At 37.0% G+C, this 72089-nt stretch overlaps 2 protein-coding genes and 1 pseudogene across 2 annotated transcripts; all 3 read right to left on the minus strand.

Moving 5' to 3' along the window:
- Window positions 1-224: 224 nt before the first annotated feature.
- On the minus strand, window positions 225-19273 carry LOC145222699 (transient receptor potential cation channel subfamily A member 1 homolog). The gene is made up of 22 exons (XM_080088881.1): window positions 19075-19273; window positions 17030-17076; window positions 16799-16860; window positions 16187-16238; window positions 14434-14608; window positions 12808-13052; window positions 12112-12265; window positions 11704-11807; window positions 11296-11405; window positions 9897-10048; window positions 9313-9431; window positions 8734-8808; window positions 7766-7858; window positions 7247-7418; window positions 7029-7171; window positions 6589-6729; window positions 5893-6093; window positions 5377-5517; window positions 4809-4886; window positions 3556-3624; window positions 2988-3167; window positions 225-1628 (listed from the first exon to the last, which is right to left on the minus strand). Exons 1-22 carry the CDS (start codon window positions 19157-19159, stop codon window positions 1506-1508), a joined length of 2721 nt encoding a protein of 906 aa, XP_079945007.1. The 5' UTR covers window positions 19160-19273; the 3' UTR covers window positions 225-1505.
- A 3024-nt stretch (window positions 19274-22297) lies between these two features.
- LOC145222702 (ribonuclease inhibitor-like) lies at window positions 22298-24176 on the minus strand. The gene is made up of 4 exons (XM_080088883.1): window positions 23996-24176; window positions 23676-23837; window positions 23244-23405; window positions 22298-22622 (listed from the first exon to the last, which is right to left on the minus strand). The coding sequence occupies exons 2-4, from the start codon at window positions 23790-23792 to the stop codon at window positions 22458-22460; spliced, it is 444 nt and encodes a 147-aa protein (XP_079945009.1). The 5' UTR covers window positions 23793-23837; window positions 23996-24176; the 3' UTR covers window positions 22298-22457.
- A 27055-nt stretch (window positions 24177-51231) lies between these two features.
- Window positions 51232-52284, minus strand: LOC145223689 (uncharacterized; annotated as a pseudogene).
- Window positions 52285-72089: the final 19805 nt, after the last annotated feature.

Below are 72089 nucleotides of genomic sequence, written 5' to 3' on the forward strand. Positions count from 1 at the left end.
ATCTTTTTTTAGACACTCCTTTCAATTTAACATAACACTTGTGTTTTAGCAACTAATCTAGCACTGCTAAAATGCTGAAAGGGGTTTTCTTTCTATAAAAAGTAATTTGCTGTTATTATCTCTGGGCCAGGTCATAAAATTATGGTGGTAATATACAATGTAAAACTGGACAAAACAAGGAAGCCTAAGGATTTTATAAAACATATTTTCTACGACGCTGTCCATCAAGTATTCAACTTTATTCCTCCTTTTTTAACACGTTTATAAAACTTTTTTAACAAAACACTGGATCAAAAACAAAAAACTTACAATTCAGCAAGTTGCATGAAGAAAATGTCCGCTAATGTAAAAAGGCACAACACCTACCAAGAACTGGTCTGCTTAAAAAGAAATAAAAGGATAGAAAGAGGGGACTCTGCACACAGTTTTGTTGATGAAAGAGGGAAATCGTCAGAGCAATATCACACGTAATAGTTATAATGATGCTAAAACTAAATTATAATTTATCAGAAAAACAGAGTCTGTGCATTAGGTAGCGATTTTTTTTTTCTTCGATTTTTTGACCCCCAGGCTTAATCTTCGAACTGGAAAATTTGGATCATTTGATTCAGCAAAATATAAGCAAAAACATTACATTGCGATTAACAGGAGTTATTACATCACATGCTTGATATCTAATTCGCGGCCCCTTTGCAGAAAAGAATGCCTTGAGCTGGATGCACATGCATGAATAAAACAAGCTGGTCAAAACCCAACAAAAATCCACAACAACTTCACAGTTAGCATAGGCGAAGCAACCTATTTAAAGGGACAGAACGTTTTAAGGCGTATAACTCAAACAACATCGTGTTACTGTCCCTTGCCATCCGAGTACCCCCGTAAGGACCCAAATGTTTTCAGCATACGCAGGCTGAGAAAAGATTAACAACAGTTTGCGAACTACCAGGGTGGCTCACGAAACTTTTCGAGCTATATGCAAAGCCAGTCCCCCTGGCCAAAAATGTTATGTATCCGAGTAATTTTACGAAGTAACAGTGCTTCCTAGCTGAAATCAGTCAACACATAATGTTAAACAACATATATTTCGCATGGTCATCACCAGTCGTCCTGCAAACAACGAATGTAAAGGTAAACACAAAATCAAGTAATAAAACCAAAACACAAAAGGAAAACAAGACACTGCTACAGACGCATACTTTATTGTGGCATTTTCGTTTTTTAGTTCAAAAAGTAGAATAAAAATCCGGTTTTGGGTAATTCTGTGTCGTATAGAACCAAAACCGGTTAAAGCATCATTCATACTGGACACAGCGAAACAAAAAAGTGCGACAATCATAAAAAATGCAAAAGTTAGAACTGCAATAAAAGTTTGATACACCTCATATATTCACTTTATTAATCGAGAAAAGTTAGGTAATATAATCACTTGAACATAAAAAAAATCTCTTTGTATACAGTTGCAACGTTTTTGACGAAAGCCTAATGACGGTAGTTCATTATAACGTTTACGGGTTGTTGTCGTCACCGTTAATATCGAAGTGTGACATAATTGCTGACATCATGCCTTTTAGGGACTCCACCTTTTCATCCAAAGCCTCAACCCGTTTTTCAAGCTTGTCACGGTCGTTCTTAAAATGTTCAACATAAATGATAGGTTTGCTAATTTCCGGTAGATAGCGTAAATAGTGCAAAAACAGTGAAACTGGGCTAAGGTTAGGGAGTAAATTTAACATAAAAAACTAGGTTTAGGTTAATTTTATTATTATAATGAAACCTCAGACCAACCCTAATAGTCTTAACCGTCAGCATTTTTTACACAAATTGCATTTAAAATATTTGCGTGCGCCACCTACCGGAAATTAGCAAACCTGGCTACTGTGAGTTCTTACGTTAGTAGCTCCACCGTAGAAAGGTAACTGAAGCGAACCACTAGTGACGATAATTCTTTATTTGCATGATTTTCATTTTTCGATGGTTTGTAGTTTGATTGTCTTATAATAAGTGTTTATTTGATATTTTGGAGTTAGAGACTTTCTTTTTGTCTTCAAATTTTTTTAACCGATCGGGTTCTACTGGGTTGAAGCAATCCCGCTAAAGTTTCTTGCTCAAGAAAAAGTAGCCGAGACAGGATTAGAATCCACCAACTTTGTGAACAAGGCGGTTTCGCTTACCAATCATCTTACCGGCTACATTGGGTTTTGTTATTTACCAAGCCAAAAAATGCCGTAGCAGTTCTTTTGAAACTTTTTAGCTGTTACCAACTGTCTCAGCGGTCATACTGGGTTTCGCGCTTTAACAAGCCAATAAATGTCGTAAGGTACCTGAAGGTATATAGGCCCGGAAGGTAATAAGGCCCACTGTTAATATTTTTTTATGTGCCAGAAAAAATGCTTCCGTTTTTATGTACTTAAAATGATTTACAAAGTTTTGGACCTGCAAGTTGTATGTAATTGTTATCATGACCAATCCGAATTAAGAAGTGTTTTTTTTTTCAACCTTTTATTATTTATTGTTAAAATGGTAACAAAAATGAAAGATTGTGTTGTCGAAATAAAAACCTATTAAAGATACATTAGTAATGGGGTCATTTAGTTGCTTGTTTGAACTTTTATTTGACCGAAGCAAAGTATAAATGATTTTGATTGGTTTCTAGACTATTTTTAAAACCATGAAAATGTTGGGCTTTATTAACAGCACAGGTTTGTATTAAGGCCCACGTTTTTTTAAACTGTTATCCTACAAAAACAAAACTTGCAAACGTCCTCAAAATCTAATGGATGTTTAATATCAACCTCTGCAACAATCATGCCGAATTTGGTCTGGAACGGTTAAATGGTTTTTCAGTTATACGCAATAGTTTTTTAATGGGCCTTGTTAGCTTCAGGTACCTTAGTATTGCTTTAAATCCGTTTTTTCAAATTGAAATGGACTCTACTATATGTATAACTCTAATATGTATAAAATACCAACTAGAATTTGCTTTCTACCTTTTCATGATGCAAAGCTTCATTGATGGTTGATGTGTTCAGGTTTTCCTCTGAGTGCCACCATCGCATAAAAGCCGATCTTCTTTGGTGGGAATTTGGGTAGAACTCTCGATATTTTCGAATAAATCGACGCCGTATAAACTGTGGTAACGCGTACTGGACATCCAGGGTTAGTTTCACCTGAAAAACAGAGGGTCCTTGTTTCAAATCTCCGCCTGGGCGCAAATTAACATCCTGGTAGCTCATTTGCAAAAAGAATCACATCAGCAATTTAGTTTTATCGCCCACCCTAAACAACGGCAATGTTAAGTAATGCAGAATACGGCAATGTCAATGTATTTGGAGTCGCCCCCAAAAGGTACAATGAGTTCGCATCCTTTTAGTTCATTTGCATTAATCAGAATCAGATCATCAATTAAGTAACTTATTAATGCCCAAATAAGACTTGCAATGCAAAGAACGGTCAAGTCAACGTATTTTAAGCTGTCGCTGCAAAGAGGGGTTGGTTCTTATTTTGCAGCAAATTAATTCACAACCGGTATAGTTTTACATTCTACATTGTACTTACTTGCATTGCCAAACTTTCCAGTTCTGCGTTTTCTTGGACACCTTTTATGTCGTCGACAGCAAGACCGACCTGTAAAGGGTACAATGTTATAGGACCATACCAGATATACATACAGGGTCCCAATATTTTGCCTAAGCCTATTCATGCAATATAAACATATGCACATGTGGTAAAGTAGAATTCCGTTTTTTTTTAAAAACTTTTAGGTCTATTATCACTTTTAGGTATATAATTAAGTTTGTGTCAAGTAAGCGTTTACACCAGGGGTGGGCAAACTTTTCAGTGCAAGGGCCGCATTCAAAAGTTCATAATCTTATCGGGCCGCATGGTATTTCACCAACGGCCGCCAATTGCTTGCTTGTTGTTTTGTTTTAAAACAACTGATGTAAAAAATAAGGTTTGTATCATATATACCATTTAAAGTCGTCTAAAATGCTCTGATTAACAATTTCTAACTTGTGCATAAGTTTAGCTGAACGGAGCTAACTGTTTATGACGTCATAAACTGTATTGTGACGATTGCAGTGCCCGTTCTTTTCGCATTGTTTGCACATAATAAGCAGATAAAAAGCCTGGCGCATATGGTTACTAGACTGGTAATCTTTTTTCCAGTCCCACGAAATCTGTTTTAGCAGTTTGAAAATCAAAATATTAATAGATTGCGGCCGCAGGTTGTGCACCCCTGCGCACAATTATTACATAGTATATTTTCAGCTTTATGCAAATACGTTTGTTCACGATTGTACAAACAGTGGTTGAAAAGCTACAATTGTAATTGTTTCAAAAAAACAAGCGTTGGTTGCAACAAAGGCGAAACCACGTTTTTTGTTAATAAAGTCCTTGTGCCAAAGTTTGGGCGTCAACAGTGCAAAGTGGGCTGTATTTGAAAACGTGAATCGCTTTTACTTTTATCGAACGAAGAAATTGTGTCAAGCGACGATTTGCATAATAACGTGGCAGGCTAAAGCACGTGAAAAGTATCTGTGTTTAGTTCCAAAGTATCGTACGGGTACAGATACTGCACATGGTATTGGTATCGGCAAGTCGCACCCCCGGAATTTTTAAAACTATGCGCCTGTGCTCATAGTACTATTCAGCGTTACTCGGAAACATTTGGCGGGCCGCATGATCTCCTTTGCCGGGCCGCATGCGGCCCGCGGGCCGTAGTTTGCCCACCCCTGGTTTACACCAATGGTCCAAACAGTCGGTTCTTAACATGTAAATTTGGGTAGGCATCATCTCACAACACTCACCAGTAAGTTCATGATGATGATGCTCATTACAATGACGAAACACACAAAGAGGATGTAAGATACAGCTCGGTAATTAACCTGCGAAATCAAAAAATATATAAATGTATAAGAATCACCGTTTGCGTCATACCAATATCACGCCTAAAAACATACATTGATGGGCTTAGATTTTAGTTTCTTTGTACACGTGGATAAAGAAATACACGAGTATTTTGGTTGTTCACGGCAAAGCCAACCATCCCAGACTTAATCCGAGAAGCCACACAAAGATAGTTACAACTGCGCATGTATATTGCAAGCTTTCAAATTAGTGGCGGTTATTTTGTCTGTAGGCACTGATTAATACGATTTTCTCGTATTTTTGGAAAAACATCGATATGATTAGACGATTTTTTATTTGTTTTTGTACGCTATATATTCGCAACTCAATACAGTCACCACCAGTTTAGACAGGGGTTGCATCATTTGTAGTGCCAAATTGGAGATAAAATCTATATAATTGTGCCAAGGAGTTTGTGTGAATGTCGTGGGACATTAAAAAGCCTTACGATTTAAAGCAAATACTTACAGCTGATACAGTAACTGTGTGGTTGTCTGATCCCGTCTCAATCGCAGTAACTTCTGCAACAAAAATTCCTTCGAATCCGAATTCCCCCATCATCATAAGTAAAGTCTTGATCACCGCGTTCCACCATTCCCGAAACGCGTACTACGTCACAAACACCATTTGTCAGCAAAATATTTGAACAAAAATATATCTAACACAAACTGCCGTGTCGCTTAGAAGAATACCTAATTCAGTTTTACAATTAAAAAAAGTGGCTAATTTGATGTATATGCATCTTTTTTAATAAATAACCACATACATCATTTGCCACACTTAAAATCAAATGCACATAATTGCGGGTCCCTATCTTTGTTTGACATTTAAATGCATCATTGTTTATGCAAGCAAAAAATATTGGGTTTCGTAACACATGTATATGTAACTGGCAACAGTATTTTTGTACCAAGAATAAGACACATTAGTAAAAAAAACACGAAATACATTGTTGACTTTGACATTATAGTGTTTATACCGAACCTGATTCTGCAGCAAACAATGAAAACTGAACGCGAAGCCCAATATAAATAGAACAAAGACAAAAAAGAATTTCGTGAACGTCTGAAGAACTTCAGTAAACATGAGGACGTATATTCCAAATGTCGGTAAATTTTGTATGAACATGATCAAAACAATCCACGATAGAAAAATGCTGACTGCTCCAATCTGCCACTGCCAATCCTATAAGCAACAAAGTATAAATCACAGTACGCCAGGCCCATTAAAGGCGTCACACCGAATCAAAGTATAAATAACATAGCGAAAGGAAATTCTCAAATTTCCGGGTTTAAGAACTTAGGGATGGGCCGAGCCGAGCCAGAACCCGAGTACTCGGTACCGAGCATCGCTGTTTTTTGATGCTCGGTACCCGGCCGATCAGTCGCACAAACTGACCCGAGCGTTAAATTGGCATATTCATGCCCTACTAACATACGAAACTAGTGTTCGGAAGGGTATCCAAGAACAAAAATAAATGTTTTTTAAATGGTGGTTGAAACACCACTGGTGACCTAACGGGACTCTTGGAAAGCTACAAAACTCACATGGATTCGGGAATGTTTGTTAGGTCACAATGCACTGAGCGTGTTCGACGAGCACCGAGCATTAGCCTGAGATGCTCGGCGCTCGACCAAACGGAACATTTGCAGTTTTTGGCCCATCTCTATAATAACCCACCTCTCTCACACCAACGTAGTTTGGTCCAGCCGAACTTGTGTCTGAATAAACCGTGAGAATCGCGAGAATGTAAAGTGAAACTTCGAAAAGGTTTGTGAAACTTTGGAAGTAGGATATCCTTTGCGAGTAAATCTGGTATACCTGAAAAAAGTTTTTATGACACAATAATGTTAACTACGGTAGAGCTATTAACACCATACCTCACGACAGACCCACATTAAGCTAAATTTCGATAGGTGGCGCAAAGAGCTAAATTATTTATTTAGCAGCCAAAGATTTAGGAACTATGTTTAAAAGTTGGTTTTGTTGAATTTTTAATAAAAACCTTACCCTGCCCTAGTTTAACCCAACCCTAATGGCATTTTTTGGAGGAATCCAAGATTTTTTTTCGTTAACACAGCAGTAACGTAATAACCGATTTATGGAATAGGAAAAGTCACCTCTTTTATTAAACTGATAACTGAAAGGACGATGACAAAATATTTGGCAACAATTCCCCGCGAGTTGTAGTCATAGCAACGCCCAAATTTCGGTTGCGCTTCAGTGATGATAGCCACGCACGATGACGTCACGTTGTTTGAATCTGTGTGAAAATAAGCAGCTGTATTTTAAGTCTGCAAGGAAATATTCTGTGCATTAATGTTGACAGTGAGCTTACCAATGGAATATGGCGGAGGCATCGTCAACATGTACAAGTTGAAAAACACCATAAATGTCAGATAAAGCAGCAGATTTAAAATGTACACGGGCCTCACAAATCTTTTCCACTTGTAATTTAACAAACTGACCACCAGTGGGTGGCGCAAGAGCGTCTTTCGCTTTGCTTGAACCTGCTCAAAAAAATTACAAATTTGAAATTATACTACAATTTAGCGTTTTAAAACCCATGGTTTAAAAGCAACATGTGGCTCTTTTGATTACTTCATCTTGCTCTCATACAAATCTAATTTTGTATTTGTTAACCTGGTGAGTAATTAAAACGTGTGTACTAGACTTCATTAATGTAACATTTTCTTGATGCAAAATAATCAATACTAAGACCAATACTATCTTATAATTTTTGGATTTTGATCAGAAATATCTGACTTGATTGGTTCACTCAGTTAAAAGGTTTCCAACCTCTGCTATAGTTGATAATTTTATCAAAAAACAAACAAATTGTCTTGTTCTACCTTACCATAATGTTTAATAGGTGGTTTTCCTTGAGCAAGTTTAAATTATTGGAGTATGTAAGTACATCATCAACTATATGTCCATATGCATCATACACCTGTCACAACATGAAATTTATCAGTTTACACCTGTTATACACCTCTTGTAAAAACATAATTCTACAAAATGAAAATTTTGGATCACTATATACGGATCTGTTTATCGGTTTAATGTTGAAAAAACGGCCCAAATAGATGTAAAAAGCGACATGCTTTATTTTTCCAAAGGTTTTGGCAAATGCTTATGTCATCATCAGTGATATGAAGACCACATCAGTTTATACACCTGTTTATATACACTTGAGTCAAGTGAAGGAACGATAAAAAAGTGCAAAACAAGCGTTGCCTAATACAAACGATAGATAATCGTTTGGAAAAATAAAGTATGTTGCTTTTTACGTCTATTTGGGCCGTTATTTTCACCATTAAACTTATGCAAGTTTTGCAGTGGCCAAAAAGAAACAATACGTATTGTGCCATTTTTAGACAAACTATACCATGTTTCATGTTAACTAGGGATGGGCCGAGTTGAGCCAAAACCCGAGTACTCGGTACCGAGTTTTTTTGATGCTCGGTGCTCGGCCGAGCACTTGCACAAACCTACCCGAGCACTAAATTTTCATATTTATACTAACATACAAAACTTTGAAAGGGTATACAAAAACACAAATGATTGTTTATTTATATGCGTTATGATTGTGAAAAAAACGCGTACTTCTAGGGCATGTACAGCTTATAATACACCGCTGGTGACGTAAGCGACCTTGTAACGCTAAAACTTGCGTGGATTAGGGAATGTTTGTGACGTCATAATACACCCGAGCGTGCTCGGCCGAGAACCGTGCATTAACTTAAAATGCTCGGTGCTCGACCAAACAGAACACTTGCAGTTTTGGCCCATCCCTAATGTTAACCTTGCTGCCTTAAAACTGACCTCTACACCATTATTGTCCCCAGACCAGTAAGCGCAGGAAAATTCATCATCCAAAAATTCATAATCAAATACAACCTGTAAGCTAATAGAATTAGGAAACCAAATAATGAAAAAAATAGTCTTGTTTTTAGGTCTAAACTCTTTGAAGTCAGTAAGTAAACCTCTACATTATGTAAAAGGTATTTTTTGTTTGTAATGAAGGTGGAGTTAATCGCATACACAGGCTTTCTTGCCATGCTTTCTTATGCGATTGCCTGAATTAACCCATTGAGCATATAACTTTCTTAGTAACAAGTGATCATTTCAGTTTTTCTAATGCAAATATACAGATTGTGCAACTGCAACCAGCCGAATTTGTCTATTCTACCACATAATTCTCAACTATATAATTAAAAAATGTTCGCAGCTTTTCCAAAATTTTTTGGTTATTGCATGAGAAAACAAATTTCTGCAAGAAAAGTTCTAATCACATAATTAAAATAATCATTTATCCAAAGACTTATAGGCAAAAATATAATTTAAAACTCAATTATTGAAAAACAAATATGACACAAGCTAAAAGTTGATAATTGTTCTCACATGATAATACACATGGTTGATAGGACTGTTGTCACTTTTCATGCATTTTGTGAAAACTTCTTCAGCAATCTCTGGCATTTTTCGAATCAAATTTCTAATGGGTGTGTTAATAGCTTCACCTGTTATAACAACAACTTTAGTATGTTAGTTGTTAAGCCATTTTGTCCTAAAACATACATGCACTTTGATATTAACAGGGTTTCTTGATCAGAAAGGGTGGATTTTTCACCAGAAAAATGTTGTATAAAAGGGACATTCACAGATAATGTTAACATTTGTGTAGCTATAAATATTCTAAGCAGTTTATTATTTATAAGAATTCTGTTTTCCAGCTAATGTACTGGTAATATCTTAGTTTTTGTACACAAAATCCTGTAAAAATTCAATTGAAACATATATAACATGTGTGAAAGAATGTTGAGAACTATAAAGTGATATGCTTTAGAACCCAGTGTATCACTCTCTTCTAATATTTTTAAAGCAGTTTGTGGTAATGTGTAAAGTTGCACACTGGCAATATTATGACATATTTCACAAACATAATGCTTTTGTCAAACATTGTGAAAAATTTCAAACACACCAACCGCCGTGTAAATCATTGCTGTGGCTTTTTAAAACTTCCCTCCAATTTTCGCTGTCTATTATCAATCGAGTACAAGAAGCATCTTCAGACTCAATCGCAAAATCTAATGCATTCCACCCGGATATACAGCGAAGAGTTACATCAGCTTTCCCTCTATCAAAAAAAAACACAAAAACACTTGGTTGAAAAATCACTTTTAGGTAAAGTTTGGTGTCAAAGCAAAATTTAAACAACACATATAAAATATAGTTTTTCAGTAACATGATACTAAAAATGCCAGACTAGCTGGGCTAAGCCACCACAAAACTAGAAGGGTGGCTTAGCACATTTTGTCGTTGCATTTACACTTCAACCTATTTTAAAACATAAATATATTTCCTATGCTTATTTTGTATTGGGTCCCATATTAGCCATCATCTATTATAACCTTAGTTGTTTCTGCAGGCCCACATATGTAAAGTTAAAAATAGTGCATTTCAAGAGATAACCATAGTCCACATGCTACCCAAATTTTAGCCAATTTCGACACTGTTTTATAAACTAATCCATTTTAGGGGGCTAGTAGGGTAACTAATGGGGTTTTACACTGAACTAAAAAAATATAAAACCTCAATGACTCAATCAATAGTACTGCAAAATTTCAGCCCAATCTTTCTATGTTTAAAATTGTGACCACTAGAGGTGTTTTGAGCAATAACTGTTAATGCTTCTGACGTCATAGGACTGTTAACAACCCCCTAACTGCCACGGCACAAAAACGTTCACCAAGCAATCCACAAAGTCACAAACGAGTAACATACAACTGCTTGCCCTTGTAACACTATTGTGCCATAGAAATGTTTCGTTTGTGGTGCCCAGTAACATACAAATACATTTTACACTTTGGGGGCTTGTGGGGTAAATGTTCGGGCTACAGGGCTGAACACAACAATCAAAACCTATAAATGGAATACTCTACAAGCTATTCAAATTTCAGACAATTCTAACACTGTTTACAAACTCACCTTGCAGGGTAAATACTGGGGTTATCAACCAAAACGAAGTGGTATGCGCATCTACATAACCATATCTACCATCTGTGTAAATTTCATCCAAATCCATTAAACATTTAGTGGAAAAATGAGTCCAACAAACTTTGGCAAGAAAATCACTCATTTTAGGTGGCTAGTGGGGTAAATACTGGGGTTATCAACAAAAATAAAGTGGAATGCACATCTACATACCTATATCTACCATGTGTGTAAATTTTACCAAAATCCTTTAAACATTTGATGGAAAAACGAGTCGGACAAACTTTGGAAAGAAAAAAAAAAGAAAACAAACAAACAATTTGAGTAAAATCAATATGTGTCCCCTTCAGGGAAGGAGACCCATAAAAATACTATTTCAATAGCACTTACTCCAAAAGAACACGAACTACCTCAGGGTGTCCAGCTCTGCAAGCAAGATGAAGCGGAGTTTCTCTGTATTTGTCTTTTGCATCAACAATAGCTCCTACATGCAACATCTCCTATAAAGCAAGACAATTGTTAGGTCAATAAAACCATTTTTTTGCAACTTTAACTTATACATATTTTTTTTTTAATAAAACAGCCCACAACTATACTTACAAATTATTTCTGTTTTAGCGAGCACATTTAAAAATTTAAAGTATTCCAACCAAATCAAACATTTTTTCACAGTTCTTCATTTAATTACCTTTTCCACAATAGCCACATCATAATATTTACAGCATAACTGATTTCAAAGTACAATTGCAAATAGTATCAGTTTTATTATTTTTCCAAGTTTATTTAAATGTTACTTACACTTAATAGTTGTTTGGAAAGTTGGATGCTTGGATCATTTTGGAATGTTCGACAAACCAAGTAGTGAAGAGCAGTTCTACCCTCTATATCACGAACATTCATATCTGATAAAAATAATTTTGAAACAAAATGCAACCATATCAACTTGTGCCACACCTAAAGGTTTTACCATTGTAAAACTCACAATCATGGTATGCAAGTATTTTACTGCTTCAGACTTTCAAATTTACATTGTGTCCATACTGAGGCTCGGGTAAGTCGTGGTTATACAATATACTACATGCATAGTTAACTTAACAGTTATTTTGCCATTTTAATTGAAATTGTAGTTTTACTGGGTATAGTTGTCTGTAACACAACATGCAGCACTGTGAATTTGCAACACTGTGAATTACAACAGCTTCTTACCCACTCCTTGTGTAGTGAGAAACTCGCACATCTGGAAAAGTTTGTATTCGGCTGCAAAGTGCAGGGGAGTTTTGCCATCACAATCTTTACTGTTTAATTGATCTTTAACAAGTGACGAATCCATATTGTCACTTGCATCTTCATTGTGCATGGACTAAATTCATAAAACAAAGAAAATATTATGGTTTTTTTACACTAAAAATAGAACTGCCATTGTCAAAAACATACAACAGCTTCAAATACTCTATCAACTATTGCAAATTGTAATGTGATGTAATATACAAGAATTTCTCTTTCCTTAGGTCAGAACAAGGGTCAGAGTTGGTAAATTCACACTTTTTAAGTTAAGTCACAGTTGTTTTTGTAATATTGTATAGTCAAAGACATGGTATTTTGGAAACTATAACCTGTGGTCAATTTTTGTAAAGCATTGAATTGAACAAAGTTTTTCCTAACCCCAGCTATACTCATTGATTTTTTTAACTTTTAACCATTACTTTCAAATATTTTTCGTCTCGGAATCAAAACAAACTTTTAATCCAATACCCTGATGATTAAACTCACACAATTTTAAGAATTCCAAATATTTGCCAATAGCAAAATAATCAAAAGTTTTGCAAAAGGGACAAAGCAAGCATGAAAGCAAATGATACTCACATGTAATACATTTATAATATTACAATATACAGTACTTACTTTATTCAAAGCCTCAAGTAATAGCTTCATGCTATCTACAGAACCACTGAGGGCAGCAAAGTGGAAAGGTGTGCGATCTTGTTTATCCTTAACATCTATGCTGGCATTATTTCCCAACAGATATTTCAAAACAGAGTTGTTTGAAGTTTCTTGATCTCTTGCACCATATGAACGCTCATCCAAATCCAACTTAAACAAAGCAAGATGAAGAGCAGTTTTTCCATCCATATCACACTTATTGATATCTGTAACAACAACTGATTAGTTTAATAAAGCCAGTACTGATTATTGGTTGACAGAAACCAGGACAACCCATTTGAAAACAGAATAATACACAGTAAAACTTTAACACTCCAACTTTAAACAAATCTGGGTAATTCTCTCATTCTCTCAAAAAGTTTCTTAACAAATGTCTATGGTTCGGATTTACAACCCTTTGCAGTTAAATGGATTATGCGATTAACTGCATTAGTCTGTGGGACATAGCTTCTTAGGCATGCACTTAGATGACTGGGTTAGAGCAACTAAAAATACACCCTTTGTTTGTACAAGGTGATAAATTTCTGTAAAATGACATGTGCAACAACTGAGAAACAAATGCAGGCTTAAACACGAATACACGCTGTTGTAGCAGTCACTTGCTTTTAAACCATCATTTTGGCACTTTGGTTTGGCTAAGCATTAAGTAATGGAAAATTTTAACTTTGCAACCATGACTTTTCGTTCCATGGAATTTATATGCTGCTTTTGCGACATATGGTATCGAGCGGTGTAACTTTACTGTTCCATTGGTTCTCATGATTCAGTAACTATTGGAAGCACATATTCGGTGTTGTTGTTACATGTTCCCGTCTTCCTCATATGTTCCAACAGCAGGACCATAAGACAGGCTGTTGCGTAAACCGGGTGTTTTGAAATAGTTGTGCAATCCATTGCAGTGCTGCAAATCTTTGCAAGCGTTTAACTTAAAACAAACTAATAACTGATGTGAGTAAAAGAAGATACTGTTTTGCAATGATCGCACGAAAAACGAGTATCAGTTTAAAAGTCAATGTTTTATCGTTGATCTCTCTCTTTTTCACCGTATCCTTTCCTTGAGATAAATGAGACTTGATGTGTGTTGCGTAACCAGAATAAAAGACAAGAACTAAATTGATCTTTTGTGGATCATGTCGGCTCTATGCAGCAAGTGTTAAGAATCGTAATAATGAACTTACTCGCTACTGCAGACGAGCCATGAGAAGCAGAAGAATTAACGAGCTTTCAAGTAAACAATAACGCAGAACGCGCACCCACAAGCCTCCGCACTGTTGATAATGAAGTTGACAATTTTGTGCTGGGAGTTATTGTAAAAATAACTAGGCTTTGCTGGCTTGAGTAAAATAAAGTTCTTACTAAAAAATCAACATACTTACTTTTTGTCTGACCAAACACAACTAATCCTAACAGTTTACCACACAACTAATCCTAAAGGGTTAGAAGGTGCTTATATATATCTTAATTTTTATTGGATGACATGTGAAAAACATATATATACTACAGTGCCAAATGTTGAATTATATAACTGTTGTAAGCTAATCAATTCGAGTTGTAAGTGTACAAAGTTCGATTTAAATGGTTTCCTACCAGCTCCATGGTCCACAAGTAACACACATATCTCCACATGTTGGTTCATGACAGCATAGTGCAAAGGGGTAAAACCAGCATCATTTTGCATGTTCAGTTGTTTTTCGCCAGGAAAAAGTTTTTCAGGCTGGTTGAGTTTTGCTCGCATCATTTCAATGTGGCCATCAATGGCTATCTGTGGTGCAATGAAAAGAGAAAAAAATTAAAACCAACAACACTAATAATTCTGTTATCAAGTGTTTGTCGCATAATGCACATTATTTGATCAACTGGATTCTAGATTTGTATTTGAAAGAGCCAATGTTTATCATTGAGTAAAAAATATGTCAATATTGCATTAAAAACAGTGTATCATGAATGCATGTGTGGCATTTACGAGTCATGCAAAACCAACTGTAAATGCTTTACGATAACCCTGATTACTAAAGAAAGTGTGCAGAGAAAGCAAAAATAGATTGTGCTAATACTGAAAAGACAGGCAAATGTATGTTTACCATGTTGTTAAGTGGATGTGTATTGCAAATCTATCTTCAAAAATATGCGAGCTGTTGCCAGATATAAAAGTGTTTTTTTTTGCATTAGCTTACTAAGACAAGTTCTATTTGCACTACTGCCTGCCACAATAGGTTTTGTAATTTAAAAATTGGCAAAACTCGTTGAGTAGCTCTGTGTTAGGGCTTTAATGTTATTGAAATATTCGGTCATGTCGCACAAGCACTGTAGTTAATAAATGTTTGTAATTAAGTTCATTCACATTTTACTCAGGGACAAAACCATTTCTAATTTGTGGTGACAGGGAATATTGAAACTTTCTACCATTTTGGAGATAAAGAGATAACCTAATAAATCTTGGGTAGGTAAATCTAACAAATGGCACAACCACATGACTGTATATAACAGACTGTAAAGTTTTATACCCTTCCATTATTGTTAAGGGGTAAAAATGCATAGAAAAGTGGCAGTCAAACATGTGTTATTAAAACACGCTAGCATCTGAAAGGGGCCCACAATACATAACTTGTTTCCTGTTGTTCAAATGACCTCATTATACATGTTGTATCCCCACAGGAAGATATAATAAACCAGGTTTTAGGGGGACAATCACTAGGCATGAAATAAGTAACGTGTGACCCTCAGTATTGCATTTGTAAAGATGTTATTTTTTGTAATAACTATTCTAGTACATATGCCCCGACCAACAATTAACAGTTTTAAACAGTATTGCAGAATAGTTAAAAAGATTCCAGAATTATGAAATCTTATTGTGCCTTTCTCAACATTTCTGTAATGTAAAACAAATAACAAGAATCAATGTAAGTTAACAGTAACAACAAGTTTATTCCAAAGCAATATGTTCAGAATTTTTACATAACTGCACATTTATTCTAATTGTACAATTGCTGTACACAGGTGACAATCATTTCACAACCCAAAATTATGTAAACAAGCATAAAGTTTGCAACTGTAATATATAAAAAATGAGGACTGTCATATATGGTTTAAATTGACATTGGGGTGTGGTTAGTATAGGATACAAAGTTTGCAGACTTATATACTATATATTTCAAATCGCATATTCCTAGCCACAAAAAATAAGCAAAATCAACACAAAGTTCAAGTCCTAGAAAATCCCATTACAACAATGCAGCTGTTTTTGTAATTGTTTTAGAAAAGGTTAGAAAGCACTTGTTATGAAACTTTTTTTGTCTTTACTTGCCCCACTTTAATTTTAGTCATTGCAGAATGAACTCACCTTATGGAGGTTAGCATCGTCAGAATTGAATTGTTCATTTGTTGATCTAAAACTACATTTAAAATATCATGCATATGTGCATAGTATATGAAAATACAATAAAGTTTAGTGAATAGGTTCAAAACTGATTAGTCTTTCAAAACAAAATTTGTACCATACGAACATTGTTTTTTAACAAATCGCAAATAATTGCATGCTGTCATCAAATAAATCAACAATTGATGGCTAATTTAGCTGGTTGTGTTCTCTGTTGGGAAAATATTTTACACTGGGTGCGATAGTACATTTCGCAGGAAGACATGTCACCCACAGAACAAATCTTCATTAAATCACAGTTTAGTATACATAGCTCAAGCAATACATGTATGAACAAAACAAAAAAAAAATACAGATTTTGATGACACACATTTTTTTGATTATTTGATTTTTAACAGATTACAATGATTTAAAAATGATGCATTTCGGGACTTCACTGGATTTATATGACAGAGTACAACTTTACACAACTAAAATGAAATGATGAATGCAAACCAATAATGGTTAACTTAATTGATAACTGTGTTAACTTGTTACTTAAATGTTTTTGTTGGCATGCTGTACGAGTTTACTTACTTACTGGACAAAGGGTGGATATTTTTTAGCTGTATCTCTTCAGTATTATCTTCTTCTCGAGCCTAATTAAACAAGAAACTGTTATTACAATGACATAAGGTAAGCTTATCAGCTGTCCTATTTTCTGTCATTTTCTCTATTTGTGTGTTGCCAAAACCAGTGTTCTGTGCATACCCAACATTTACATGGTTGAGATTTAGCACAAAACAAAAAACATGAAAGCTAACTTACTTGTATAGATGTGAGTGGATCTTCGTCCATGTTAAGTAATTGTTGTTCTTTTGTACATGAAACAAATAAAAACTTAAATACTAGGCATTTAACAAGTTTAATGTGGTTTTCTCGTTAAGTGAAATAATTTAATTCCATAATGCCTGGAAGCAAGTGGTTAAGGACGTAATTTTGGCACAGTAGAGTCCAGTAAAAGTTTTTCAACTGTGTCATGAATTAGGCATTTCTGACCGGGTAAAAGTTTCATCTAATTTTGATCTTTTCTAATTGTTTAGTGTGAGAGTTTGACCGGGCTAAGGCAATTATTTCAAGCTTACAATGTTGTACATACAGCTCTTTGGTTTCTTGACTATTTTGTTTCTCAAAAAATGTTTTTCTCAAAAAAAATGTAAAATTTATTATTTGAGAATTACACTCCCTATCAGAACAAACCTTTTGACTTTGACATGAGATAGCAGTAAGTAAATTATGCAAGTTTATTATTTTAGGGATAATTGAAACCCTTAAAAACTGACTAAAAGCCCATATCAAGTCTATAGAGCTCTTCTGCCAGAAGAGCTCTATAGACTTGATATTATGCCTGGCAGCAACAGCTTATTTATTAAAAGCCCATATGTTCGAAAACAAGTTGACAAATGAAACTACTTGCAAACTAGAAGGGTGGCTTAGCACATTTTACTATAGCATATACACTACAACCTATTCTGCAAACTGTAATATATTCTCTATATTTATTTATATTGGGTCCCATATTAGCCAACATTTTTATAATCTTGATTTGTTTCTGCAGGCAGAAACTCATGGGTCCCCAAAACCGCAAAGTTGTAAACAGACAACCATAAGAAACGGTGCTATAAAGTCAAACACAGTGATTGGTAGTGTTACTTAAAAAAACAAGTTATGTAAAGTACAAACTGTCCAAATCTCATGCAATTGAGACATTGTTATAAGTTTGTGTGCCTAAATAGCATAAAACACTGACATCTCAAAATGGCATATTATACAAACTGTCAAAATGTATTGTTGATTAATTCACCCATTTTGGGGGGTTGGTAGGGTAAATATTAGGGCTGCAGGGTGGAACACAATATTTGACAGCTACAAATGCCAAATTCAAAAAACTATCAAAAATTCATCCAAATCGGACGTTTTATAAACAATAGGTGGCTTAAGCAGTAAATATTGGGCTACATGGTGAAACACAATAATCGACGCCCTAAAATGGAACAATGAACAAACTGTCCAAATTTCATCCAAATCGGACATTGTTTAAAAAATCACCCATTTTAGGGGGCTAGTGGGGTAAATATTGGGGCTACAGGGTAAAACACAACAAACGATGCCCTAAAATGGCACAATGAACAAACTGTCCAAATTTCATCCAATTCGGACATTGTTTAAAAAATCGTCCTTTTTAGGGGCTAGTGGGGTAAATATTGGGGCTACAGGGTAAAACACAACAAACGATGCCCTAAAATGGCACAATGAACAAACTGTCCAAATTTCATCCAATTCGGACATTGTTTAAAAAATCACCCATTTTAGGGGGCTAGTGGGGTAAATATTGGGGCTACAGGGTAAAACACAACAAACGATGCCCTAAAATGGCACAATGAACAAACTGTCCAAATTTCATCCAATTCGGACATTGTTTAAAAAATCACCCATTTTAGGGGGCTAGTGGGGTAAATATTGGGGCTACAGGGTAAAACACAACAAACGATGCCCTAAAATGGCACAATGAACAAACTGTCCAAATTTCATCCGATTCGGACATTGTTTAAAAAATCACCCATTTTAGGGGGCTAGTGGGGTAAACACTGGGGCTATCGAGTCAAACAAAACAAATGGCACATCTACATAACCATATCTACCATCTGTGAAAATTTCATCCAAATCCATCAAACATTTCTTGGCAAAGTGGGGTGGACAAACTTGAGGAAAGAAGAAAAAAACAAGAAAAAACAAACAAACAAATCGAGTAAAATCAAAATGTGTCCCCTTCAGGGAAGGGGACCCATAAATATGATAAAAACCCAACTTACTTTCATCGATCACTTGAACCTTCACATCATCAGCATGGATTTGTTTGCTTTTATCTTGTAAAGTTGCATCACTATCAGAATCCATGTTTCACCAACAAATTGTTGTTTAAAATTAATCACACAAAACAATTACACAATTCTAGGTTGTGCCTTTTAACTACTATCAACTATTTACTGTAAAATTCAACATCACTAAATTATAAGTATATATTACAATTGCTTGCATCGATATCATTAATTTGTGCAAATTTTGCAACAGTTGTTTACCAAATATGCTCATTTCAACTTGACCTATGCAAACTTGGTAAACTGCGCAAATTGGCACCTACGCACAAACGAAACGCCGCATCTCTTTTGTTAAAACAGGTAGAACGATAAAACTTCACATCTGCACTAAGTCAAGAATGCAGAATTCAAAAAGGCAAAAAAACATTGTTGCTAGAACCTTAAGCGATGGCTCTTTTCAAAGATATGATGTATAGAATAACATTTGTAAAGTTTAATTTTAATGTCAGCACACATCGAACACGTTTTGGGTGAATTTCTAACATTAGTTATGAATTATTAATTGCGAATTAGTATTGAAAAGCGTAGAATATTGTGTCAAAATTTGATTAGCCTATCCTTTTTAGCTTTAGAGCAATGGCGATTGTTGGCCAGTTTCACTACGGTCTCTTGGGTCACATCTAAAACTGCGCGCCCGCTTAGCCCACTTGACCCAGCACTTAGCCCGTTTTCCCTGCGAGAGACGGGCCAAGCAATGGATATAGTGGACCCGCAGTTTTTCAATTGCACGAAGTGCTGGGCCAAGTGATCCAAGTGGGCCCGCAGTTTTAGACATGGATATAGCGGGCCTGCAGTTTTTATACTTGCGAGAGATGCGACAAGCACTGGATACAGTGGGCCCGCAGTTTTTCAATTGCATGAAGTGCTGGGCCAAGCAAGCCAAGTGGGCCAAGCGGGCCCGCAGTTTTAGACGTGACCGAGGTCTCTTGCCCTAACTGGGATGGTTGGCTTTTAGGTCCCAACTTGACTGGTTCCACCAACGTAACCCCTCCAGTCTTGATGCCTAAACCACCCTCCAATGTTTGACCCTGCCACATTCTTGTTGTATCGGCGTTGCGGCGTACATGCAGCGCGTTAAGTCGTGAACCTTCTATACCAAATTTGCCCCCACAAATTTTGTCGCGCTTTTTAACGTCTTAACGTTGCGCAGCTATTTCCGCCTTGGTGAATATTTTAGCGCAATTGCGCTTGAACAATTTGCTTCACCCGACGAATTAAAACACAACTCAACTCAAATACAAATAGCCAATTGTCAATCGATAATGCAGCAGCATTAAAAATTTTTGAATAAGGGAAAGCCCCCTAATTAACTATCTTCACATCGATCCAAAAAAATGTTTGGCAGTAAATGGAATATTTCAGGGAGTCGAATCGCTTGTCATATGGGTCCAGGTTCGGTTCGGGTTCACTTGGTTTTGTTTTGAAGGGTTCGGGTTCGGTTCAGGTTTTGAAAATGTATATTTTCGGGTTCAGGTTTTGTTCCGGTTTGGGCAAATTACCTGGTCCGAACCGGTTTGCGGTTTTCAAACCGATTCAAATTTTTATTCGTTTTAATTTAATTCTACTCCATCGTCTACCTGGCTTTTGCCCGTGTACTGTTTATTACGTGTTATCTCATGTATTCTTCAGTGGGCTGTTTTGAAAAAAATCACAAAATATAAAACAGACTGCATTTTTCTGGTTCGGTACCGGTTCGGGTACCACGCCAAACAAAATATGGGGTTCAACTCCGGTTCGGGTTTAATAAAATTAACTGCTCAAACCGGTTTGCGGGCTCGGGTTCAGTTCCGGTTAACTCCCTGGTTTCTTTAAAATCCCAATTTAAGTAGGCTAAAGTCGTTTTATTTTTACACTCTTATACCTTCATGAGCTTACATATGTAAAAATTCGGGCACTGACATGTGTTGTGACATAATATGTGCGTTTAGCGACCGACTCTGTACCGAAAGTGCTTGAACACAGTTTTGGGTACGCAAAGTAGGATAGGCTGTGGTAAACAGTTAAAGCAACTTAACCTCAGCTACAGTTCGTGAACCTAGGGGTTTTCAACCACTTTGGAGGTTCATGGAAAACATCTGCATTAAATGAATTTCTCTGAGTGAATATCGGGTTTTTATACCAAAAGCGAACAAAATACATTTGGGCGAACAAAATACACACGCCGTCGCGCATTTTTCTTGGGTGTCCGATCTGCCGCGGGTTGACATTGGCTTGCACAGTAAATATAAAGGCCCTGCAGGGAAAACATGCACTGGTGCGAGATTTTTTTCCTGGTACCTATTCAAACGATAACCATACTAGATGGGTTGCCATTTGTATCAAAAGACACCTAATAATAAGCAGAAATATTTCAAAGCTATAACTATCAAGCGATAAAGATAAAAGAGTTCGTAATTGCCCATAATAATGTTAAAATAGGGCCCGAGACCTTTTGGTCCCCCGTGCTGTGCACCAGATTCACTTTGCTCCCGTGAAGCCTGTCAAGGAATATCGGGCGACGATTGACATGTTTGGGAGAAAATAATAAAACTGAACAGCAAGCGAATATTCACTAAAACATGCACACAAATAGAGCAATCGTTAGAAAATAAACTTGCGCTAACAGACTATAGTCGACTAAGACAGGTTTCTTACTCACACGCAATAAGATGGGCCTGTCTCAGATAAATCCACAACACAATCGCTCCGAAAAAAAGACTGTTTCCTGACATTTGATTTTAGACAATATATCATTATAAAAACAGTACTAATATGAAATTGTAGTTATTTTAATAAAAAAAAATGTGTTTAGGCGACACAGTCGAGCTTTGCCGGCCTTGTGCGGACTAACAAAAGAGCAGCACACAAATACAAACTAATGATCGGGAAAGAAAGGGACGGCGAAAACTACAGGGGTTTGTGTTTAAACAGACAAGAGTTTGGCAAGCACAACTTTTGCTAAAACTGTTGCTTTTTTTCAAATCACACAAACAAAGCACAGGATCACACAGTTTCAGCAAATTTCTCTAAGAAAAACATTCCGATAAAATTCTTAAAAGTAGAAGAAATAAGATACAGTTTACAAAATAGGGCTCATAGAAAAGGGCCGAGAAAAAAAACAAAACAAATCAAAAGAGTTTTCAAAAACACAGAGTAAGCATGACAGCATTAAGCCGAATGTGTCAACGTTTGCATTCAAAATAAAATTCAAACGTTTCATAAGCTTATGAGGAAAATAGGTTTGTAAACTACACAAAAAGAATACTTAAAACGAGAAACTTGCACGCAAATAATTGCACCAAACTTAAAAAAACAACTATCAATTTAAATTTAAGTTTCTACATCTGAACTACTCCTTGCGACTTTGATCGGATAAGATTCTTTCCCGTTTCTGTGAAGTTGTTGTTCCAAAGCCTCAAACGTTTGATTTTGTGGACACAGAGAGTCAATGATTCGGCACTTGTATTCGTCAGGTTGTTCACAGATAGATTCAGAAACTTCATCTAAATGAAACCATAAGGCTATTTTATACAATAAAAGTTACAATTTTGGGGCAACAATCATAAGAGCATGACGACTATTTTCGAAATTACAATTGTGTGCAAATGGTGCGCTGATGCCTAATTGTTACACAATAAATAACAGGTTTATTTTCACTAACCGCCGTCAAATTACAGTTAGTAGGAGTTTTTTTTCATATTAAGTTATTACATAGCCTTGTCCATAAAATCAAATTTGATTCTAACTTTGTTTGTAGATTAAACTAAACAATTTGTCGATTACTCCTAAGTGCCTTCAGGACGTCACCATATGTGTTTATATGCTTCGAGCCAACAAACGCTTAATGTTTGTCTAACCAAATGTCTAGCAAACAAGGGTTATTTAATGCACGGCCGCATAAATCTGTATCAGCGGCCGTAGGTTGTGTGCCACTGACTCAGTTGATCGGTCAGTGTAAGTTTCTAGTGTTCGTGGTTTCGTCATAAAGATGTCGGTTTCTAGCGTTCTTGGTTTCGTTATGAAACGTCGGGTTATTTCTTTTCTTGGGCAATGCGCAACAATATTCCCAAGGCACAGCAAGGTCATTGTGCTTTAAATTTACTTTTAATAAATATGTTTATTACCGGCTTCCCTAACTTTTCAGCATGATGGCAAAGTTCACCAGCACCGTCATCTCTGATCTGACATCCCCGTAGGTCAAGCTCTTCAATGTTTCGAAGGCAACGAGCCAAAAAAGTTGCACCCATTTTGCCGAACTTGTTGTGAGAGAGGTCGAGTTTCTTCATCTAATTATAAAGCAACGAATATTATATTACTAAACTTTGTGACATGTGACATTGAATTTTATGACACTGTTTGACAAGAGGAAATCCTCAGTTTGTGGTCACCATCTACATGGTGTCAACTGACACTTTCAATGTGTAATAATGATTATAATGGTTGTGTTTTTGAAGTCAGATCAAACACTACCTCCGGTTTTTGACATTGGTCTCACTGATGACTGATAGGAGTATGTTCAGAGTTTATCAACGTTGCAGTTTTCATTTCGTATTTACCGGTTTTGTTCGCATTCCGACTTGATCGCAGAGTTTCTCGACGCCTTCACTTCCGATGTTGCATTCCTTTAGTTTCAGCTTCTCCATGTTGGCAATGCAACATGCCAAGGAAGCCATTCCAGAAGTGCCGATTACGTTGTGGGAGAGGTCGAGTCTTTTGAGCTGATTTTAATGTAAAATAAAACAGCCATTTTAAAGTTTATACCCTTTCCGTGAATGTGTATTTTTTTTTTTGGATTGTAACATTTCCTCACACATTTGTTGTTCAATTGTGCAAAATCAGACACGATTCATTTGCAAATAAATGAGGAACGTTTTACCGGTTCTGTTAAATCTTTCAACCCATCGCAGAGTTTGACAACGCTCTCGCTTCCGATCGCACAATTCACCAGCACTAGCTCTTTTACGAGAAGTTTCCGCCGACATCGATGAAGACATCGACCCAGTGAAGTTGCTTCCAAGACTCCCACATTGTTTTCGGATAGATCGAGTCTTCTCAGCTAAAAGGCAAACAAACAGGATAACTAACAATATGCAAGCTAGATGGCGCCCGATAGACATGCAAATGATTTAACACAACTACATCTTGACACTTGTTACCAAAGGCTGGTGTAAAATCCCTATGTACCTTACGTCTTAGATTTTACTTGGTTTACTTTACAGCATTTCTTGAAAGTAAAGACAGACTTTCAGCATGTTAGTGTAGTTAACATGTTTAATCCATGCTCACAGGCTTGTGTTGTGCCAATATACTGTTATACAACTGCTGTAATACCGGTGTTGCTCGGTGCTGAAGGACGAAGAAAAGGTTTTCGATGTCAACTGGGAGTAGAGATGAATCACGAAGGTCGAGCTCATCAGGAAGAAGAGAAGCAACACACGAAGCAATTTTGGGATCATTTGACTCATGAGCCCAGCTGCAAACACGCCAGGTATCTTGTTTGCTGTGATTTAAAAGAGACCTGATAAAGTTCAAAAGGATGGATTTCTTTTGCTTCCAAACCTCACTGGAACTTTCGGGGACAAGAGGTTCGAGTTGATGGAAAACCGAAGGATCGCAAAACCCGAAAACAAACTTGGAAACAACTTCCCATCTGTCGTCTAGAAGCTGCTTGAGGATTTTCTTAAACTCGTCAAGGGATATGATCATCATCAGGTAGAAAGCAGTGAAAAACTCCTCCCAGATGTTGTGAGAGAAAAAACTAACTTTGTGTTCGTCTTGTATCACCAGCTTAAAATTTGCGTGCTTTGTGACAGAGGTGTCGGTAAACGCACTCGCTGTGGAATTCTTGACACATGCCTTTTTAAATGTTTTTTCTTTAATTAGCATCTCCATGTTTTGAAAGGCCACCCAGGCTATTCCTGCCATTTTGCCCAACTCGCAATCTTGGCCCTTCAGATGTGGTGTTGTTACGTATTGACTACAAGTAAAAGCAAGAACTCGTGTGATTGAAACAAACTGAATATCTCCATCGTAATTCATCAGGTAGTTAAGTGTCAATATGAAATTGACAGGAACATAGCAGTATGCAAAACCGTTGCTGTTTTGGACCAGCTTATGTTGTATGAGGTCGTATCTGTCACCACATATCTGACGTCCGAGTTTATTTTGTGATGTTGGAGTCAACCCCTGTATTTGAACTATAAAAGTAGGTCGGTGCCATGGATGAAGCTTATATAGTTGAGCTGGCCGTGATGTGAAAATCTTTCGAGCACGTGGCAGCAAGTTTCCTCCTGCTAAATGCTTCAAGTAGTTTTCCGCCTTTGACTTCGAATGTAGAAAAGGTGGTGGTACATGAGTAGAAAACGATTTAAATGTTGCCTCGTCTAAACCGTCAAAAATCATCACAACATTCGGGTCACTGCGAATGGCGTTGAGAATTTCTGATTCCTTTCCAGCAAACGTGCACTTTATCGACATGCTGGAGAGAAGAAACTCAATAAGTGTCATCTCTTTTGTGAAGTCAATGCGCCTGATTACAATGTAGAATAATAAAGATGTTTCTTCGAGCATTTCTCTCCCTAAAATTTGCTTGGCCCACTTTTTGGCTGAGGTCGTCTTTCCTATGCCAGCTTGACCCACCACAGCTACCACGTTTCCATGTTTTTCAACGTAATCGTGTATAGCTTTTCTATCGACTCGTGTATAGTTTTTCTTTGCTTCGTGCTGGGCCGTTTTCTTCGCACGAGCGAACATTTTTTCACAGGTAATTTCTGCACCTGTGCAAACCTCCTGTTCATCAGGATAGTGTCCGACTTCTTGAAAATCGTCGTCAATTCGCTGGGGCTCGAGCGCTATGGAAAGGTTGACGGTCGGAATGGATCGATCGGAAAACTTAGCTAGTGTGGATTCTTCGCTGACGATGGCCTTCACTCTTATCTGGAGCATCGCCTTTAATTCTGTTACAGGATCGCCAAGTTGTTGATTTGAATGAAACCTGCAGAACGTGCAAAAATGGTTAAACTTGCTTGCTGCTTAAACTACATGCAGACCTTTCACAACTACCTTTTGTTCCTACCGTACCAAACCCAACCCAAAATGGTTGAAAATACGGATGTAAAAGACTTGCTTTGATCAAGACTTGGTTCGATGTCTAGCTGCTTTGAGCTGGAAGGGTTGTGTTCAGAAAACTTTGGCAGATGTGCAGGCAAGGAAGATGTAGATGTAGAAGGGGAATGGGATGTAGGCCCTTTATCACGTAAGGAATCCAACGGCGACAAGTGAGCTAGCTCATTTGTTTGCTCCGTTGTTATGTATGGGTTTATGATATTGTAAACTGGACCGTTGTATACTGGTCCCGATGTGTGAATGTTTATGTCTCCCAAAATGAGTGTGTTGGTTTTCTGAACATACACTTGGTTTATTATTCTTAAAAGTAAACGGAATAAACCGGCTCTTACCACGTTTAAAACAGAACTTTCGCCCTTTGCGTCCGACGGCAACGGTTGTTTTGAAGGTCTTTGGGTGGGACTGGGTGGTTTAACAGTGTTACTCATTATGCAGTTTAGCCAGAATTAAAGTCCTAAGACCTTACGTTGGCTATACAACATGTATGCAACGGGAAGCATTTTAAGTAAAGCAACAAAAACTCATGTACTGCGGTTTCCCAATCGCATCTTCTATGACAGATCAATAAAACATCGACCACCTGACCTTGATGGATAAAACTTCAGCTGGGTCACCTTTTTGACACAGACAAAAACTCACCAAAAGAAAATCGACAAAGGTTTTTAGTTTAATACAATTCCGTCAATGCAACGTCTTTGTTGTATTAATTTGTATTATGATGTGATACCACTTGTGAGGCCGCTGGATTACGGACGCCAGATTATACAATACACATCAGCTGGTCTCATTGATTCCCAAACTTTTCAGCCCATTGACTCATTGTATCACGTTGCATACTTTTATTTCTGAAAGCGTTGGTCACAAAGACCGATTGTTTGACGTGATACAAAAACTTTCCAATGACAATTCTACCACGTTTAGGGTTTGGGTGGCGTTTTAAGAACAATTGACGATATCAAAACAAATTTAACAGGGACTTTAGGTAAATGTTGTGACTGATTTCCGACAACAACTGTGTGAATGCAAGTATCGGAACACACCAACAACAAAAAATGTTGTTTTACGACGAGTTAAGCCATCACTGGTATTGACCTCAAAAATTGTTGTACGACTGTTTAAGAAATAAGTGCGTGACGTCATGATGAAAAAATCCAAAACACTATTTACTCTTCGAAAACCACAAGGGATGCAATGTACAACGCTCTAACTTATCAAAGAAGTATCTATTTTTTTGTCAGCAAAAAGGGGATTTTGCCTACGCACTGGTACCATGAGCTTTTACGCAGTCTATACTCTTGACATTCACAGTAAACTAAATACCAACTCTACTTTGTCATTTGAAACAAATACAACATAAAAAATCGTTCTGATTACCACAAGTGCTTTGGTCACAACCCAACTTCAAACGATCTACGGTATCTATTCACAAAGCATCACAAGTGCATTCTTTCAGGCATTTGTACACGCTGACTGGTCGAAAAGCTTCCCAAAAGCTATTGGATGGACAAATAAAGCGTGTCCACTGAATGGGCTTCAATCTTAAACAAAATATAAAACTGTACTGAAGTGAGGTAACATGACACTTAGTTATCTCGCTTAAACTTCCATTCAGCTCATCGCCCCTGCCAATCATTCTAATACACACATAACAAGCGAAAATGATTTTTACGTTTTTAAAGGTTTTCGAGACATCCGATTGATCTGAATTTCATACTTCGCATACATTATGCAAGTCCATGTTTCTAATAGCATATTATGTCATGAAATACTTCTGTTGCTCACGAGCGCCACCTTGCAGTAATGGAGACTTATATTTTGCTTTCTTAATTAGGGTATAAAAGTCAGAACAACATGACGTTTCGTGCTGTTAAAGCAAAACGTTTTCATTTTACCACTAGTTAAATCATTTGCGATTTACATAATAAAGAGGTTTTATTGTCCAATTCGGACTTCTCATACATCATAACAATCATTAAAAAAATATATGTAAGTTATATACATATATATATATATATATATAATGTGGTAAATTACGTTTGTCGCAGACGAGCGCAGTAGTAAAGTCTCAAATTTTGCTTCCTTAAAAAGAGTATAACAACCAGAGTAATACGACGAGTTTTGACTTACTTTATAAATGTGCATGTTTGTTTTAAAAGTGGTCCTGTCTCAGTCACAATAAAAGCATATCTCCATGTAAACAACATATTTCATTGCTTTGGTTTTAGAAAAATCAGCTGTTTCTTAGCACACACAAGTTAGTTGAATAAAGCAGTAAATATATCTGATTGTAATTCTTATGCACAGTGCCTAAAAAGAATAATTATCAGTGTCATCTGTCACAAATGTTTGATTAACTTTTTGTGAATCTTGTCCATGACTAAAAACAGTTTGGATTGAAATATAACATTTATGCCAAATACAAACCCAGTGCACAACAATCCAGTCTTTTTACCTAAAAATAATGAAAACAAATTCATATTATTATGCTAACACACAAGGATAACAAAAATACCACATTATGTGGACAAAGCATATAAGTGGACAGAAAAACTGTACACAGCACACAAAATAAATTCTTCCCAATGTATAATGTACTATTTCACTGATTTTTAATGCAGAGTAATTTTAACAAAGTCTTTTATAAAAGCACCAAACCAATCAATCACAGTACTGTATTAACAAAATTTCAGACAAACAATGTTTTTGCATGTTTGAATAAACCTACAAACCAAATTGCTATTGGCAGTTTTAGAAGGCAGTTTTACATACAAATATAAATACAGATATGTAAACGGAAAAAAACCTAAAAAATACAACCACTTATACCATCTATTCATTGCTCAACACCCCTTTGGTTCTGAAAGTCAAATGGAAGTGAGGAGACAAATCCAATAAAATGACCATTGCTGTCAACAAACAGGTTTTGTTTTTTAGACTTATTAAGTGGTGCTACAACAAAAGAGATCTGTTTGATTGTTTGTTGCGAATATCAAACTGCGTGTACTGGACAATGAAGTTCGTGAAGAGCAACTTTCGTTTTGTGAGAAATTGACGGGAAATTTATGCCACACGTTGACCTTGTTTGCGTAATTGTGCTTGCATATTGTTACATCATTAAATCCATACCATGAGAAAAGAAACGTCGTATAATAGTTTTTTTTTTTTTAAAGTAAAACAGTTTGAGCTGCAGGCAGTGCACACTGTTTCGACCTAAAGTCTCATTAGTGCAGCTGATAATAAGACATAGGTCGTCCGTATTGGCTAGTGTGCTAGCCATCCAACGGCACTCCAGTTAAACATTTTATTTTTAACCTACTAAAGCTGGTGGCTGTAGGCAACTTTTTAAAATCGCCGATGGGAAAATCCCCATCGTAATTATTTTCACAACAACTAAACAAATTTGTTTGGTTCAGAAACATTAATTAATATGATTCAAGTTTTTATTTTGGTTGATACTAATTGTTTATCGTACGTGTTTACAACCAGTACCACATTTCAAGTTTGTAGAGCTCTTCTGGCAAACGAATGATTAGGCCTCAAAGTCTTATCAACATTTGCCAACCCACCAAGATCCTGGCGGCGATATGTTGACGACATTTTTTGTGTCATTGCTAAGAACAAGGTTGAGGCATTTCTACGGAATCTCAACGAGCCGCAGCCAAGCATTCGGTTTACCATGGAACTCCAGTCGGTAAACTGTCTTCCATTTTTAGTCACAAGAACCAATGACGGTGTCTTGTACTCGAGAGTGTACCACAAGCCAACGAGTCCCGGCAGGTATCTCAATTTTCGATCTCATCACATCACATACCAGAAAAGGGGTGGGGTTCGTTCCTTGAAAGATCAGGCACGACGCTTGTGCACTCATAGCGATGCGGAACTGGCAGAGCTTCGCAAAGCCTTGAAATTTAACGGCTAACTGGATTCTTCATGATCGACGGGCAACTTGTCCCAAACAGGTGACCCATCCTAAAACAGAGGGTTTTGTGACACTTCCGTACATGCCGAAACTGACGGATATTCTACGGCGCTTTTTTCTTGCACCTAATGACATAAACTAAAATCCGACTCTTTTTAAAAAATGCTGCACCACCAATGCTTCTACAGAAGCAACCCAAAGCTCTTTAATCGTACAACTTGTACGAGTACGGTACAAGCGATTTCTGTTAAATCGTATCGGTGCGTGATATACCTGGCCCTAGTAACCGACTGTACATCACGAAACTACTTGGGGCCACTTTTACTTTTGGTTAAGATCATCTAACGAGTTTGCAGCTGTAGGTGTGGTCAAACAAAACTTGCAAAAGTAATTTATTGTAAAGTGAGTGATCGGATAGAATAGATTGTAACTTAGATTGGGCAACCAAATTAAGGCACATTTATTAATTAAATCAAGCCGGATGACAAACAAACAACCACTTTCAACCACCCTAAATGGAAAAGTCTATTAAATATTGCAATAATGCGGTTGGCACGTGTTGGCACCAAGTCAGAAACGAGAAGTTGGGGTGGTGGCGATCGAGAGTAGATTATCATGAGATCCACACAAATACTACAGAGAATCAGGCCAAAAGCGGCGACAATGGCGATCGGTTTGTGTTCAAAATAAACATGGACTTGGGAAACACATACAGTGTGTGTTTGAACAGTCAAAAAAAGCAAAATCCCAACGAAAATATCCAAGATTTAAAGTTTAAACCACGTAGTCATTTATAATTTTCAGTTAAACTTGACAAATAAAATCAGAAAACAGGAAACCGAACATGAATCTGAACCCATAAACTAAATCTTATCGTTTCGCCTGATATTATATTCACGATACGAGGCGCTGACAATGAAAAGTAACAAATGCACAGAAAAGTACAAGAATTAAATACAATTTAAAAAACACAGTAACGTATTTAGTAAAACTTTGAAACAAAACAGATTTACAGCCTTTCAGTTTTCAACAAGTGACAGTATCAAAAGCATACAAGCACAGAAAAATAGGCTATTTACATGATTTAACTAAGGTTTACATTCAAAGGTTTGATTCAAAAATACAAGTTACAATAATGAATACGTCACAACAAATCGTCAGAATGTGCGGAAATAAAAAATAAATATTAAATTGGTCAGACTAAGTAGGAACTCGAATAAAGATTGGCATTTTAACGAATATATGCAATAAAAATAGGAAAATGAGTTTACTTCAAAGCCAACATACTGACCAATATTGTCACCAGTGGTGGCGCTAGATTGTGGTACTGAAACAGTGTGTGAAAGTGTAAGGCCTACAGGGCAGGAACTTGGCCGAATGGTCTGGCGCGCCTGACCCACATACAGACATAAAAAAAAACCTTAATCGGGATTCGTCCCCGGGAGTGTCCTGGGTTCGAACCCCGTGAAAAAAAAAAAAAAAAAAAAAAAAGGCCTACAAGAGCGAGAGTGCCACAACAAAGCAATATGGACGGATATACTAAGACACCAAAGTAAAAACTGTTTTGTAACTAACATGAAAACATGATTTATAAGAACGTTTAGCATGGTGTCCTGCATGCACGTCACCCCTATATTTTAGGCACAAGAATCAGAGTTGTTAATCAACGCAACATTCAAAAGTTTTGTTTGGATTTGTTCATAGTAAAAACTTTTTATTTCAGAGTTTGAACACAACTTCTCCTTGCGACTTTGATTTGATGAGATTCTTCCCTGCTTCTGTGAAGTTGTTTCCCCAAACCCACAAATCGCTGATGTTGTGAACACATCGAGCCAATGACTTTGCACTTTCATCTGTCAGGTTGTTCCGAGACAAATCAAGATATTCCATCTGAACAAAAGAGTGCTAAGTGAATTCGATCAGCATCATGGATGTATTTTTACGGAAATCAATTAAAAATTTATGATGTCATTTTATTACGTAATAGTACGTAAACAGCATGATGGCAGGACATCAAAATAAAAAAAAATACACAAATATATTTTATTTGACATTACTAAGCAAGGTAATATTCCGAAGAATACAATGGTACATCGTTTCAAACATAATATTTTCCAGTTGTTTATTGTTAACATCACCAAATTCAGCAGCGCATTATCTTATAACTGTTGTGTTTTGCCTTTAGTTTTATTAACCTTCTTGGCTGTTTTGCTCACGCTTATATCGTGTCTGACACTAGGGGAGCCATAAATACGTCTGTGAAGCGTTTTTCGTAGGTCGGATTTAAGCTTCAGGTTTTACATTGACCACATTGAGCTGAGATTGTTTTATTCTAACACAATGTGTCAAACGATGTGGAAAAATATTTGAGTGACATAAACATTGCATTCTCGGTTATTTATTTCGCGATATGTCAGACATTTCATTTTGCCATGTTGTGACTTACTGCACAGTGTTAAATAATTTATTAAATTCGCTGAACCCTGAAGAGAAGTAAGCACAATGTCTCTTTGTAAAATGTACTGTAATAAAATCTACTAAACACCAGAACAGGCAATAAACAAGATGTTCATTTGTTAAATAAAATGACTTGCATCCCGCTTGGAATTTAATAGAGCCTGAAGTCATATGTCACGACTCTTGAGCATTGGCGAAATACATCTGACGACCTGGGGTCATCAGTGAGGTTGCTATTGCAGTTTTGCTATGTTTAAGTCGCTTAACGTGTTATTTTTTAGGTTGTTCGTTTGATGCATGCGTGTTGACCCAATCGGACGATGTATGGGAAAAACTTTTTACTGGTATGGGCTGACTAAAGCTATTAAACACAAACTCATATAACGCGATTTAGATGTGAAACGAAAAGAACAAATAGCTATGTGACTGCTTGATTTGTGATGTTTATTCATCATCTGGAAAGACAAACGTGATCTGTTATGGTATGATATAACATTTGTTGGCAGTGCCGACAAACATAATCGGAGAGAGACAAAATCTACTGCTGACACTGATTAAAGGCCATTTAAAGACATACTTTGCTAAACAGTTTTATGCTGTTGTTATCAGCGACAAAATGTAACAAATTTTTTTTATCGTCAACACTTAATGCGTATCCTGTATGGAATCAGGTTATTTGGACCACGTAATCATGCAAAACGTTTCAGACTGTTCACGCGCATACACAAAATTACTTACAGGTTTTTCCAGTTGCAGTACAGAATCACAGAGTTGTCTCACTCCTTCACTTCCGATGTCACATCCCCTCAGCACAAGCAAGTCGATTTTGTGAAGACAACGAGCCAATAAAGTTACAGGCAGATCACCGATTTTGTTGTCGGAAAGGATTAGGCTCTTTTGCTGATGTTAAAACAAAATAACACATGTCAATTCGTAACAAAACAAAATAAACAAAGGATTATGTTCCTGTATGTGCAGTGCTTATAAGATTTGCGTGAAATATGAGCCAAGCATTGGCTTACAAAGTATTTATCGCTTGCACAAAATCAGTTTACAATTTACAAAAAATTATACAGTAGGGCCCTTTGTTGAACGGGTCCTTTGTACAGTGATACCAGGAACGATTTAATTGCCAACTCCTGGTTTAATTCCGTTTAACACTTTCTCTCTAAGAATAATGCTCGATTAAAAAAAGATCTATCCATTTCCTATTTTTTGGACACAAAGAAGAGATTTTAATGAAATTACTGATACGTAAGGGCAGATCAATAAAAAGTGTTACAGAGGCTTTAAGTCTTTTTTAGTTGGTAGGTAAAACAACTCAAGGGTACTACATGACATTTGGTAGTAACTTATGTGTTACAGTGTAAAATAAAGTGAAATCCTTCAATGAGGAAGTTAAGTTGTGTAGCGGTTTGCATAGGTTATTTTTGGACAAGTTGCGGCTGCAGAGTAATAGTTGATTAGTTTATAAATATACTAAATACTACAACAGGCAATAAACAAGATGTTCATTTGTTAATGAATTGCATTCCGCTAGGAATTTAATGCATCCTGAAGTAATATGGTATGACGCTTTTGCAGTGGCTAAATACATTCAACGACCTGGCGTATCTGTGAGGATACTAATACGATTTTGATATTTTAAGTCGCTTAGTACGTAATTTTTGAGTTGTTCGTTTGAAATTTGCGAATTGACCCAATGTGACGATGTGTGGTGAAAACTTTTTGTTGTCATGGGTAGACTACAGCTGCTTAACACATAATCATGCAGATCAAAGTCTCTTGCCTGGAAGCATAACGGGGTTTAGATGTGAAACGAAAGAAACAAATAGTTAAGTGACTGCTTGATTTGTGAGGTTTATCAGTCATCGGGAAAGACTAACGCGATCTCTTATGGTACGTATGACTTAATATGTTTTACAGTGCCAAAAAAAAAAAAAATCCGTAAGAGTCAAAATCTACTGCTGACACTGATTAAGGCAATTTTAGAAACAATCTATGCAGAAGGGTTAATTGGTGTTGTTACCAGCAACAAAATGTGCTGATTATTTCGAATTGTAACAAACCTTTTATGCGTTAACACCTAATGCGTATTCTGTATCTCAGTGGTCGGCAACCGCCGGTCCGCGGCCCGGTACCGGTCTGCGACAAGTTTGTTACCGGGCCGTATACTTTTTCAGCTTTAGTGCTTTAAAACATTTTGCCTAGGTATCCCGTGGATGATGAACTAACGTAGTTGTTTTCATTGCTAAATGTTTGTGGTTTTTTTGTTGACCGGTCCGCGATAAAATTTCAGTTTCGAAAACAGCCAATCTAAAAACAAAATTTACAGAAGAATTTTGTGCTGTCGTTATTAGCGAAAAATATGTTTATTATTTTGAATAATTACAAACTTCAAGCGTATCCTGTATGGACTCAGATTATTCCCAGAATCTAGACCAGGTAATCATGCAAAACTTTCAAATCCATTTATGTGTTAAGACTGTTCGCGCGCATAAATCAAAATTGCTTCAGTGGCAGTGGCTTCAGTGGCAGTGGCTTTGACTTCTTTCTTTAGTCGAGCTTTCAGTTCCTCACCTAAACAAGAAAAGTTCTGTTGAACGCAAATCGCATCACGCCAGTATAAACAACGCTGTGTTATTATGTTGCAAATTCAATGAGATTAGTACTCTCTTCAGGAGCGACAGTTCTTCACCTAAGCAAAACATGATATTAAAAGCTAATTGCATCACCACTCTGTGTACTAACCTCTGTTACACGGAAACATCTATTGAAATTTGTATTTTAAATCAAAGCAAACAAGTCCTTACATTTTTCATTTGTAGTATTTTGAGTTGTTTTCTGATGTTGACCTGCTGACCAACGGGCAGCTGTAGATTGGCTTGTTGCTGTCCCAGGTTGTGTTGGAGTATGACGAATAATTTCTGGTTCCGTATCCAGTGATGATGCCGGGTGGTTGCGGCATGATTGATGTGATGCGGAAGGGGTTTTATCAAATGACTTTTGCGAGGTTTCTTTTTCCAAAACAGTGTAGGGTTGTTGGAATATTTGTTGAACCGTTTGCTGTTGTTTTGTATAATAGTTGTGTTGATGAAGTTCTACTGGTGCGTTGTACACTGGTCCAGTTGTGTGGGTGATTGTGTCACCAAACTGTGGCGCCTCTGCTTTATCCTGCAAAACATACAAATTAATACAATTAACATCAACACAAACTTGGTGTCTTTGTCTTACAATATTTATAACTTTGTTCCCTTGGTCGAATGGACACATTTGAACTGTCTGTGGCCGGGGTACAACATCCCTTGATTGTTCGGGTAGAGAAACAACTTCACCAGATTGTTGTGAACCTTGAGGCAGTCTTGTGTGAAGCTCACGGTCACCCGGTTCTTGTGTCAAGTTTGGACGGTTACGTAAATTTTGGGCATCAGTTGGATTAGGACTTTCTTTTCGAGGTTGGTTTTCCGTGTTTTCTGACATGCTTACAAGCATAAAATCATTAAACTTGATAATTGTGTGAGACTACTGTCTAACATACATGCCTGTTTGAGCCTACCGTCTAACAAATTACAGAGTAAAATTCGTCAAGACAAATATTAGCAAACAACAGAAAATCTTACTCAGGTTCATTGTTTGAAGGTGTTCAATGTATCATTGTATTTAGATACTAATGTAACTTTTGGATACTAATGAAGGCTTGCGTATTAACACAACAACCCCTTGCTTAAACCTATTTTAAACCTGTTACATTTGAAGACTAACAAATTGTGTCATTAATAAGTAAATAACAACAAACAAACTCACAAACCTCTCACAAACAGCGCGAGGAATTGAAATATTGGATGGTTCAAAAATAATTTTAAGTCCGCAAAATTGTATTTTCTAGATTAATTACATTTCGATAAAAGTGCGATAAAGTGTGTTATTCGATATTACCGACAGCTGGTTGGGCTTGGTGTACGTGATTGCCTTTAGCTTTCACAGGAAAGTTTTTGACATTCGTTTTCCACGTAAGGCAAATATTGAGAACGTTCGTCGCCCAATTAGGCAGATTATTGAAGGAAAACCACTGTAAATGCATACCACCGTTATTGCAAAAACAACTTCGCTGCAAAACTTACAACTTGGAATGACTGTAAAGTTGCATTGCGCACCGATAACCAACTTGGTGAATATTGCGCAGCAAAAAATGAAGCTTTTTGCAGTAGCGGATTTATTTTGTCGAAGCACCTGGCTATAGTTAAGTTGTTTGTCAAACATTTTATAAAGAGTTTTTCAGTTTGAAAATAAAAGGTTTTTCCACTTTCTGACGTATGACGCCTTAATCTGTTTTTTTATTATTTCGCAACAGTTTGTCACCCAAAGACGAAAAAAATTACGAAACAATCGGACTTTTCCTCCGGCAGGACATCATAAAACTACACTGATTTATTGCCATATGTCGCTGTGTTAAATATTGCTGTGTTGTACCAAGCCGCTTTACACATGATTTACAATTTTTACGATAAAGTTTAACGACAAGCAAACAAGTCGCCCATTTCCAATATTTGTCGTGAGTGAGCCGACATCACTGCATTAATTTTATGCTTTAAGCTTGCTCTTAAAAGGTTCCCAATTCTCGCGACGCCGAAATCTGTTTCCCACTATTCATTGCCTTTTGTCGCAAATATTTACGAAGCAATGGAGCTTTTACACGTGTACAGGGCATAGTAAAATGACATGATTTACAGTGACATGTCGGGTTATAATGTGCTCTACTAAGTCACACACGAGCAAACAAAATGGTTCACACACGAGCAAACATTTACATTTGATGGCAAATTTTAAGTGATCCGCACTAAAATACAAAATCGCTGCAAAATTATGAGGATTTCAAATAAAGGTAAAGTTCCGACGGACATGGTAAACAACTATGATTTAATGTCAAATGTCGCGCTGCGTTGAATGGTACGGTGTTGTACTAAACCACTTTACGAGATCTGATTTGTAGTCACATGTCAAGCCTTAAAGTATCCCACTAAACCAGTTCACACTCGATTCCAAAACCTGACGGTGAAGTTTAACACCAAACAAAAAGCTCGCGTATTAGTTACGACATACGGAAGGTCGCGCGAAATTTAAATGAATAAGTCTGACATCACGTTAATGCAGTGGTCGGCAAACGTTTGTTGCCGCTGCCCAATCTTTTTAGACATACTGTCATGCATACACAGCATTAAACCTTCAGTAACAAGCTTAGACGAAAAAATGATAGCTGGAGCACTAGCCTCAAAGTACAAGACGTAAATTTAGTTACACTTATTTCACGTGTAACACGTTCCAAATATTATGCTCATCAACTGGATTTTGTTTAAAATGTCTTCACAACATGTAGTAACAAAGGCGTTTGCGCCAACCAAATCAGTACTCAATTTAACACACAACAATCAATTATTCAAAAAACAAACAAACAATTATTCTGGTTCTATGCAGCGCCTTTTTCTACACGTATTTAACTGATTACTACCCTAAAGCTAACTATACCTGCTTATATTTACACGTGGCGTAGTGTATTCCATTACAAGCGAATCCCTCACATGCCTTGAACCTGTGCATGAAAACGTTGGCCTACTTAAAAACCACATTTTGTTATAGATGTACGAAAACGCTTGCGAGGTATTAAATACACTTTGCTACAAACTGCGCGGCTACGGAATGCCTTCATCAAATCAACAACAACAAGCTAACTCTCATACTATAAACAAAGTAATTTAGAAATCGGCTATTGTTAAAAATACCCCAGACGCCATTCTGACAAGAAAACAATATTCTGTCATAAATTATGCCTTTGAATAAACAGTAAACCTGATAGCAAATTTTAATGACTTGTGACCTGCTAAACCACAGACCACAGTTACACGTATGGCAACAAAGTCAAAGAAAATGCATTGATCGTATTTGATCAACAGTTGATCTAAAAAGAAATAGTATCAATATTCAAACCTTTAAAAAACTTTTTTATCAGAAAAAATTCAAACATTGAGAGTGTTATGTAAATTTCCACTTGAAATAAAAAACTTGCTTTTTTGACTAAGCTTTGATCAAATCGACTGATGTAGTTATACGAGACACTCGCGTTGGGCGCTGATAAAACTTACACCTCGAGTCAGTTTGTGACGTACAACAATCGTCAGCAAGCAAGATAAAAAAAACGCAAGCTAAATTTTACAACTTTGCACGCATTTTAAAACACAATATCTGAAACCTTTGCCTCTAAAGGAAGTGACGACTTGAAGTAACCAGGAAGTGGCGTTATATTACACTCACTGTCCCGGATGCGCCGTGATTCGTGAGTCGTTCATGATTTCACACAAGTCGCACAATTGCGACATCAAGTGTATGATTTCTCAGCTTCCAGTAAACGGCGTTTGTAGAAAACAAAACATTTTAACATCTTGTCGCGCAAATATAATTTTAACGACAACACTATGGTGTTAAGATCGGTTCTGACCACAATTATCATTGGAATAACAACAAACGCGTGTAGAAGAGCACACGTTACGCAATTCAGTAGAATTTTAACGTTTAACGCTGCATTGATCAAATTAAACTGCGCTTTAGTCCCGTCAAGCAGTAAAACTTGAATGCAAATGAGGTCACAACTCGTGATAGGAGATGAGGCGTCGTCACGCATCACGAAGTATGCGAAAGTAAAAACGCACTCAAGCGTTTCAGCAGCGCAAATAATTCGGTTGGTTTTGTCACAACATTCCAAATTGCAAGCTGTAACATCATTGCTAACATCTACTTAATTGTTATTCGCGCTTGGGTAAACAGATAAAACTTTGGTAAAAATTGACAAACAAAATACAAATCAAAGTCTAATTTAAATAAATCGCGGGACAGTTGACCACAATCTCAAAATTTTAATTCAGACTTATATCATTAAGATCAACCGCTAAAATAACGTGGGGAAAATGCACAAAAGACAGGCACCACTATAATTCATTACATGCACGAAAATTGCACACCATACGGCGTTCAAGCGACATCAAGCGACAGAATGCGAATAAGCTGCTACATGTGATTGGTCGTTGAACACCAAATGCCGTGAAACAAAACTGATTGCATAAAGTTACAGTTTTGAAAAATAAGAAAAAGTTATGTGACATTGTGTTTTTGTTAAAATAGACTGGTCTGCAACAGGGGTACACAACCTGCGGACACGGATACGAGCTTTGTGGCCGTGAACATGTATGCTTCAACATATGTACTGGCGGTCGTGACATAAGTAATACTTTACTTATTATATGTTGGTATTTCAAAGCTGCTCAAAACAGATTTGGGACTAAAAGAGTATTACCAGCCTAGTGGGCATAGTGTACGGCTTTTTGTACGCCTAATGTGTGCCAACAATGCGATAAAGGCACCACATCATGCCTTACAATAAAGATGGTGATTTCATAAACAATAAAACGATCGCTAGCCCTTCAGCTCAATCTGTACATCAAGGTAATAATTAATTTTGGCTTTTTAGGCGCAATTAGATAGTATATCGAATATTTTTACTTTAGTATTTATAACAAAAACAAGAAGACACTTGGCGGCCGTTGGTGAAAAAAGTATCTGCGATGCGGCTGTTATGGCAAAAAGTTTGTGCACCCCTCGCTAGAAGAATCATGCATAAGTGCGGTTGCAGCATCAACTGCGGCCTAAAGTTTTGTTTTTTCACATTCCTAAAGTGACTCTGTGTTAAGCTCAAATAAGTCACACATACTTTTAAGGAGATGAAAAAATTTGTCGTACGTAAGTTTGGCACTAAATCCCCAAAACAAATAGTTTTTAAATAATAAGTCGAAACTAACATGAATCCACAACATATTTTTAATTTTAGCATGTTGGTGAATGTAAACGTGTTTTGAAGTAGAGTATTATGAGTTTTCCCACTTCTTGTTTACAGTTTCAATTAATCTAACATAATCGCCTCTGCAAATCATTCTAATACACACATATCAAGTAAAAAGGACCGGATGGTCGTTCTCCAGACATAAGATGTAATGAATAACTTCGTGTTGCTCACGAGCGCCACCCTGCAGTAGTGAAGGCCGAGATTTTGCTTCCATTGGTCAGAACAACATGACGTTTCGTGTTGTCAAAGCAAAACGTTTTAATTTTTAGCACTACTTGAATCATTTGCGATATACGACGGTACAATTTATATATAAGTCAGGTTGTTCTATTGTTGCAGTATTTTGGCAAACAGTAAATAAAAGTATAAGTTTTAAGTGAAAACAAGCTACAGTTGGACCGAAATGATTCATAAAATTTGTGCCCAAGCAGATGCCTTAATTCTCAGCTACTAAACCACATGTTATGATTACAAACTCACGCAAAACAACACGTGCACAAAGCAAAATTATCCAATGCGGCAGCGCATTTCCATGCGATAAGGCTTGCGTAAATTTTCAACTTTCACTTGCTTTTCGTGTTTTGTTTCTCTACCGTCATGTACAAATTTTCCATGTTAGTGTTTTCTTAAATAAAATTCATTTTCAGCGTATAAACTACTCTTTTTCCTGAATCACACATACACACTCTTTTCGTTTTGATTTAATAACGTTCGCTTACTGCTACCGTTTTTGTTTTTTTCATTACGTGCACTTTTTGTTATTGTTTGCAACTTTTGTTCTACCTGCTTAAATACTGTGTTTCGTTTCTATACAATTTCGAGCCACGCAAGAGATTTTTTATGTTTGTGTTCTTTATGCATCTGCGTGTACAAACATGTTCGTGCGTGTGTATGTGTAATTTTTTTGTGTAAGAAGGGGTAGCTGACACGATGACCACAGAGTCTTTCGCTACCCCGCACATTCTCCTTTCATTTATTTTTTCCCGTTTTCGGTGGTCAAATATTTGTGCGAAATAAACTTACTTACTTACTTACCTAGCATAATTAGAGGTTGTATAGAAAAATCTGAGATAATATTGAGTTTATAATAATAACCTGCCACATAAACACACATGTTGCTTTTGAAAGTAGGCCTATCTCAGTCACAAAAGGGCATGATCTTATATAAACAACACTTTTGTTTGCAATAAAATTGTATCAACAAAATAAGTGAGGTATAAGCTTTGGCTTTGGGCAAATCTGTTGTTTCTAAGCATACATAAGTTAGTTGTGGTAGAGATAAAACAGTAAACACATCTGATTGTAATTATTATGCAAAGTGCTACAAAAGAATCATTATCTGTGTAATCTGTCACAAATTTAGTTCTTCATTAAGCATCTTGCACAATATGTTGGCCCATCATCATTCATTTAACTTTTTGCGAAACTTTTCCACAACAAAAACAGAAAAACAATTTGCATTGATATATAACATTTATGTCAAATACAAAACCAGTGCAAAATAACCGAGTGTTTTTACCTCAAAACAATAAAAATAAAGTCATATTATGCCAACACACAAGTATCACAGAAATATTGCCACCTTATGTCATTTGATGTGGTTAGACCCATAAAAATGCTTGATTCAACCCCAATTATTGACAAAATATGCATTTTTACACTTTTTCTATCAATTAAATATTTCTGGCTCTTTTAAATAGACAATATTTTTCAATTGAATGTATAATTTGCCAAGCTTTAGGATTTGCCAGACTTGTGTTTCATAATTCTTGTGCCAAAAAAAAAAAAACAATTTACACAAAATAGTCATATACATTTAACAGTAATTGTCTGGAACATAATTTTTGGTTAAATAAACAATAAAGATATCTGAGATTAAAACCACATATCAAGATTTGCAAGGTTATGGTGTTCACTATTTTGTTTGTTATTAATCCAGATAGGGAGAAAACATAATTGTTAAAAAATATCATATGTTTATCCATTTACCTTCATAATGATGAATTTTTTTCCATCCATACTGTACAAGAGGACACAAAAACTGTACACTGAACACAAATATATTCCTTCCAATACATGATGTGACGTTTCACTGAAAAAATGCCAAACAAATTTGTTTGCAATATATTTATGAAAGCACCACACTAAACAATCACAGTATTAACAAAGTCACATGTAAACAAAGATTTATGTGGTTAAATAAACCTCTAAATAAAATTGCCAATGATAAAAAAGCAGTATTGGATGTAAATATAAAAATCAGCTGATATGTGAACAGGTTGTTCTTATAAGCTTGGTGATCAATATATTATGCTAAACAGACATTTTCAAATTTGGCATTGAAAGTCAAACTGAACAAAAATCTGGAAGTGAGGATACAAAATCAACAAAATGGTCCGTGCTGTAACAGAACAGTTCAGACTTTTCTCAGATTTGTGTGGTGTTACAGTTCAGACTTTTCTCAGATTTGTGTGGTGTTACAGTTCAGACTTTTCTCAGATTTGTGTGGTGTTACAGTTCAGACTTTTCTCAGATTTGTGTGGTGTTACAGTTCAGACTTTTCTCAGATTTGTGTGGTGTTACAGTTCAGACTTTTCTCAGATTTGTGTGGTGTTACAGTTCAGACTTTTCTCAGATTTGTGTGGTGTTACATAAACAAGAGACTGCATTGCATGATGAACTGCCTAATACAGTAAAACCTTTATAGAGGTGGTTTATAGAGCTTTTCTGTCAAATGTATTTTATTCCGACGTTTCGACGTCCTATACAGGTCGTCTTCATCAGGGTAAATAACACTGAATGCGATTAGTACAGTGCACGATAAACAAAGGAAAAAAGAATGGAACGCAAGCACGTCACAACGCAACGAAAACACCGCGCGATAACAAATGATTGGGCCTCTAATCTTTTAGCAGGTGCCTGTAGCACGCTGGAAGCATCACGTCTGTTTTGATGTTCATTGTGTTGCCCCGTTGGTGAATATTCCATGACTCAAGAAATAGTATTTTCCTGTAGTCAGGCTCCCGGGCCACAACAGACGCCGCATTGAAATCAATACGATGGCCTTGCGATACCGCGTGATTGGAAAGGGCCGCCTTCTTCGAGTCGCTGTTGGCAACATCCCGTTGATGTTCTTTTCGGCGGGTGTTGAGTGACCTTCCAGTCCCCCCGATTTATATTAACGGACACTCGAATAGAATATACAACACCACGTCGTTCACAGGTGCTGACTGGATCTTTCGCGTGACTTGAGGAAAAAGCCTCATCAACATTTGCCAACCCACCAAGATTGTGGCGATGACGACATTTTTTGTGTCATTGCTAAGAACAAGGTTGAGGCATTTCTACGGAACTATTGCGTATAACTGAAAAACCATTTAACCGTTCCAGGCCAAATTCGGCATGATTTTTGCAGAGGTTGATATTAAACATCCATTAGATTTTGAGAACGTTTGCAAGTTTTGTTTTTGTAGGATAACAGTTTAAAAAAATTAAAACTTGGGCCTTAATACAAACCTATGCTGTTAATAAAGTCCAACATTTTCATGTTTTTAAAAAAAATCTAGAAACCAATCAGACTCTTTTATACTTTGCTTCGGTCAAATAAAAGTTTAAACACGCAACGTTATTAACTCATATTACACATATACTGTTAACTAAGACATATAACTGTTAATCTGAAGGTACTAAAAAAACATAAACGACCCCTTAACATTTGTTAAACAAAAATACTAAATGAAAGATTACTTCTACAAACATCTTATTTGGACTTTTTATCTCCCTTAGAAATCTATAAGGCAAATTTTATGCATATTAGTCGCCTTTAGTATAAAAGACACTTGAGAAAATGACAAATTATTGTTGGGCCTTATTGCAAGCAATGGCTGACAAACAAAACCGTAATAAAATTTATTTGAAGTAATTCTTTTTTCCAGATTGGATAATGATCCAATTAAACTAAAATGACCCCATTACTATTATATCTTAATATGTTTTCATTTCGACAACACAACCTTTTCAGTTTTGTTACCAATTTTAACAAAAAATAATAAAAAGTTGAAAATAAACACTTCTTAATTTGGATTGGTCATGATAACAATTACATATAACTTGCAGGTCCAAAACTTTGTAAATCATTTTAAGTACATATATATTTTAAAATTACATCAAAACGAAAGCATTTTTTCTGGCACATAAAAATATATGAGCAGTCGGCCTTATTACCTTCCGGGCTTATATACTTAATTGTGTTCTAGCCAAGTGCTGCACTATTATCATATCCTACCAAGGAATGCTAGTGAAAAACAAATCATGAAAATGCTTTTTAGTTTTAAATGGTATGTGGCTCACTTTATTTTGTAATCCACAAAAAACATTAAACCGGTTTCCAAATTTTGATGTTTGTGTGACCGTCTTGAATTGTTGCAGCCAACCGTTATTTTTTTAATCGGTTTCTGTGAAAATACATCAATCATACTTATTGAAATCACTTAACAATTGTTATATTTAGATGGCATTTCTTGATCTGTCTTCGAACAACCTGACGGATGAAAGTGCTGAGTCATTGGCTCTATGTGTTCACAATATCAGTGCTTTGTGGGTTTGGAATAACAAGTTCACAAAAGCGGGAATGAATCTCATCAGATCAAAGTCGCGAGGAAGAAGTTGAAGTCTAAATGCATAGTAAAAACTTTAATGTTAAACAAATTCAAACATCAACAATTTAATATTGCGCTTATAACCATCTCTGATTCTTGTGCGTGACAGATATGAGTGCCGCACTCGGGTGTGCAAAAAATGACGCTTCAACACAAAAATAATATTACTTTAGTCCAAAAGTCGCACAAAATTCACAATATGGGTAATACAGTGCTACAATATTTTTGTTGGCATAAAAGTTTTTTAAAAGCATTAAATCATATTTGTTACAAAACAGTTTTTACTTTAGTGTATCAGTATATCCGTCTATATTGTTTTATTTACACGTACGGTCTCGCAGTTCTTGCACACAACTTCATAGTACCACAAGTCTGCTTATCTAGCGCCCCCCCACTGGTGACATTATTGGTCAGTGAGTTGGCTTTGACGTCATCTCATTTTCCGATTGCTATTTGATAAAATCGTCACAGAGCCGATTTTTATTCGAGTTCCTACTTGGTCTGACCAATTTGAGATTTATTTTTTTCTTTTTCAGCACATTCTGGCGATCTTATTGTGACTCATGTATTGTGACTTGTATTTATTAAACGAATCTCCGAATATAAAACTTAGTTAAATTATGTAAATATTTTTCTGTGCTTGTATGTTTTTGATAATTATTATCACTTGTTGAAAACTGAAATGCTGTAAATCTATTTTATTTCAAAGTTCCACTAAATACGTTGCTGTGTTTTTGATTGCTGTGAATTGGTTTTAAACTTGAGCTGAGCGATGAATCAATCTACGTATACTGTTTAAAATTGTACTTACTTCTTGGTACCTTTTTGACACATTCGTTTTGATGTTGGCCTTTTTACTATTGCAGAGTCAAAATTTTATGTCTTAGCATCGAATATACACAGTAATGTTACGCACATGTGGCTGTTTTTCTGAACCCATGTTTTGCTCCTCTGTGATCCTTTTGGAAGTAATATTGTTAGGAAAGAGGTATCTATAGATAAGAAGGAACTCTAATGTTATTGGAATTACAAAACCTTTAAAGCCATAACCGTCAACATTTTGTAAAGTTTCTTACGTTTTATAAATAGACTGTGTGTTTTAGAGAAGTCCAGCACAAACGGCTATCGTTTTCGTTGCCACTTTTCACGTAATCATCTGAGTGTATTTGTGCTGCTCTCATCTTGTTTCACTCTCGACCGACACCACCCGAATTTAATAAAGTCGTTTTTTTCCAATTTCTCCTTACACGTGCCGACTGTATGTTTCGCAACCTTTGACGGACTTTGTTTTTTAACGTGGTTGAAAGCAATAGTTTGTTGTCATTTAGCCTAAATAAATCAAATGTGCTCAAATTTTGGGACTTACAGTCAAAATCTATTCGATTTGGTCACTTACTTTATGGTAAATCAGTTTTGTTGAAGTCTTTGTCTCATTTGACCACACCGACAGTTGCAAACTCAAATGATCTTAACCATAAGTGGAAGTGGTCTCACGTAATCATTTGATTTACAATCGGTTAGCCTACTGGTTATTGATATAACTCACTTATACGTTATACCTGTGCTTTTGTGATTAATGGGTTCTGGGTTGCTTTTGTAAAAACATTGGTGGTGCAGCGTATGTTACAACGTGAGCTGTCTTTGAATTTATGTCACTAGGTCGAAAAAACATAGAGACACAATATCAGCTTCCATCAGTTTGTATGAAACAGCGCTGTATTATTAGTTTGTGAGTGGAAGCGGATGGTGATCTGTTGTGAGTGAAAGCAAGATAAATGAACTATTACTAGATTTGCGTAATTCGGTGAACATTCGAAACGAAACAAGCAGGATCATTACGGTGACGCTCGTAATAAAAAACATGTACTCTGTACAATTGTTATCAAATAAAATTTGAATCATAGAAGAATATATAAAAATTCGTTTTCTCAAGCAAATTCATTGATTGTGACTTTGTGAAAATAATCACGTTGGGGACTTTCCCACCGAAGTTCTTAAAAAATGAGCGAACCAGCTGACCAAACGCAATAACTTCCTAACCCTATGACGTAAACTAACGATATTGATATCCAAGAACAGTTTTCGTTAACGGCACAAGAATTGATTTTTTTTATCCAGTATACCTTCCATTATCCAGTACATCTTCCAAAAATACAAGAACCCTGTAGAGCAATGAAGCGTCAGTCAACAAGGTAAGTGCTGTTTGCTTTATAAACTTTAAAGATTTACAAATACTTTTAGTGTCTGCATCTATATATGGCCACAGTATCCATTTTTCCCCACCATGTAGACCAGTGGTTCCCAACCTTTTTGACCTTGTGGCACCCTATCAAAGAGATAAATAGTTTGCGGCACCCTGGCAAAACTGGATCAATTTTATGAGGTTTCTGTATTTCAAATAACTGTATGAAATAACACAGGATGAGTTGTACAGTACAGCGCGCGTAAATAAATGTATTTATTAAAAAGTCAGTGTGAAATTTGGACTTGGCTTCTTGCACCAAGTCCTTAAATATCTTTTTTTTAGTTATTTTGTCCTTGGTGTATTTTTTTTCAATACAAACGTATCATTTTTTTGACGCAAGTAGAAGCCACTGTACATATGCTTTCAAACGCACCCCAGTTGGGATTAAAATTGGTACCAGTTTGTATTCTATCGCGATTCACAATTGACCATGTCTTTGGATCAGCGGCAGTTAAAGGATTAATTATAACATAGCCTTTTTTCGATTTTTCGACATGCATCATGCCTTTCGCTGTGCATCGTATCCCCGTGCAAAAGTTTCCAACAATGTTACTATGATGAAAGCGAAACGCCTTCTAGTGTTAAATGAAAAAGGAGTGCTTAGCAAATTATTACTGCTGGTATTGGCAGTCGGGACGGTTTGCAGCGCAGTTTATAAAATGTCCGGTAATTACGAAGTTAATCTCCCCCCACCACTTTGTGAACCGTGAAACGCAAAACAAAAACATGGAATCGGCAATTACGATGCGTTTCAAACTTTTCGAAACTTAATACGCACTGAAACTCGGTTAGAAATACATAAATTCCGCACTTGTTCAAGTTAAAGGAAATAATGCCGCATTATTACAATATCAATATCTCGCGGCACCCTTGAGTATTGCAATTGGCACCCCAGGGTGCCGCGGCACCCCGGTTGGGAACCACTGATGTAGACATTGTTGAAATACATGTGCTGCTGAGTATTGATAAAAACACCCAAGTCACTTACTTGGCTTGTTAGTACACCCAAAGAACATTTGGTTGGATGATAAGTTGGATGATTTTGTATCTAGATTCTTGACTTTTTATTCAGGTATGGTATGGTTGTTTTTCTGCAGCCAGTTGCACATAATGAGCATGCAAAGCGATCTCTTGTTTATGAAGAAGCACACGATTTTGAAGGTATATGTAAAACAATGTAGACTAAGTTTGTGCAACTATTGAAACTAATAACATGATTAAATTAAATCATGATTAAATCGTTATATTAATAACCAGTAGGCTAACCGATTGTAAATCAAATGATTACGTGAGACCACTTCCACTTATGGTTAAGATCATTTGAGTTTGCAACTGTCGGTGTGGTCAAATGAGACAAAGACTTCAACAAAAGTGATTTACTATAAAGTAAGTGACCAAATCGAATAGATTTTGACTGTAAGTCCCAAAATTTGAGCACATTTGATTTATTTAGGCTAAATGACAACAAACTATTGCTTTCAACCACGTTAAAAAACAAAGTCCGTCAAAGGTTGCGAAACATACAGTCGGCACGTGTAAGGAGAAATTGGAAAAAAAACGACTTTATTAAATTCGGGTGGTGTCGGTCGGGAGTGAAACAAGATGAGAGCAGCACAAATACACTCAGATGATTACGTGAAAAGTGGCGATGAAAACGATAGCCGTTTGTGCTGCTGGGCTTCTCTAAAACACACAGTCTATTTATAAAACGTAAGAAACTTTACAAAATGTTGACGGTTAGGGCTTTAAAGGTTTTGTAATTCCAATAACATTAGAGTTCCTTCTTATCTATAGATACCTCTTTCCTAACAATATTACTTCCAAAAGGATCACAGAGGAGCAAAACATGGGTTCAGAAAAACAGCCACATGTGCGTAACATTACTGTGTATATTCGATGCTAAGACATAAAATTTTGACTCTGCAATAGTAAAAAGGCCAACATCAAAACGAATGTGTCAAAAAGGTACCAAGAAGTAAGTACAATTTTAAACAGTATACGTAGATTGATTCATCGCTCAGCTCATGTTTAAAACCAATTCACAGTAACCAAAAACACAGCAACGGATTTAGTGGAACTTTGAAATAAAATAGATTTACAGCATTTCAGTTTTCAACAAGTGATAATAAATATCAAAAACATACAAGCACAGAAAAATATTTACATAATTTACCTAAGTTTTATATTCGGAGATTCGTTTAATAAATACAAGTCACAATACATGAATACGTCACAATAAGATCGTCAGATTGTGCTGAAAAAGAAAAAAATAAATCTCAAATTGGTCAGACCAAGTAGGAACTCGAACACAAATCGGCTCTGTGACGATTTTATCAAATAGCAATCGGAAAATGAGATGACGTCAAAGCCAACTCACTGACCAATAATGTAGATAAACAGGCTTGTGGTACTAGATGACGTCAAAGCCAACTCACTGACCAATAATGGGCGCTAGATAAGCAGGCTTGTGGTACTATGAAGTTGTGTGCAAGACCTGCGAGACCGTACGTGTTAAAATAAAACAATATAGACGGATATACTGATACACTAAAGTAAAAACTGTTTTGTAACAAATATGATTTGATGCTTTTATATAAACTTTTATGCCAACAAAAATATTGTGAATTTTGTGCGACTTTTGGACTAAGAATCAGAGATGGTTATAAGCGCAATATTAAATTGTTAATGTTTGAATTTGTTTTACAATAAAGTTTTTACTATGCATTTAGACTTCAACTTCTGATGAGATTCATTCCCGCTTTTGTGAACTTGTTATTCCAAACCCACAAAACACTGATATTGTGAACACATAGAGCCAATGACTCAGCACTTTCATCCGTCAGGTTGTTCGAAGACAGATCAAGAAATTCCATCTAAATATAACAATTGTTAAGTGATTTCAATAAGTATGATTGATGTATTTTCACAGAAAACGATTAAAAAAATAACGGTTGGCTGCAACAATTCAAGACGGTCAGACAAACATCAAAATTTGGAAACGGTTTAATGTTTTTGTGGATTACAAAATAAAGTGAGCCACAAACCATTCAAAAACTAAAAAGCATTTTCATGATTTGTTTTTCACTAGCATTCCTTGGTATGATATGATAATACTACAGCACTTGGCTAAAACACAAGTATTTCTAAGTATATTTTCATGATAACAATGCTAAAATATAAAATATTAAATCAAGGACTGTACCCTAGATGTTGTGAAATGCTATTGCTGCCAGGCATAGTATCAAGTTTAAAGAGCTCTTCTGGCAAATGTAATTTTAATTTTATTCCAACGTCCTATACAGGTCGTCTTCATCAGGGTAAAGAACACTGAATGCGATTAGTACAGTGCACGATAAACGAAGGAAAAAAGAATGGAACGCAAGCACGTCACAACGCAACGAAAACACCGCGCGGTAACAAACGATTGGGCCTCTAATCTTTTAGCAGGTGCCTGTAGCACGCTGGAAGCATCATGTCTGTTTTGATGTTCATTGTGTTGCCCCGTTGGTGAATATTCCATAACTCAAGAAATAGTCTTTTCCTGTAGTCAGGCTCCTGGGCCACAACAGACGCCACATTGAAAGCCTTGCGATACCGCGTTATTGAAAAGGGCCGATTTCTTCGCGTCGCTGTTGGCAACATCCCGTTAATGTTCTTTTCGGCGGGTGTTGAGTGACCTTCCAGTCTCCCCGATATATATTAACGGACACTCGGCGCAGGGAACAGAATATATAACACCAAGGTGCTGACTGGATCTTTCCGGTGACTTAGTAGCTTGCGGAAAGTATTGGCAGGTTGAACGCCAACCGCTACGTCGAAGTCACGCAACATACGCCTTAGAATATCCGTCAGTTTCGGTATGTACGGAAGTGTCACAAAACCCTCCGTTTTTGGATGGGTCACCTGTTTGGGACACGTTGCCCGTCGATCACGGAGAATCCAGTTGGGGTAGCCGTTATATTTCAAGGCTTTGCGCACCTTTGTCAGTTCCGCCTCGCAGTCGTCGCTATGAGTGCACAAGCGTCGTGCCCGATCTTCTGGGGAACGAACCACACCTCTTTTCTGGTATGTGGGGTGATGAGATCGAAAATTGAGATACCTGCCGGTACTCGTTGGCTTGTGGTAAACTTTCGAGTACAAGACACCGTCAACGGTTCTTGTGACTTGAACATCTAGAAATGGGAGACAGTTTACCGATTGGAGTTCCATGGTAAACCGAATGCCTAGTTGCGCCTCGTTGAGATGCCGTAGAAATGCCTTAACCTTGTTCTTAGCAATGACACAAAAAATGTCGTCAACATATCGCCGGCAAAATTTTGGTGGGTTGGCAAATGTTGATAAGACTTTTTCCTCAAGCGCTTACATTGTCATGTTTGCGACAACTACAGAGACCTGGGAACCCATCGCTGTTCCTTGAACCTGCTGGTAAAAGCTTCCCCTGAGTGTTAAAAAGGATTGCTCCAAGCAAATCCGCAAACCGTCCACAATATTTTCTGTCTTTCAGGCTATAGTCGTTTAAACTCCTGGATGACGCGATGTCAATCGCCAATTCCACAGGAACGCTTGCAAAAAGTGACACGACGTCATATGACACCATTACCTCTTCGTTAAACAGTGGCGGCAACTGTGCTATCTCTTGAACAAACTTGGACGAGTTCGAAACAGTCCATTCCGTATTGCCCACGAGCGGAGAAATAACTTTCGCTAGGTACTTCGCAAGATTGTAGGTTGAGTACCAACAAACGAAACGATTGGTCGCAGAGGGATGCCTTCCTTGTGGATGGTAAGCCGTAGATGTGCGGGGCGGAGTGCTATGCAGTTGATGGAATATGGCTTCAGAAATGCATCGTCTCTCTGTGTGCAATTTCCCCATGAACTTATTAAGGACCCGTTCCGACTTACGTGTTGGATCACTCTTTAAACCAGCGGTTCCCAAACTGGGGTCCGCGGTCCTTTAGGGGTCCGTGAGGCAATTTTGGGGGGACCGCGAAGCGGTTGCGGTATTTCTATAATCTTATTTGGCGTCAGTTTGTGCCACTAAATAAGTTTAAATCAAAGTAGAATTGAGAATCGACTGTCTTCATTGCGATACAATGGCCTTTATTGAATGACAACTATCAAAAATGCAATTGTTCGCGCACAATTGCAATGTTTTTGTCCTGTTTGCGATGTCACATGCTGTCTTTGGATGATTGTTATGCGCAATTTTGCATAACTAGCTAAAATCCTGCAAACAACTTCCGTTTTTATGAAATACACATTTAGGCTTAAGGACCGCGAGCCCTCGAAATAATGGCAAAGGGACCGTTTTGAAAAAAATATGAAAAAGTTTGGGAACCACTGCTTTAAACGCTTGTAAGTGGAAGTATCCAGTATTAAGTCAGACATTTTCTTGTCGTAATCTGGGCGGTTTATGATGACAGTACAGTTACCTTTGTCTGCGGGCAAGATCGAGATGTCTTCATTTGACCTCAAACTTCGGATCGCTTGGTGCTCGGTGTTACTGAGGTTGCTTTGACCCATTCTGTGTGTGCGAAGGCAGTTTGCAAGTTTGCCTTAAATGATTGTTTTAATGTGCGCGGGTTGCTGCCAAATTCCTTTCTCGACTGCTGCAGCAATAATTTGTTCTTTCGGTACCACCCGAGGTGCAGTGGCAAAATTAAGACCAAGTTGCAAAACCTTGGTTTCATCAACCGTCGGTTGGTAATCGGACAAATTCATGACCCAGTATCACGCTGTATCGCAAGGCCACCGTATTGATTTCAATGCGGCGTCTGTTGTGGCCCGGGAGCCTGACTACAGGAAAAGAATATTTCTTGAGTCATGAAATATTCACCAACGGGGCAACACAATGAACATTAAAACAGACGTGATGCTTCCAGCGTGCTACAGGCACCTGCTAAAAGATTAGAGGCCCAATCATTTGTTATCGCGCGGTGTTTTCGTTGCGTTGTGACGTGCTTGCGTTCCATTCTTTTTTCCTTTGTTTATCGTGCACTGTACTAATCGCATTCAGTGTTATTTACCCTGATGAAGACGACCTGTATAGGACGTCGAAACGTCGGAATAAAATAGTTGTTGTGTATTATAAAGTTGGCTGTAACGATTTTAAGAACAATAACTTTCACAGACATATCAATGTGTGTATGCAAATCTGTTACGTCGTTTTCGCCAACTGTTGTGAACATAACTTTATCCAGTAAAACATATAACAATTGTCCTGTGACGCAACAGTTAGTGTTCTATTGCGTGACAATTAATGTTTCAATGCGTGACGTCAATTGCCTGTGTACTGGGGATGTTGCAATCATTTAGTAACTTGCCTCGTGGTGTGCGTTTGTGAACATTTGACAGGTATAACTTATATTGAAGCCATCAATCTAAATACTGATACTTTTAATTACCAGCTAGATATTAGGAATACATTGCTGAAATAGATTAAGCTTCATTTGGTAAGTTTGGCTTTGTCATATAATGTGAAGTTTTGACTATACCATTAAAGCGAATTGTCGTTCCTTTGTGGTGTCCACGGTTTTTATCAAGCCACATTGTGTGACGCTTGCGTGAAAGGGGACTCGCGAAAGAAAGCGTTACAAAATCTTTAAAATGCCATTTTAAGCAGAAAACCAACCTACTAAATAAATGACCCCTGCTTTACAAGATCCTTTACAACATAAGACTAGAACGGTGGCTTTTTAATATACTTCCATTTTATATATTCTATATCATATTTTCCAAATTACTATGCACATCATTTGATCTACACATATGATTGTTTTTGCAAACAAAAACCAATGGGTCCCCACACGCGTATTTGTGCGGATTTACGTAAAACAAATTTCGCAGTTATTTTTAGATTCTTAAAGACAAATTATTGGCAAGCATTTACCGAAGTTAAAAAAAATTGTCCATATTCTTTTTGCATCATTATTGTCATATAATTAGAAAAATCACAGTACGCCAGGCCCATTGAAGGCGCTATACCGAATCAGCCGGTCACCAAGCATTCACCACCATATAATTAGAAAAACAATTAGAAAAGAAGGGATAGAATACTTTCAATGTAATCCCTTACTTTGACCTTGCTATTGTCGTCCAAGGTCAGTTTTTAAACACAAATTTTCGTAGAAAGCCTTAACAGTTATATTACAGACCCTATAAATCATCACCACAAGGGCGCCAACTTGTACCATCTTTGGGAACAATATGTAGGGGCGAAGCTCAGGTACTCGCTGATCTTCGAATTATTCCCATGTCAAGCATTTTTTGAATTCTTGCTTGGTTTTGGCCAGTTTTTCAGGAGATAAACAGCGAGCCTATGAATGCACTAGTGGTCCTGTTGTCAGGATGTGATGTTTGACGTTGTGTTTTGGTGGCGTGGAAGGTAGAGTGGGTGCTGTAATCACCGAAAATTTGGAAAGAAGCTTCGTGTATGCGTCTGTGTTTGAGGCAATGTTGTTCAGCTTGGGGGCGGCTTGCTTGCCGGCAATTGTGCTTAAGGTCGACAATCACAAGGAATGCGCGCGCAAGAAATCAGCACCATGGAGTGATCCAAAAACTTGCACCAGCGTGAAATTCCAGGAAAACCGGGTGCCATTGGCTGCTTGAAGTTTTTTACCACGAGTGCAAAACTTACGCTGAAACGCAGACGCAGGATAAACACTAATCTCCTCCCCTGTGTCAACCAAAAAGCGTTGACAGGTATTTTTATCCCACACATAAAACAAATTATTGATTTGGCCGGTCGCTAAAGATGTTAGGAGCGACCGCCTGGTAAGTTTCCTTGCCAACTGCAAGGTTTCTGACACTTGATAGCTTTTTCACAAAAACGGTCGTGATAAAAGCATATTCCAGGCTGCTTTTTAGACCGGAACGTGTAGTTTCTAAGCACTTCTACATCCCGTTTGTTGATTTTTGATATTTGCTATTCATGCCCTTTCACCTGCCAAAGCACATCAGTTCGTAGAGCAAGTTTCCGACGATCAGCAAAGCTTTCTTTTGCTAGAATCAAACGTATATCTTCTGGCAAAGCATGCAAGAATATATATCGAAACAAAAAGCAGTTAACATGACCACATATTAGAGATAGCATATCATCCATAAGTTGCGAGGGCTTCTTGTCTCCGAGATCGTTTATACGGAATAATTTTGCGGCACTTTGATATTCGGAAAGACAAAATACACTCAGAAGTCGCTGCTTAATCGTGGTGTATTTTTCTTCTTCTGGTGGTTCTTCTAAAAGTCAATCAACCTACTTGCTGTTTGTTGATCAAGTGACGCGACCACATAATAGTATCTGGTTTGGTCGCAGGTAATTTTCTTTAGGGCAAATTGTGCTTCGGTTTGTTGAAACCAAATCCTTGGCTGTTCTGCCCAAAAAGTGGGCAGTTTAATAGACACAGCGTTTTCTTGGTTTGTCATCTTTGAAGCAAGATAAAACGTATCTTGTAATCGACGGTCACCAATATGTAGCGAAGTTGATTTTATTGAGCGTGTCCGGTTAAGAATGAGCCGTGACACCGCAGAACGAGACACGTAAACAAAACGCAAGAAAATAGGCAAAACGAGAAAAAATGCGTTTCTTGCAAACGTAATGCGTGTCGTCACCACAATATATTACCTAATTAATTATCGATTCTTGAAATGATTTGTTAAAAATAAAAAAGCTACGTTGTAACGAAAAATTGTTCTAAACTGTGTTTGTAATACCTACAAGTTAGCCTTTAGTGACCCGTGGTCATCCTGCGGCCAAGCTGACAACGAGAACTTAAAGACCATTTATCGCGGCTTTCAAAAAGTTTATTTCTTCATCGTTATGTTAAACAACAAAGTTGACATATACGAAACAGAAGCACGTTTATCGAATTTGAATTACGTCTTAGATGTGAAACCTTCGCCAAAACTGAAAATGCGCTGACAGTGTACACACGTATTATGGGCTGTAAAGGTAACCATTTGGCCGATTAGCGCAAAATTCTAAATACTAAACGAGTAACCTACTGCAAACAATTGTTTAAAATTTCAGCACACTAGGGCTTGCATTTCTGGCCTAAAACTATAACCGATTATGTCGGGGTTTGAGCGGTAAAAAATGGATGAATCCAAAAAAATTACAAAAATCCTTACAATACCTTTCATTGCTCCAACCAACAAAGCACGAAACTCCTGTATGATGTACTTTAGTCAGCACATCCGTTTCAAAAAAATACGTTTTAGGGACATTTGGGTGAACCGCTGGGTCATTTAGGATCAAAATTCTGGAGGATCAAACTTAGATCAATAGCTAAAATCTGTCCAAATTTTTTTCATTCTATTATGTAAAAGCTAACGACATGACGACGTGACATCAAAAAAAGGATTACAAAAATGCTTTCTATTAGATATTCCAACTAAGCTAGATACTATATTGCAGAATATAGATAGCAATGGTCCGTCATTGTAACCAACATAACATTTTTCAATTTTTTATTGTCAACATCAGCAAATTCAGCTGCGCATTATCTTATTACTGTTGTGCTTTGCCTTCATTTTTCTTAAACTTTTTGGCTGTTTTTCCATGCTTATATGGTGACTGACACCAGGGGTCGCTGTGTATACTATTGTGTTTATCACGAAAGTAAGATTTAAGCCTCGGATTTAACATTGACCACATTAACCTACGATTGTTTTATATTGTAACACAATGTGTCAAACAAAGTCGGAAAATAATTGACTGCCAAGGTCCACGTGACAAGTTTTAAACTGCGTCACAGGTTTTGGGATCCACAAAAATCCTAAACATGAGTCCACTTAGGAGAGATATGTATTGTTATTTTCTTCGCTGCGTGTGTTAAACTTTTTAATTTTGTCTTAATATGTGAACGGGTATTTTGTTTTGTACAGTTCCAAGTTTTTGCATTTGTGCGGCGCTTAAAAGGTTTAACAAATTTGTCGTTCTGGCAGATAAGTTTTTAACCCATCTCTGTTTGGTTGCGTCTTCAGCTTTTCTGGTAGTTTCTGCCTGTTTGTCTTTTTTAAAAAAGTTTGCGTGTATTGTGGGGCAATTGTAGCAATGTGTATTTTGTATTTTTGCGTATTTTTATTTTCGCGGCACATCTGACACGTCAAGACAATTTTGTCTTTCCTTTAAAGTCTAGCAGCCTTAGATGTCGCGTTTTCTAAAAACAACACGCCCTAGCACTTGCGGAATCGTAACACTGTTTCTTGTAGCCGCCATTGTTGTACAAAAATTGTTTCCTATGTTTCGGAGCGACACCACCTTTGCCCTGAATTACAAAAACGTGTTGTCGCATGACTATATATCTGTGTTCGCTAATCCATAGAAAAAGACTATATATATCTGTGTTTGCTAATCCATAGAAAAAAAATCAAAGGACAGAACTTACTGACTTACTTACATATTTACTTGCATTAGTTACGTTAGACTAAACGAAGTTATCGCCGACGTTATACCTGTATTTTTTTGTCGTTTATATGTTTTATTTAATAAACCTTGTTTTACGTTCTAGTTGTTATTAGTCAGAATCGTCAGAGCTCTTCATTTTTGAGTCAGATCGCGCATATTTCCTTCTTTAACCCATTTTTTGCAACACAATCATTGGTTTACAAAATATTTGTTGTTTCCACTTTATCCTATGTACTTCTTGTGTTAGAATTGTTTTTGTGCCATGTGCTGTACGCAGTATTTTTTACGAAAATATGGATTAGGTTTTCACAGAATAGGAGGAGAACACATGATATCCCCGTTTCGAGTTTATTAAAAAAAACACGATCATTTTGTCACGAGCGATCGTATTGAACCCGGATTAAAATTTATAAGAACCGAATGTAAGTAATAAGTGATGAACAGCACTCCCGTTGTAAGAATTTTCTGCGCCCTATTAGTTGTTTGTGCAACCTCGTGTTACACGCTTCATTACGCATTGCACAACAAACGTTTGATTGTTGCGTCACACCTGCGCATGCGCCAACTGTAGCGTGGTTGATATGATTTCCAAGTTTTGTGTATCAGGGTTTGTCTGTTGTTGCCGTTTCGAATAGTTAGCGTTTGGGATTTATGTGCAATGTTGGCGGAGTTGTGTGAGCTAACCTAGTCTATTTTTTATTGCAGCTGTGAAATATAGTGGCAAACTGTAAAGATATATTGGATGGGATTTAACTGAAATTCATTTTTCGGTCGTGTGATCCTGTGCATTGCTGTCGTGGTAAGCTTTCTTTTTTTTCAAATGATTCTTATCTAAAGTGTTCGAATTTAATCTAATTTAAATGTAAATATTACAGTTGTGACATCCGATCGCCTGTAAACTGCACAGTCGTGTTGACTGCAAGTACATATTGCTGGTGAGTCAATCGTACGTGCGGTGACGTCCTAATGCCTTATTGACGTGTGATATGTTATTGCAGCTTTGCCAATCACTGAATTACCTCTGTGGGCCAATTATCACAGTTAAAAACTGCTTTGTTACGTAACGGAGTTTGCTCAAAGTCGTGGTGTCTCCGCATTCGCCAATAAAGGCATTTCGTTTGAGGGTGTGCTATTGGTGTCCTGACTGCGTACATTGTGGTAATTACTAAGAATGCAGAGGTGACCTGTTACGTTGTCCGAAGAAGCTGGCCACTTTTCCTGAGGGACTGCGTTACACCGTATTGTGCGAAATAAATTTGCAGGTCATGGGGTCATGTGTAATTTGGGGTCATGTGTAATTTGTTCCCTTGGTGCATTTCGTGTTAATGCAATTAGAGGATGTGGGGTTAATGAGTTTGTTAAACACTTATTACGTCATCCATGCTCTGTGGCGCCCCAGTGTTTGTTTTGCAAGTGGCGATACTCGATGTGTCAAGTGAAGGCTCGTGGTAGTCGTTGTTGGTTCGCGTGAAGGACAGAGGTGATACGAGGCCAGCTCACAATTCAAACTTTGCATAAACGTTATTACATTTTAAGCTATGTCAGAAATTGTTAAGCGTTTTAAATGTAAAAATGAAAGACTAGTGGGTATTAAGTGACTGCTTGATTTGTTGCGTTTAGTTTATAGGCCATTTAAACAAAAATCACCATATCGTTTCGACACATTTTTTCCCTTAGTAAGTACACCTGTTCATTGTTTAGATGAAGATGCATTAAACCATAATGCCTCTTTTATATACATTTGAGATATATTTACTATTGCTGGATTGCCCCACATACAGTTATACAACGGCAGTATGCTATACAACACACACAAGATTGAAGCATTGTTAGATTGTGCGCGAACAACCGCCTTTCTTTTGTTACATAGAGTAGCATTGCTCGGCTATAGGCAGTCCAGTCGGGGTCAACTTGCGGACGTCTGTTTGACAAGCACAGGTATAAGAACTTGTAAAAGCAAAAAGAAATTGGGGAAATCTGATTGCCGTTGGTTACAATTGCCGTAATAGTGAAAAAGTTCGAGGAAAACTCAATGGTTACACAAACGCAGTTTGTTTGCAAAAATACCGAAGCCCGTTAATCACTTAGGGCAAAACCTGTTTTAAATTTACAATAAATTTTATTCAATTCAATATTTTATTTACAACGGTTTGAGATTTAAACAGTTGCATAAACAATTATACGATAAGACCCTCCGCTAAACGGGCTCTTTTTGCTGTGAAACCGGAACCAATTTAATTGCCAACTCCTAGTTTAATTTAGTTTAAACTCACTTCCTAACTCCCATTTTCGGACACAAGAAAAGTTATTGAGAGATTTTAGCGAAATTACTAATACGTACGGGCAGATAAATAAAACGTGTTACAGGCACATTAACACCTTTTTTGTCGATACGTAAAACAACTTAAGGAATGGTACATGAAATTGTATAGCATTTGTCACAGTGTAAAATCAAGCAAAATCCTCCAATGAGGAAGTAAACTTGTGCAACAGTGTGCATAGGTTATTTTTTTACAAGTGGCACATGCAGTGACAAAAAGATATTGCATTTTTTGTCGTTGACTGGTTTAATAACTTAAATGTACTAAATACTGGAACAAAATATAAACAATATGTAAGTTTGTTAAATGTGCTGAATTACATCTTGCTCGGATTTTAATGGAACATGAAATAATATGTCATGAAACTTGAGCATTGACGAAATACGTTTAACGACCAATAGTAATATCTGAAGTTGCTAATGCAATTTTGCCATTTTGAAGTCGCTTGATGTTTATTTTTAGGTTGCTCGTTTGATGCATGCAAGTTGACCCAATCTGATGATGTGTGGTAAAAAAAAATTATTGGCATTTGTTGACTACCGTATTTTAACACATAATCAAAGCCCATGCCTGGACGTATAACGCGCCATAAACGTGATACGAAAGAAACAGATAGTTAAGTGTCTGCTTGATTTGTGATGTTATGTTTATCCGTCATCGGGAAAGACAAACGCGATCTGTATGGTGTGAAGTGTGTTTTGTGCGGTTTCGAGGAATAAATTGGAAAGAGACAAAATCTACACTAGGCCCTTCTAAAAACAAACTTTGCAGATGAGTATTTGTGCTGTTGTTATCATCGAAAAAAGTGCTGACTATATAATAACAAAAACTTAAGCACTCAATGCGTATCTTGCACGGAATCAGATTATCTTCACCACGTGCAACGGCAAAACATTAAAATACTAGTTTTTCTTAACTGTTCACGCGACAAAACTACTTACAGGTTTTGTCAGTCGCTGTACAGAATTGCTGAGTTGTCTCACTCCTTCAAATCCGATGCTACACCACCTCAGTTCCAGGTTTTTAATATTGTGAAGGCAACGAGCCAATAAAGATGCACCCATATTGCCGATCTTATTGCGGGAGAGGTCGAGGATCTTCAGCTGATATTGAAGCAAAATAACACATGTCAATTCGCCACAAACCAAACGTGAAAAATCAACAATGTGACGTTTGTAAGGTTAATGCTGACGTACAAGTTCAGCGAATTGTTACCCGAATTGTAAGGCAGGCATTGGAAATAATGATAGGCTATAGAATTACAATAGTAGACACATGGGTCGTTACATTGTTGTTGCGAAATTTCTTGCAAGGAATGTGCTAATCTTCTGTACCATATTTTGAGTAGTTATCTTACGAAAACTTTGAACAGAAGTTTTGTAATGTCACATGCAACGTTATGTTGTTTCATAATCATGTGAGCAATGAAAAGTTGACATCAGAATTGTCGTATAAGATGTCGAAATTTATTCTACACTAAAAATCTGCTGAAAGAAAAGTATTTTTAAACAGCTTACTAAATGGAACACATATCAAATTAACAATTTAAAATCACTCGAATGTGGCTAATCTTTTTCTATTTTAATTCGAGCGAAAAAAAGAGCCATTCAGACGCGTTTCACATAGCAAAAAAAACTGGGAGCCACAATGTCCCTCTGAAATGAAATGGCACTGCGCATAACTTTTTTGCATTGATAATTTTTGTTCTATTGTTTTAAACAGGTTTTGCTGCGCCCGCACACACACACTGCGAACAAAACAGTCGCATTGCGTGTTAACCTACACACCGCCAGTTTGCCATTTTTATGCTTCACGTTTTGTGGTAGAGTTTCTCAGATTTTCATGCATGCGACGCAATAACAAACTCAATATTCTTTCCTCGGCACACCTGGCAGATAATCAACTAAAAACTTTTAAAAAGAAAGTTAATTTGCAACTTTAATGTGATATATAAGATTTCTTTTTTGACAACTAAAAAGAATAAGCATTTTTCGTTGTAATACACGCCTGTATTTCGTTAAAAGTCCCAGAAAACAACAGATGATGTTTGCACTTTAGAATAGCAAATTTTTGGCGGCACACTTGGAAATCTCTCAAGGCGCACCGATGTGCCACGACACACAGTTAAAGATTCACTGTTTTTTGGTATAGACGGCTGTAACTATAACTTCTGGAAGTCTGTACGCTCACATGTTATTGCATGGCATTTTTTTCGACTTTTGTGATCTGCATTTTCGTCTCAAAAGCAATTTCAAGCTGCATTTTTGGATGTTATAAATACTTTGTCATTTTTGTCATTACAAAAACTGAGCCGTATGAGAGGGATCAAAGAGCGTCTCTGAAGCGGCGTGTTGGCGACCCCTGCTATATGTGAAAAAGTTAAAATACATGCGTTGAGAACAAAAATTATTGAATCAAACAAAAACCAAACAGTCAACAGAGTATTAATCGCATTGGTTTACATACAACACCCAAACTTTCGTAACGCTTATTTCAGTTGCAGTACACAATCGCAGATTGGTCTGACTACTTTGCATAAAAAATGTCTAAAAAACTAGAAAGGTGGCTTTCTAATATCCTTCCATTTTATATATTCTATATCGTATTTACCAATTTACTATACATATCATTTGATCTACACATATGATTGTTTTTGCAAGCAAAAATTAATGGGTCCCCACACTCGGTTTTGCGGATTTACGGCAAACAAATGTTGCGGTCAATTTTGGACTCTTAAGGACAAATAAGAAAACCACTAATGCAGCTTTTGAAAAGCTTTGTCAGTACACTTTTTGCATTATTATTGTCATATAATTACCAAAACAGTAACAAAACAAAGTTTTACTTGACCTATACGAAAAGCACCTTTATCGAGTTTTAATCACGTCTTGAAACTTTCGACAAAACTAAAAATGTGCGTGATAACCTAATAAAACGACATGACATTGCTGCACAAAAACAACTAATGTTTAATCACCAAAACGACTGTCTCGTAAACGTCTGTCCTCACGTCAAACTGAGCTCTCCCGCTCTGCATTAATTTTTTTACATTGTACCAACCAACAAAGCAATAAACTCCGAGATGATGTACTTTAGTCAGCACTGTCGTTTAAAATAAATACGTTTTAGGGGCCTATGGGTGAACCATTGGGTCATTAGGGGTCAAAGTTCAGGAGGACCAAATTTGGATTAATAGCTAACATCTTTGCAAGTTTGAATAAATTTGAAGCAGCCTTTCTTGGCCAAATAAGCGTTACAAACCAGCGTTAGACAGAAACGAATATTTTGGGGTTTAAGCGGGGGGAAATGGGTGAATCCTATTATAAGTTACAAAATTCTTTAGAAAACTTTGCATTGCGAAAACCAACAAAACATGAAACTCCTTGATGATGTACTTTAGTCAGTACAGCCGTTTTAAAAGTTTTTGGGCCTGTGGGCAGCAGGGGCGTATCTAGAAATTTTTAAAGGGGGTGTCCAACACTTTATTTTAGGGAATTTCCCTAATGACGCTCCATGACGTCGCGACATCAGTTTGGAAATTTTCTCACACAAATGTGTTAGACCGCACTTGCCGAAAGTACAAGATCGAAACCCGGTCCAACTTTACACTTAGCGGTTTCTCTACTGGACCACTTGACAGAAAGAAAAATCAATTTTAGCAATAGCTTTGTAGTTTCCTGATTTCGCCGCTGCTATCTAACTTACTCAGCAAAACTGCAGCTGCAAGAGAAGGGTGACTATCACGTAATCAAAATCGTTGCATAAACAAATGGGAAAAACATCTAAAAGACTGAACGCCTGTCTGAAAAGTCAATCCAACTGTTAAGTTGCGCAATGTCACGAATGCACTGAAGTTGGTAACTGCAGAAGGCATGAATTGTGCCTGGCAAGTTACAAATTACGTAGCATACGTCCTCTTTTGGGAGACATGTCCTCCTATTTAACAATAACCAAGTTGACCTCCTAGGACAAGAAAAAGTGCCCAAATGTCCTCCTTTCTAAAGATTTTGTTTTAAATACCGAAAACATAAGTAACAATTATGCCTTTGAAAACAGCCAAATATACATCTTCAGATGATTTTTCAAAGAATACGGGTGAATTTTACATTTTTTGAGAATGCAAGCTTATTTTAGTGTAGTGATGTGATAAATGTCAAACTTAATTCAAACTTTAATTTAATACCGTCTAATTTTTAAAGCTTTTATATTTTAGGGGCCCGTAAAGTATGTTTTCATGTGTCTCAAACACTTAAAATGTAAATGTGGCGAGCATCTAAAACAGTAGTGTACAACTCGTGACTGTGGTCAAAATGTTAGCTTAATTAGAAGCTATTTGATATAATCTGTTCATTTCACAGCAATAAATATTTGTGTCGCGTTATTGTAGTACAACTCAAAAAGCAAAGGTTTTGAATATTCAGATTGGTTGGTTACAGTAGTGTTACCCAACCTCACTTGGCTTATGGATAGTTAAACAAGACCAAAAAACTATGCGACACCCAAGTAGCTAATTCACAATCGATACCAACAAACGCTGTGTACAGACACATGGGATAAATAACTAATTTTGGTTATTTCATTCAATAAATCAATAAACTTTAACATAGTGTTCTAGTTTCACTTGTTTCTGTTAGGAAAAAAATCATGTAAGAAAATAAAAATAATGGACCATTTTACGATTCCAAAAAAATCTGCTTACGAACAAAGAGGCAAATATGTTTAAATCAAAAAATTTATTTCGACAAAACACTCGGAAAAATAATGTTTTGTCGAGGCATATACTCTGTAAAGTAAATTAGAGTAAAATGTCGCTAAACGTTGTCTTATATCTAACAATATCGAAGTAACAAAACATTGTAAAAGTGGTTGGCAGCGCTTCTAAACATACAAATGGCACCCCAGGGGGAAAAATCAAACTAAACGCTAAATGCGTATCCTGTACGTAATAAAATGTTATGAACCACGTAATCCTTTAAAATTTTCACTAACTATTTCTTGTAATTTTTCACCTACACATAATCAGTTACTTACAGGCGTTTTCAGTTGCAATACAGAATCGCAGAGTTTTCCGGCTCCTTCACTTCCGATGTCACATCCCCACAGCACCAGCTTTTCGATTTTATGAACGCTACGGGCCAATGAATATGCACCCAGATCACCGATCTTGTTGTCGGAGAGGACAAGTGCTTTCAGCTAATGTTAAATTAACAAAAAGCACATGTTAACACATAACAACAAAAGCAGACATGGAAACTCGCACATTATCACAGTGGCCAGTTCTGACCTTCTATGAATATATGCGCTTGCTATCATCTTTCAAATATTTGTAACGTGTATAACCAGCCATAGCTGACATTCTCTTAGGCAACACGCATATTTCAGTAAAACGAATTACCACCAGCCAAAATTTGCACCCACATCTTTTAGCGCAAGCTGTCAGGAAAATAAATTCCAATGTTTCAAAAAATTACTGTAAACAAATCGTAACGCTGTAACCTGTGACGTCACACATCCTTTTATCGTTGCAATAAAACGAACAACTATAAATATTAGCCCATTAGCAACTGCCGTAAATCGTGTTCTAATCAGTAACTATTTTTAAGTACTTCCTGTCTAGTTCAACAATTTAAATCATCCTGATAGTTACATCCATTTTGTTTGAACAAAACCATGTTGTCAACTTTTACATTCTCCTAATAATAACATTGTATTGGCAGCGGAATTTAAACCACAGTAATACCGGGTTGGCTCTGTGTTGAAGAACGAAGGAAAGGTTTTCGACGTCATCAGGAAAAAGAGATGAATCACTGAGGTCAAACATATCAGGAAGTATGGAAGCAACAGACGAAGTAATTTCTCGATCATTCATCTCATGAGCCCAGCTACACACTCGCTTTATATTTGTTGTGCTCATTCCAGTCAAGAATCCGGTCAGCCAGAACTTCTTGAGTGACCAATCTTTACTGGGACTTGCATCGACAAGGGTTTCAAGTCTATTGAAAACCGAAGAGTCGCAGATGCCGAAGATAAACTTGGAAACAACTTCCCATCTGTCCTTGGTTAGTTGTTTCTGTTGCTTTTTAAATTCCTCAAAGGGCATGATGATCATCATGTAGAAGGCAGCAAAAAATTCCTGCCAGGTGTTGTGAGAAAAGTATCTTACTTTGTGTCCTTCTAATACCGTCAGCTTGATATTTACTTGCTTCGTTACGGATGTGTTGAGGAAGGCGTCGGCTGTGGAAGGTTTTATTCCAGCTCTTTTAAAGTCCTTGTCTTTAAATACCAACTTGCCCTCAAGAAATGCATCCCAGGCCATTTTGGCCAGTTTGTCTAACTCGCATTCTTGGCCTTTCAGATGATCTGTTGTTACGTATTGGCTACAAGTGAAAGCAAAAACTCGCGTGAGAGAAACAAGCTGAATATCTCCATCGTAATTCACCAGGTAGTTGAGTGTCAATATGAAATTGACAGGAACATAACAGTATGCAAATACATTAGGGTTTTGGGTCAGTTTCTGATGTATCTCATTATATTTTTTGCCACATAGCTGACGTCCAAGTTCATTCTGTGATGTTGGAGTTAAACCAAGTATCTGGACTATAAACTTGGGTCGGTATGATGGATGGAGCTTGTATAGTTGAGCTGGTCGTGATGTAAAAATTTTTCGAGCTCGTTGAAGTAAGTTTCCTCCTGCCAAATGCTTCAAGTAACTTTCTGCAGAATTTTTTCCATGTAATAGAGGTTTCGGAACCGAACTGGAAAATGATTTAAATGCTGCCTCATCTAAACCATCGAAAATTATCAAAACATGAGGATCACTGCAAATGGCAGCGAGTATAATGCTTTCCTGGTTAGGTGTGCAGTTCCAATCCAATAACATCGTGGAAATGAGAAACTGAAGTAGTGTCATTTTTGCAGTGAAGTTGAGGAGCCTGATCGCAATGTAAAACACAAACGATACCCTTCCACACAATTGTCCATCTAACGCTTGGAGGGCCCACTTTTTGGCTGATGTGGTTTTTCCTATTCCAGCTTGCCCAACCACACCAACTACATTTCCATGTTTTTCAATGTAGTTTTGTTTTGCGTCACGTTTATGCTCTTTGAACTTCTTCTTCGCCTCTTGTTGTGCAATCTGTTTTGCGCAATCGAGCATTTCTTCACCGGTAATGTCACTTTCTGGTGTTTTGTAAAGCTCCTCCCTGCGGTTATAATGTCCTTCTGCTAGAAACTCGTCGCCGATTTGCTGTGGTTTGTTGATCATGGCAACGTGGACGGGTTCTATAGCTTGTTCTAAAAACTCAGCTAGAGTCGATTCTTCACTGGCGATGGCTTTGACTTCTCTCTTTAGCAGAGATTTCAGTTCTTCACCTAAACAAGATACATTTTGTAAAAAAATGATAGCATCACGCCAGTTTGAGTTATGACATATTATTCGGCAGTAGATTTATTTGTATTTTAACTAATTCCAAACAAAACCTGTCCTCACATTTTTCATTTTCAGTGGCTTGTGTTGTTTGCTGATTTTCATTTGGTAAAGCATGGGCGGCTGTAGATCTACTACCCGCTGCCCTATGTTGTGTTGCTGTAGGACCTTGTGTTTCTAATTCTGCGTCCAGAAATGAAGTCGACTGGCTGCGGCATGTATGTGGTTGATGTGATGTGGCCGGAGTTTCATCAAATGACTTGGGAGAGGTTTCTTCCTCGAAAGCAACTGGTGCAGGTGGTTGTGTTGAAGTGTGAGGTTGTTCATGTATATGCTGAACCGTTTGTGGTTGCTGAACAAAGGTATAATAGTTGTGTTGATGAAGTTCTACTGGTGCGTTGTACACTGGTCCAGTTGTGTGGATGATGGTGTCTCCGAAATGTGGCGTCTCTGCTTTATCCTGCAAAACAAACAAACGTTTAACACCAACAGAAACTCTGTGTCTCTTATTACTTACAATATTTATAACTTTTTTTTCTTGATCGACTGGACACAATTGAGCTGGATGTGGTTGGGGGACAACATCTGTTGATTGTTGTGGGTGTGGAACAACTTCACCAGATTGTTGGTAACCTTGTGGCAGTCTAGGGTGAAGTTCATGGTCACCCGATTCTTGTAGCAAGTTTGGTCGGTCACGTGAATGTTGGGCAATAGTAGGATTGGAACTTTCATTTCGAGGTAGGTTTTCCATATTTTCTAAAATGCTTACAGACATAGAATCATTAAACGTGATGAAAAACCCTGTATTTATTTTTAGCAAACCAATTCTACATAAAACAACATATGTGAGCAACGACACAAACGTAAAAAAACATAGCGTTTGAGTTAATAATATATGTTAACAAAAACATTTTCACAACGCACAGAGAACAACGTCACTTGGGTAGAGCACACATAACAAATACAAGTTTCAATAAGTTACATTAACAAATAAAATTAAACATTTACGAGGGATCAGTTGTATTTAATTATAGGACAGTGTGCTTTGTAAAAAGTTTTTATATCGTAATAATAGCAAACCAATTCTTGACACCATCACCAGCTCTAGGTAACAAGTATAGAGTCGAAGAAACATTGATTATAAAATATATTTGGGCATGAAAATTGATATATTTATAAATTGACTAATTAAATTATGCAGTTTGCTGTAGGCTGTATAAAACACAAAAGTGGCAAAAGATCTCATGGAAGATGTATTTAAGCTGTTTTTGCCCAGAAGAACATGAACTAAATTATCAAGGTGCAGCAGGAACAGGCCAGAAAAGAAATGCCGTCCGATTTTTTTTCTTTTTCTGATAAACGTTAGATTCTTAACTTGCTGGTATTTCTGCGATTCACGTTGTCGCCGCGCCCGTTTCGTAAACATGGTAAAAACGCTGATATCATTTGCCAAAGACGAAGCAAGCCCTCGTAAATAACGTCAACGGATGCCGCATGACACTTCTTAATGCCCGTCTTTACTGCTAAAAGTTTGTTGAGACACTGAAGCGTAGGCCAATTTCCCGACCTGCCGATTATAAGGTTTGAGGCAAAAAAATAGCGCTTTGAAAGTGGCGATCTGTTTTTTTTTTTGACAATGAAATAACACTTTACACAACACGCATATAAAACAGTTTCTATTCACACACTTTTTCATGCTAGTATTAATGCAAGTGGCACTTGCATTGCACTATATTTTTTACGAACATGTTATGTTGTACATGTCAGATTATAGTTTGCAATAGGAAGAGTTCGTATACGATGGTTAACGAAGCCACCAGCACATGAGTCAAATATCGTAAATAACGAAACCGCTCGGCGTGAAAAATAAGTGAGGAAATACTTTGCACACGTTTTGTTTCATCATAACGTCCACTTGTTGACACATAACGTTTTACGGAAAGTGGGCATATTTCAAACAAAAAGTGGACATATTTATATTCAAACACGATAAGCAACAAAGCGAGTTATGAACCGAGATTTTATGGCTTATATGGTTTGATTGTAGCTTCTACTAAAAAGGTTTTCGACCCCGGTTTACAATGTCACCGCGACCGCTTTTCAAATATTGCCACCACTCGTCGCCCAACAATGCAAACAGTTACAAAGCAATCGAGTTTTTGAACACAAGCGAGGTAAGCAACCTTAAAACAACGTCGATTGATTGTTGAATTCAGTTGAATTCAGTTTTTTAGTACAAAAGAAGAATTTTGGCAATAAAAGGAGATTCGACACAGGTTGAGGCGTCGCCTTTTATGGCCGCATGCTATAAAGTTTTCTTGCTCTTGGTTTACTACAACACGATCCGTTATTCCAAGAGCGAGACTGCTTGTCGGACGATCGTGACGACAACGCAATGAAACATCTCATACTTCCACAAGCCGTTTTACCTGCAAACATGGCGATGTTAGAATCTCACAAAAAACAGCCGAAACATTTTGTTCCTATTGCCCACAAGTTTCACTTTAGCCTGCGCTCAAAAGGTTTCTGAACTCAGATTTACGATGCCATCGCAACTGTTTCCAAACAGTTTTCTCCGCACTTATGTAAGGAGCAATGAGACTTGACATTACAGGTCATACTTTTGCAAAACAACGCCATTTTCGGATCAAAGTTTACTGATACATTGGCCCTCTTACCTCACGTTTTCAACCTGGTTATTGAAACGCAGAACAATTTAACATAATTTCACATATTTACATGTTGTGTGTTTAGATTGCGGTGATGGCATTAGAACAGTTAAATTTATTTTGCGAAAAATCGATAATAACTTGGTATACATAACTTGTAAAAAAAACGTTATTGTCCAAAAATGTAATATAATAAAAGTTCTCAACTCGGTAAAAACTCAAAACACCCAAACAGACTTGTCCTTTTGAGTCGAAACGTGGAAAACAACATCTGTGAGCAACGACACAAAGGTAAAAAAAACATAGCGTTTGAGTTAATAATATATGTTAACAAAAACATTTTCACAACGCACAAATATTCATAACTTAGTAACTGTGAAAGTATTAACCAAGCAAAATAGAAACAAGCTCAGACTTTTCAAACTAAGTTTATACCATGTACAACACAAGAACGACAATTTCCAAAGAAACAATTAATGTTTTGTCATTTACATGTAAACACTGCTATATGAGTCACGTTAAGTCACGCATCACGTTAATCCTTCTGTCCGCATAACAAACTTAATCACAACTGCAACACTATCCTTGTTTTGTTAAATAAAGCAATTTACAAAAAACTTACTGGTTGCGGTCAAGAACGCAGCGAAATAATGTTACTTTCTGCTTGACATGTTAAACCCTAAGTCAGACAACGAACATGAAAACACAGCTGAATGACATGCGACCTGCTGAGACTCAGAGGTAGAGAACCAATCACAGTACAGTTTCACCTGATTTAACTTGCTGAAAGCCGAGCGTCTTAGCTAATATATTCATAGCATTTGATCAACCGTTCCTTATAAAAGCAAGAAGTAATAGTAATCAAACCCTTACAAAGACTTTCTTATTTGCGTAAATCAAAAAAAGTCCAGCTTTTGTGCTAAAATTCTATTTAACAAACATAAGTTATTGTTCTTAAAACGATTTGATAAAAACGACTGTTATCACGAGGCATGGCGCTGGGTGCTGATAAAACTAAGACCTCGAATTAGTTTGAGACGCAAAACAATCGTCAGCAAGCAAGACAAAATATGCAAGCTAAATTTGACTATTTTCCCCCATATTTTGAAACAAAATCTCTGAAATCTTTACGTTTAAAGAACTTAAAGTAACCCGGAAGTGGTGTAATATTACTCTCAGCGTCCCGGATGCGCCATGATTCGTGATGTCACACAAGTCACACAATCGAGACATCAAGTGTATCATGTCTCAGCTTCCAGTAAACGCCGTTTGTTGAAAACAAAACTTTTCAACATCATGTCGCGCAAATACGATTTTAACGACAACACTATGATGTTATGATCGGTTCTGGCCGCAATTCTCATTAGAATAACAACACAAACGCGTGTAGAAGAGAAGACGTTACCCAATTCAGTAAAATTCTAACGTTTAACGCTGCATTTATCAAAAAAAACAGCGCTTTAGTCCCGCCAAGCGGTAAAACTTGAATACAAATGAGATCACAACTCGTGATAAGCGATGAAGCGTCTTTACGCATCACGAAGGATGCGGAAGTAAAAACGCACTCAAGCGTGTCAGTAGCGCGAATAATCAAGGGTGGTTTTGTTCATTCCAAAGGTAGAACTACTAACACTGTAATTTGGCTGGGCCCTGGTTAAATATTGTTCGATAGGTGGCGCAACGGAGCATATGCGTTTATGGTGCCATAAACCCAAATTGCTGAGTCAGCATGAAGAACCTGTCAGCTGATGTAAAAAGGCACAACACCCCTAAGAACTGGTCTGAAATGAAAGGATAGAAAAAGTGGACTCTGCGCACAGTTTTGTTGATGAAAGAGGGAAAACGTCAGAGAAATAT

The sequence above is a fragment of the Phallusia mammillata genome, chromosome 4, assembly GCF_965637545.1.
Source record: "Phallusia mammillata chromosome 4, kaPhaMamm4.hap1.1, whole genome shotgun sequence".
NCBI lineage: Eukaryota > Metazoa > Chordata > Ascidiacea > Phlebobranchia > Ascidiidae > Phallusia > Phallusia mammillata.

Bases quoted from the DNA above. Each gene is read 5' to 3' on its own strand.
- LOC145222702 (XM_080088883.1), bottom strand. From the start codon at position 23,792: ATGGCTTCCTTGGCATGTTGCATTGCCAACATGGAGAAGCTGAAACTA. The intron at 23,406-23,675 runs GTAAATACGAAA...CTTTATAATTAG, and splicing joins TCGGAATGCGAACAAAACCG to ATGAAGAAACTCGACCTCTC. The intron at 22,623-23,243 runs GTAATAAACATA...GGTTTCATTTAG, and splicing joins CTGAAAAGTTAGGGAAGCCG to ATGAAGTTTCTGAATCTATC.
- LOC145222699 (XM_080088881.1), bottom strand. From the start codon at position 19,159: ATGGATTCTGATAGTGATGCAACTTTACAAGATAAAAGCAAACAAATC. The intron at 16,239-16,798 runs GTAAGTAAACTC...TTTTAAATGTAG, and splicing joins ATCCACCCTTTGTCCAGTAA to TTTTAGATCAACAAATGAAC. The intron at 13,053-14,433 runs GTAGGAAACCAT...TTGTTGTTACAG, and splicing joins ACTTGTGGACCATGGAGCTG to ATATCAATAAGTGTGATATG.